The sequence below is a fragment of the Lathamus discolor genome, chromosome 1, assembly GCF_037157495.1.
Source record: "Lathamus discolor isolate bLatDis1 chromosome 1, bLatDis1.hap1, whole genome shotgun sequence".
Lineage (NCBI taxonomy): Eukaryota > Metazoa > Chordata > Aves > Psittaciformes > Psittacidae > Lathamus > Lathamus discolor.
In genome coordinates this window covers 124610845-124682933 of record NC_088884.1, presented here as the reverse complement: position 1 = coordinate 124682933, position 72089 = coordinate 124610845, and the positions used below count along the sequence as shown (strand labels likewise).

General features: G+C 37.6%; 1 long non-coding RNA gene across 1 annotated transcript; it reads left to right on the top strand.

Annotated features, from left to right (window-relative positions):
• Positions 1–35207: 35207 nt before the first annotated feature.
• LOC136021663 (uncharacterized) lies at positions 35208–70128 on the top strand. The gene is made up of 4 exons (XR_010615856.1): positions 35208–35330; positions 38111–38176; positions 67970–68079; positions 68704–70128. It is a non-coding gene; the product is annotated as an uncharacterized LOC136021663 (long non-coding RNA).
• The last annotated feature ends 1961 nt before the right edge of the window (positions 70129–72089 follow it).

The window sequence follows — 72089 nt, the reverse complement described above, 5'->3', positions numbered from 1 at the left end:
ACCATGTGGTGAGGAATAAATAGAGAACAGCTTGAGATTTTCAAATGGCAGAGAAGTCGAAGAGTAAGATATTAGTGTTACTACTGTTGTTTGCCCTACAAAAAGAAAAAAAATACACTTTCCATATTAACAGCTCTTTGCATTTTAGGAAGTAACAAAAGGAGAAAGGGAAAAAAAGTTAAAATATGCATGCAAGACCACAGTGCAATTCCACTGTAAGACATGCATTCCAGCCAGCCATGCATGAAATCGGGGAGGTACATTGCAAGCAGAAGTGAAGAAGCACTTTCTTCTTTTTCTTCTTTGGGGAACTCGCAGGTTCAAGGAGGTGAAAAATCTGACACAAACTTTAAAGGGCAAACTGCTAAGTCTATGAGACATCGCATGACAGCAGCTTAAACAGAACTGTATTAACACAATGTAAAACAGCAATGCTAGTTGGGGGCAGGAGTGGATTGCAGAGAGGAATGCAGCCTTTTCCTGCTAGTACTAAAAGGGAAAAGCTGCTTGAAAAAATTTTGGTGTGACACAGCAGAAGGGATTTTAGAGCAAGGAAATGAATTATCAGTAAATCACTGACAGGTGAAACTTGCACACCTATTTAAACTTGGCAGTTTGCCTCAATGTCACTAGGTTTCATGCCACATAGGTGTGTTTGTGGGCTGGATGCAGGCAACTCCTGCAGCCATGCTCAGCTGTTCACTTACCAGTCTGCTGAGACAGAGGTACAGAAAAAAATTCCTCTCCCAGATTGGCCTAGGCAGCAGGAAGGAAAAATCCTTCTTAAGCATTACATTTAAGATTTTTAGATTAAAAAAGAATGATATTGTGTCAGATCCTTGCATTGAGAGCTCATAAATAAACTAGAAAAACAATCCCCAAGTTTTTTATGCATCGTGCCAGAACTTCTAAAATTAAAATTGTCTCATCCATGTTGCTATTATAGCAGAATATAATCCATTCTGGACTGTTCACACTCTGCTGCTATACATAATTGTTGTATACACACATGATAGGGTATTCTTATTCCATTTTCTTACTTGTAGTAAGGTGATGGGTTTTTAACACTGAAGACTGAGCCTGCTGTGAGAACTGTTATCTCAAAGGAGCCATCCTGGTGTAAAATGCTTCATCAGCTCTCTTCCAGGTTAATGGTACTCTGTTGGCCATCTGATTTCATAATGAAGCCTGAACCCTTTTCTGTCTTTTTGTACATCCTGTTTTTATTTCAGGTCTTACGTGGGCTGCAGAAATAATCCAAGCTTACAAGCAGCTAGCCACTCTCGCAGCACAGAGAATAAACACTCTGGATTGCCTTCCCTGAACATAAAATCTATTTTGTTTACCATCAATCTTAAAAATCCTAAGTAAATTTGACATCACCAGGACACCATACCTTGCCCCCTCCCTCCCCAAAAAAAGAAGAAAAAAAACTGTAGTAGAGAAATGAGACATTTTGTTGAAGTTCTTTAGAATCTATCAGACAGTAATAACCCAAACTGTGGACAAGCATATATATAATGTTATTTTTAAACAAAAATGTTTGCCTAATGTTATAGATTATGCATTCAGGTGGAGCTGTGTATTTTCATCTGTTAATTTTTCATTCATTTAAATTGTGATACTGTATCACATTGCAGCTGCTCTCATCCCATCGCGTTCGGATCAAGTAAATGCTGGAATTACAGAAAAATCATAAAGTTTAAAGGAGACAGAAAATTCCAGGATGTGAAGCTTTTGTGTGTACATTTCTGTTCTGCCTTGGTGTGACTTTAGAATCATTACTTAATAGGGAGTGAATCGAAAAACAAAATTCTGATTTTATGTTCTGTTCCTCTAGGTGGTAAACAGCTCTGAGTTAGCACAGGGGGATGATACAGAAGGATGCAAACGGGATGTAGGACTCATTTTGGAGATGAGGAAAATGAGGCAGAGGTTTTTGAGGGAGCTCTCTGCAATGTCAGCTTCTCCAGTGATGTCTCCTTTTCCAGGCAGCTTCAACTTCCCTTCTTTCTGCTCTTCCACTTTGTGGGAGCTGCATGTACTGCTCAGGCAGTGCTTAAACTTGCACAGCCATGGTGCCACCTCAGTTCCCCCATGCTCCAGGTCACAGCTGGCCCCTGTGCCTCCTGGGTGAGAGCTTTGGATGGGACAGCAGTGGCTTTTGGATTTCACGCTATCTTACTGCTGTTCTTTGTGCTAGGCTGGGTGTTCATAAGAAGGCAGTGGTTAAATTAAATGATTAGTATAATTTAATTTTGGCTCATTGTAGTTGTTTACAGTTATTGTCTCTCCATTTTTAAAGATGCCTAGTTTCATCGGCCCCTCTGTATTCCCCAGTTTTATGCATCATTCAGTGCTCCTTTTACTTTCCTTTCTCCATTCCTGTGATATCAATTTTATATCAAGGTGACCTTAATTGAGCTTGGTATTATAATGTAGTGTTGTAGGACCATCAGGCATCACATTTATTATCCACTAGCAATTTTTCTCTGAAAATTCTGCTTGCCATCAGGAAAAGAATGATGGAACTATCTAAGAGGTATTCTCATTCAGATACTGATGCTGGTCTCAAGGCATTTATTATTATTTTTTAATCCATGCCTCTGGATTCTGCAGTTCATAACTCATCATCATTGAAGTGTAAGAAGTCAGGTGAAATTTAATTACACAAAATTTCAAAGATGCAAATTGTCAGGGAAGGGGAGACCATATTAAATCTATTAAGTTTTGTAAAGCATCTGATACTGACATTAAAAAAGCTCCAGAGGCAACAGCATTCAGTGCATGATGAAGTTCCTGAGAATGAATTTTGCACAGCCTCCTTATAAACTGTCAAATGCATCTATATAGCTGTATTTGCAAGTGGGGCAGAGAAAGGCACTCGGTGTTGTAATGACATTAAGTCTCTAATTCCCACACTTCTCTCTCTAGCAATGTGTGAAACATTACATTTATCTGCAGCTTTAATTTAAAGGCAGAAGTAAGTTTAAAGCACTCAATAAATGTGCCAGCAATGCTGCGTTTCCCATGGATAGCTAGCGGGTAACTGTGAAAGCCTCTCACTTCAGGCAGGCTGGTTTGTCTGCATTTTAAATGGAAAAGGAGCAAACCAGTGATTTTTCCAGTGCTGTGGCTTTTTGTCAATCTCAGTGAAACCTTAATGGAGCTGAGAAGGGAGGAAGTGCCCTACACCACACTGACAGGGCACTTCTGTGGCAATTGGATGTCTCATCTTTGGTCCCAGCTACCTGATCTAATTTGAGGGAGAGATGAGGGAAGGAGGGGGTGCTGCTGTTCTTCAAGATAAAATCTGAATGCTTGCAGGAAGGAGGATCGCTCGAGATCTCTGAAAGTACTCTCTCTTATCTCCAGATGATACTGTGGTAACCTTTGCAATAGTGACTGTGAGCTGTAAGAAGTAGCATTAGGCCTGAAGGAAGTAATTTTTTATCCAGATGGTTAGTAAAGAATGAATAACCAGACAAATTAGTCTTTGGTCTGAAGACTATGTGACAGTGTTAAAGTTTGATGTGCACCATGTAGTAAGTTAATAACTGAAAGTGGAAAGCTTTGTGTGAACAGAAGTTGCTCTCATCTGTGCAGCACGCACTCATTTAATAATGTATTGTAACGTGTCCTTCAGATTATTTTTTAAGAGGATAATTAAAAATTTGCAGACCTAAAGATACTCTCCTCCTCCTTTAAAGGGTCTGCACTTACCTGACTTATCATATAGATTTCAATAAAAGCTTTCTGTAAGCAGGTGCTGCAGGAGTGTGTTGCGTTAGCATGAGCTCACTCCCTTTGTACAAAATCAAATCTATCAGAGCAGTTCAGTACACAGCTAATTTGCAGCTTATTTTTGCTGCAAGCATGCGAGTTGGGATTAGTTTCATTGGCTTTAGGGCAGCTCGCAGGTCTGAGTTTTGTTCAAGAACCTCTACAGAAACAATGCAGAAATTGATTGTTAAAACTTGAAATAATAAAGTTAAGGACAAAGGTAGCCTGTTGTCCAAAAAATCCCCATTTGGAATGAATCAAGACTACCTTCCTGATTCATTCCAAATAGGTTCTCAGTTCACAAAGGTAAGAGGAATTCTTTTCCTAGCCTCAGAGCCAATTTAATGGACAGTTTTACCTCAGAAATACTCTCAGAATTTTCTGAATCTCAAGGCTTAATACTGACTTCCATTTCTTCCCATAATACATTGTATACCTCACGGTCATTTTAATCCAATTGAGAACAATGATCACCCACTTTGTGCCCAGATTTCTTCTTAAAAGTGTTTCCATCCTCTTTCTCTACTACTTCACTGGTATGAGTGCTCTTAGTCAAACAGTGAAGAGACAAACTCCTTAACTCCAACTTGCTTTCTTTTATTACCTTGGCTTATTTGCTGCTATCATCATTGTAAACTGGCATGGCAGACCACAACTTCTCCTCTATTATTTGTGTAGCACAAGGCTAGGTTTTGAAGTTTAGCAGATGAATAACAGAGAACAAAAATAGTTACACTTACTGCAATCCCAGTGTTTGTAGTAGCAAAACAAACACTGGTGTGAGCTGGTGGGTCGTAACTCTTCACTGACTTCAGTGAGATTGTGGTGGTGGTGATGCTTTTCCTTTCCCAGGATTTTTAGTTAGATTTGGGGATAAAAATGTCTGTCTGGAGAAACAGAGATGACAGCTATGAGATATTTCGACTCTTTTTTTTTCTTTTCACTCAGTCTTACATCTCCTCTCTGATGTGCTGCCAGCTTTGGTTAGAGATCTTGTACAGTATAATTTATACAGCTGACAAGCTTAGTTACCAGACTTCCCGGGCATATCGATGATCATAGGATTCAGTCCACTTCAGTTTATACTTCAGCTTGTGTCATAGTGACATATGTTAATTAACCAGCTTTCCCTAATGTTTCAGTACAGCAACTCAGAATGTTTTTCATATTAATACAAACATTCTGCTTAAAAATCTTGAATCTTACTCTATTGCTGATTTCAGTTAGGCAATTTTGTCACAGTGATTGCTTAAAATTAAGAAAAGTAATAGAACAATTAATTATGAATTAATTATAAACTATTAATCATGAATACATCACAAGAAAGCTGTCTAAGTTGTCAGAGTAGAATTAAATTGTACAGGACTTATTCAACACACATTATGCTGGTTTGCTTATGGGTTCTTGTAATGGGAAGAGCCACAGTTTTACATGAGCAGGAACTCAAGATGTGAGGAAGCATTCCTTTGACGTGAGACTTGGAGGCTGAGATGCTGTCATAGTCAGCACTGCCCTTCATACTGGAATGTCCAGATCTACACAGGTCAGTCGTTAACATTTATGTCAATTTTACATTGGCAGAGTCATTAATATCAAAGTGTTAACATAGCTGTACTAGCATTTGTTTTCTTTCAAGGCCTGCTGTCAAAACAGCTTGACTTTGTATCATTGTTTTCCATTCTAACTCACAACTTGCGGAAACCCATAACCTTTCTAGGTGATGAAATAGCTTCTGGTCATCTCCTGGCAGCTCCCCAGAGTGCTAGCGTCCCATCTTACCTCGCTTTTATGGTGTTTGGGGCCATCCCTGACGCGTGCAAACTCTGCGGGTCCCTCTCTGTGTACATGCCCCCAGTGCTCTTCCAGTCTGTGTTCTATTGTACCGTGGCTGTGCTGAGTGCTTTGGGAACCCCTCCTTACTGCCTTATCAGGATGCTTTTCCAAACCCAAAGACTCTGGTCAGTAGGGGGTCCAAGTGTTACATTATAACATAGCCATAGCCCATCTGTTTTGTGACTCCTTTGATTTGAGCTGTGATTAGTGTCACAGAAGCACTGCATCATCTGGTTTAAGTCTTGATTTTAAAATGAAAAGATTAGATCTTGCCTTCTTCTTCCTGCCTTCTGCTGGAACACTTTCCCCATGGACAGTATTAGCCTCTCCTCCTCCGTGACACACTGGTAACATGGGCAGCAGTACAGGATGCAAGCAACTCCCCTCTCATTCTCTATCACAGGAGCCTGTTCCTCCTCCCTCCATCAGCATCATAGCTGGTACTCCCTGGTCTTTCCTGGCTTAGCTGCTCATTCACCCCTTATGCTGCAATTCCTGTGCTGTTCTCTTCAATCTTCTCTGAGGGCCACATAGCAGGGATGATTCCTGAGCTGCACTGCATGTAACCAGCATGCAAGGCTGCATCCCTCAGCACTCTCTTTAAAGACCCGCCCAGGAAGGATAATAAAGGAAATACCTGTCAAACAAACTATTTATTAAGGAAGAAGTCTTTGTAGCTCATGTGCTTCTCCTTTATTCCATCTAGCGGAGTGCCTTGATATTTGGACAGCTCTACACAAAATGTATATATAGCAAAAATAGCAATACAACTTAATTATAATTCAAGTCACAACAAGGGTTTTTAGTCCCCCCATATATTTCTGCAGAGCTAATTATGCTCCCCTGTAGGATCAATGCTTTACTAATTTAAATATGTTGTAACAATATTGTCACCAATGAATCTTACTGCTTCAAAAAGCAAATTGCTCTATGCCAACAATTACAAAAAATGTCTTTGTTTTTCCTTTTTGTAAATCATTTGACCTTAGCATTCACATTTTCAGGCAGGCATTTGATACAGAACAAGCAGCAGTATTACATAAAAAGGTGGAAAGCAGGAAAATAATCGCATCTATCAAAAGAGAGAAAATTATAGTAATCTCTGTGATAGAGAATTCTTAGAAATCAAATACTGAAGTTACATCTGCTCATGAGAATCCTGATCAGCACGTATTGTACACAGCAGGTAGGGCATGTTCTGACATCGCTTAGTGGGATTACACAATCCTTACACCTGTAAAGCACATGGCATGCCTGATTCATTTTTAAAACTTATGATTTGCTTTTCTTCACGTTAAGCACTATGTGCTTCTGTACTCAGACTGTCTTTCTACCAGCAAATTATTTTGGGGGCAAATACTACTTGCCTTACACGAACTACCATGCTGACAGTCCATAATGACTGTTCATTTAAGGAAAGTAGATTTGCTGCCTCTTCTTGTCTGATCTTTTAACTTCATAATCACTTAACTGTAAAAAGAAAAGAGAAGGAAGAGCATTGGAAATGCTGATGTTTGTTTGCTAGAAAAAAAAATGGGTATAACTGGCAATTAAATAAACACTGTAAGCTGACATTGAAAAATCAAATCCCTTTTTGGTTTTTCTCTTGTCCTTTCATTTGCTGCTTGTGATTATGAAGCATTCACCAACGCAAGACAGAGACATCCATTTTAAGACACTGGAAGTGTTTGCCAATTCAGCTTGAGTACGGTAACCATTCTTATGCTGAGACTTAAAGCTTGTTTGGTCTGTGCTGTAGTTGAGGCTTGCTGTTTTATTCAGACAACATTAGGATTTTCAAAATGCATTTTATGATTAGGCTGGGGAATGTCTGGGAACTTTTCCTTTTTTCTCATGCAGACATTGTCTTCACCTTTCTCACTTAGGAGTCAGATGTGCCCATCCAGGGGTATGATGTGGAACAGGTGGAGATTTTAAGTTTATAAAATGGTAGTGTTCTTAAATGATATAACTAGTTGGCCTATCTAAGTACAGTGTAAAGAGCACATGAGTAGGTGCTTACACTGAGCACACTGAAATTCATGCGAGAAAGATGGCTGGGTAGTTTGTTGGTTGGGTGATGACAGAGAGGGGCTTTGCCCTGCCTGTGTCTCTGCCCTTGCAGGGCTGCACAGGTGACCCAGCAGCCCCAGCATAAGCTCTTCACCATGACTCGAAAGTGGGTCTCCTTGACTGGGATAAGCAAAGTGTAGTGGCAAACCTGAGCCGTAGTGTGGTGCAAAACAACTTCATCCAAATCAGGGTGCCCAACTGGTCATACTCAATGAGTACTACTTGAACTTGTGTGGTATCAGTGACTTGGGCAGTAGTCTGTTCCACATCTAAAACAACAAGTAACCATTTACTATACACTTTGTATGTCTGAAAATTCTCATTAATCAGTGGCCACTTTACCTTCCTGTTATGAGCAACTAGGATTTCACAGCCTGGTTTGGGAGCACATGGCCTTGTTTCCTGCAGTGCACAGCCCTTTCCCCTGCAGCTCTGCTTGCATCTTTTCCTCAAAGCTTATCTGGGCTGCAGTTTGGAGCTCTCTGCAGGCTGATGTGAGATCACTTTAAACTCTGCAGAGCTGGTGCTTAAATAACATTCAAATTCTCTTCAGCCTCTAAGCTACTGTTGTACCAGGTCTACTTCACAAAATATTGCAGGCTTTCATGTCTTTCTCTGGAGGAATGAATCTGAGGCTTTTTTCACATGAAGTATCTCAGTATGATTTATTTACAGGTTAAGGGTCCAAGCACATCCCCATAAATAATGCTTTAGCCTTATTTTTTCCTTTCTGAACCTTGCATTTTTTGTGTGCCTCTTAAGGCTTTCAGATTATTATCACAGTGAATACTGCTATGTTTTATGTGCCGTGTTGGAAAAGGCAAGTTGTTTTTCTTCAGCCTGAAGAACTAACACCTAAATCTAGTCTGTGTAGTGCTGCTGATGACATCCTTACTTCTCTTAATTTCTCTCACAATTCTATTTCTTTCCAAAGTAGACCTCTGACTACCACTGGTCTATCTACTTTGATATGTATTTCAAGATACAGCAAGGAGTTCTAACTGTATACAACTTGTTAGGTTTGATGGGTTTCTTTCAAACATGATTATAGATGTGTAACAAAAAAAAAAAAAGTGACACCCCCCCCCCCCCATAACAGAATATAGGGGAAAACCCCCAGTATTTCTTTAACATTTTTCAAAGACTAGGTATAGCTTTGACATGTTGTACTGTCTCCTGTGAAGTATTATTAGTCATCACAAATAGCTTATGCATGAAAGTCTTCATTAGCTACTAACTATTACCAAAGGAAATTAGTTTTTTTAAGTAACAGCTACAAGCCTGAGCACCAGAACATTATCACCAAAATCGTTAGTTCACATAACAAAACCAGAGTCACGTGAAACTGTGCAATTTCTTTGAAGATGAATATCTATAAAGAGATTGTCCTTTGGCATTGATTTGATCATTGCAATCAATAAAAATATACATTTTAAAGCCACTTTGTGATATTTTAATATATGACACTTTTAGCCTTGTTTGTGGAAATAAAATACAATTGCACTTTTCTCACTGAGCTGCCAGATGATCTGTTGGTGGAGTGACCCGAAGGTCAAAGATCTAACAAGCTACTTGCTGCTCTTTACGGTACTTTTACTGGAACTATTTTGTTAGAGTTATAGTGGATGCTGGTATGCCTCTAGTGAGTCAGGGCCTTGGGACATTTATGCCACCTGTCATCCTCTCTTAAAAGCTTTGATCTTGCATGCACTGGTTGGAAAAATTATTGTGCCATTTTTCAGCTTCAGCCTGCAGTGGTTTAACACAGCTACTGACACTTTTTCACAATATGAGTTGATACAGACAAGCATTTTTGAAGAGAGCCCTAAGGCTAACAATAATATTTATATCTTGTGCCATTCATGGGAAGGCAGAGCCAATAAAGCAGGCAAAGGATCTGATATGTATTCCCTTTTGCTTGTTCAGCTGATTAATGTTCAGCTGATTCTGTAGGTGTTGTGTGGAAGAGTGGTTGCTTTCATTTTCTCATGGAAGGAAAATACTATATTTCTTGTTTAAGTCTATTGCCTATGAGATTCTGCTTTAAGCTTTTTCTTGAAGGATGTTGTTCATCTCTTTTATACAGAGAGATGCATAACAGGGAAATATATGTGTGTTGAGCAGTGTTGGATTGGCCTTGAAAACAGTAATGGTATCTGACAACTACGGATGGAGAAACAGAGAGCCTGGTTCCATAGGAAGTGCCTACAACCTTCCAAGCTGCATATCTGTTTGCAGAAAGAAGGACTGCTTCTCAGAAGGGCAAACCTCTCCTTTCTGTGGTTGCATGTAAAAGCTACCATGCTGCATTTCTCATCTTGGAGGTTCCACTAGTCTGTCTCTGACTCCCTCAATGCAAACAGCATCCAGCTCCCACTGCCCTTCTCCTTGGCTGTCTTGCAATATATGTTTCTGTTATCTCCTGGTGTCACTGGGAGCTGTGAGGTGCTGCGTATCTGTTGTACAGTTTTTAAGAGTGCATTTCATCCCTGAGCTCCTGCTTCAGCCTCACATCACTTTTCATTCTCTAATAACCTACTTAATCTTTGAAAGCTTGTGAAAGTGTTTATGGTCCTAAAGTAGAATGTAGACCAGAAATAGAATTTTGATTGTGACGTCCCACATTGTACCTGCTGATATCTGTTCGAGTGGTTTAACAAATGAACCTATTTTTTTCTTTACTGCAGTCTGAACGTCCCCTTTACAAGATTGTAGTTGCAATGTGGGAGCAGAGTGTTGTGACTTACAGATTAGGATGGTGCTTGGAACCAGGATCTGCTAGAGGAACAGAAAGGCTTGTGATCCTGAGATATGATTCTTTCTGCCACTAGAAGAGTTGAGAGCAGCAGTCAGGGTGCATGGGGTTGGATCCGCAGCACTTCTCTCAAGCACGTTTGGATTTGCGTTGGGTATAATAAAGTCCCAACTGATGCAGGCCAGTTTTGTGTTTGTTGTGGGGCTTTTTGTTGTTTTGTTTTGGGTTTTTTGTTTGTTTTTTTGTTTGTTAGGTAATTTTTTTTAAGGTAATTAATTTAGAAATGGACAAAACCTCAGTCTATCCCCCCCCCCCCCCCGAGATTGTGCAATATTACACATGTTTGGACCCAGAGCAACCTGACAAGGTATTTTTAATGAAAAATGTTTTTAACAGAAGTAGGGATAAATAAAGTTAGATCCAAAATGATCCTTTTAAGCCAGAAGATATGTTATTGTTGATAAAATGTGCCTGATTAAGACTGATATAGAGAATATTAATCCAGACCAAGAGAGAAGAGTCCTAATCTGTGACTGACAGGGGATTTGTATATAAAGTACCTTGATAACAAACGCCATTTTTTGTGTATATGCAATACATGTATGTCATTTGTATGTATTGCTTGATGTAGTGTCGTGCACCCACACACAAATACACACAAATTTATTATTTTATTACAGATCTCATGGATGTTCACTTCCAAATTCAAAGGACCAAATATGCTAGAAAGAAATCTATAGGAGAATCCATAGAAAAAATTCCAAAGTGTCAATCAGTATATCAAAATACTTTTTCATTTTCATGTTTTAAAATGATGCTGTGTGGAGGAAAGTTTGGTTGAAGTTGCTTGTATTATTTAGAAACTAGTCACGAAAGTTCAGGATAATTCCATTTAAGTGTGGGAACCTGGCTGTCATAGTTCTATTAGGATTCTAAATTAGAAAGTCGTGTTCTGACGGTGGTTTAGATCTTCAGTGGGCTGAATCATGTTTTCAGTTGCATCATTTGAAAATCATGGGTAGTATAAGAAGTAATAATAGATTTCCTTCAAGTGTTGAAAATGAAGTGATATGAATATGAAGGCCATCTACAACTGTGGTGCTCCAGCTGCTTCTCTTTTTGCCTAAAAGAAATCAGACTTTCTCACCAGTTTCATATATTGCATCCATCCGCTCTTTTCACTGTTTCCCAGTAGTCTGTATCATCCTAAACAATGTGAAATAATCAAGTACTACTGAAATGTCATGGGCCAGGTGGAAAAATCTGGTAATCAATCAAGGTTGAGATACACAGAGAATTCAAAGGAAGATGAGAATACTACATAGGAAGATCAGGGTGACCTTAAAACAGCATTAATAGAAATTGAATGAAATGTTCTAGTACAAGGTCAGGTACTTAAGAAGTACTAATAAGTTATATACTGTAAATTGAACATGAGTGATTAAGACAGAGGCACAGTTAATCATAGAACAATTATGTGATACAGCTCTGAAAAAGACAGAAGCCTTTCTAGAATGTTTAAGTATTTTTTGCTTTGTAAAATGTCTTGGTGAAGTAATGGCTGATCATATTCCAAAACTACAAGCATACTTTCACACATATAACTTGAGAATTATCTTGTTAAAGAAAAAACACGGAACCCAGCAAGAATAAAGCCCTTCCTTGTAATTCACAAGCATGATCAATTACATGTCTGTTCTCATAAGAGAACATTGAATCACAGCCTGGTGGCTTGAGATCCTTCTTTCTTTAGTGCAGGTGCTTCTCTCCCCTAAGTTTTTTACAGCCCCGACCCTTTACACCTACAAATACTCCTGATCCAGTTCCATCTTTGATTTTATGTAATTTGCTGTTTTAAATGTGCTTCTAGTTGACGTTAATCACAGGTTATAGATTATATATTTTTTTAAGTGAAGTTTTAAAGTGAAACAGTTATACAAAAGACCCTGTGGGATTACCAGGGGAACAGAGGACATATCTTATGGTGGAAGACTTGAAAGAATTCTGCTTAGCTTACGGAACTTGAGTCCACAGGAGGGTAGGATTGCTTTCGCTAGAAATCCCATTGATGTCTTTAGTAGGGTAAGTAGTTTGACATAGAAAGTTACTACTGTCCTGGTTTTGGTTGCGATAGAGTTAATTTTCTTCCTGGTAGCTGGTGCAGTGCTGTGTTTTAGCTTTAGTCTGAGAACAGTGCTTATAACACACCAACATTTTAGTTGTTGTTAAGTAGCACTTATCCTGATCAAGGACTTTTCAGTCTCTCATGCTCTGCCAGTGAGGAGGAGCACAAGAAGCTGTGAGGGAGCAGAGCCAGGACACCTGACCCAAACTAGTCAAAGGGGTATTCCATGTCATTCATGGAATCCACCTCGGCATGTCATTCCCAGTATATAAGCTAGAGGGAGTTACACAAAAAGGACCGATCGCTGCTTGGGTTGGGATGGGTATTGATCAGCGGGTGGTGAGCAGTTGTATTGTGCATCACTGTGATTTGCTGGTCGTTGTTTTTTTATTATTCTTATTTTTGGGTTTTCTCTATTTTTAGTTATTTCCCTTTTCATTATTAGGGGGAGGAGCGAGCGAGCAGCTGCACGGTAGGTACTTGGTTGCCAGCTGGCATTAAACCACGACAACTACATAAGGTAAAAGGTAAAGCAAACTAAAAAAAATAGTAGTAATGGGCCTGAGTAAACTTAAATGCCAATTCCAAGATGAAAAAAGCACTATAAATAGTGTAGAAGTTATATTCTGGAACAGCCTTGAAACTGGAGCAGTGGAGAAGCAAGCCCCCAAAACTAATTGCTCCTTTGTTGCATTTACAAAAGCAGTTAATTATCTATATTGTTTGTGGTGGCAGGAATGTGAGTTTGATGACTCTTGAGGGACCTTCAGTTCTCAGCTTTTTGCTTTTTCTGATTAGCAAATCTGTGATCAACAAGGTCTCTTTTTCTTCTTTGCCAAACATCAGTTTGGGTTTGTTTTCTTCTTTTTTTTTTACCTTTTCCAAATTTCAGTTTCCTCAGGTGTTAAAACTGACAGACTTCATTCTGAACTTATAAAGTATCATTTTTTTCTATTAGAGCAGGAGCCTGGTCACCTTGATTAAATTGGGGGTTATGTGCTATTTGTATATCAAGTCCAGGGTGAATTAATCCCAAGCACTTAGAACATTATATAGTCTTTTCTGTTCAGAAACTGCTAAGTATTCCACCAGCAGTAATTAAACTCACAGTAATTCAGTGACTTATTGAACTCATACTAAGATACCTATCAAATCAATGACAGAACTGCAGAAAGAATCTTTCTCTAATTCTACAAGTTAAGAATTCTGTTTCCACTCACTAGAAGGCAACAAAATAGGCCTGTTTTTAATGTATTGTACTGTTCTATGCAATTGTATATTCACAGCCAGGTTCTGTGAAGAAAATATTAGTACAGCTTTGCTTCAAAATATTGGAGAAATGTTATCTTGTTATACAGGAATGGGAGGTTTCCACAGCCTTAATTTGTAAGGAGTTCACTCTTGATATCTTTATCTCAGTTTTAGACTTATTTACAATTCCTAGAGTAAGCTATGTGGGTGAAAAAGTTAGGAAATTAAAACAGAGATTTTTCTTAAAGCTGGAAGTAATGGAAGAGTGATGTCGCATCTGGTGTCTCTTTGCATCACTGGATGAGCCATGTTAATTTGTCCTAGGTGGACATTTCCAGAATTAAACACCCGCTTAATTCTGGTTTTACGCCCTAGAAATATTGGTTGTAAATCCATGTCATATAGATCCCAGAATCTAGATAAATAGGTATAAAAATGGTACAAGTAAGAACTGCAGAAATTAGTTATTTGTTCAACAGTCGTAAATTGCCTTGAGAAGTTTCTGGTGGCTGCATTCATTTTAAGTCCTTTGAACACTTAAGTGTGAAATAATATCTATCATAAGTATGTTAACTTGAGTGGTACTGAAACTCTGGAGTTGCGTGAATGATAAATGAAAGGTTTTTTATCTGGTTTAGCAGCTTGTGTCCTTATGGCTTGCTGTCAAGCTGAGCAGCTGAAAATGTGATGGGGGACATGATGTCATACTTGCATAAGTTTGGATTAAAAAAACCCCAACAAAACAAAACACACAGATTTGAGACCAAAACCAAGACTTGTGAGAGTAGGTCTTCTCTCTAGTGTGCAAGTAAGCATTATACTAGTTGTTTTCAAAAGAAGCCATAATTAAACAAATTATAATTGAAAAAGATACTTTTGGTAATGTAAGCAAGGGTGAGGACTTCCATTTACAGACATATGCTAAAAATGTGTGAGCCACATGAGGCATCTGCTAACTGCAACCACCCATTCATATGTTTGCAAGTAATCAAATTTCCAGTGGGTTAACTAGAAGCTAGGCAGCATTCTTGACATCATGTGCAGAAGAGAAAATACTTCTTCCAAATGTCAATGCAAATACAACCTTGCTTTTGATTGCACTTAAAGTTGTATCATGTACAGTGTGAAATAGCGCAAGCCAGAGGAATGTGACAAAAAACACACTGAAGAGGTGAATTCTTTGTAGTGGTAAGTTAAACAAGCCTGCTGTCTTGGGTTATTAAACTATGTTGTCTCTGCATTGCCTTCCCCCACATTCCAGGAGAGATGTTATAATTTCTAGCAGATAAGTTTTGATATACTCAGATGCGATACACTTCTATCAAAGCAGTTCAAAAAAGTCAGACGCTTATATCATCAATTCATTATGGCCTGCATATGTCTTAGAGTTCAGTACCTAAAAGAGGATTGAAGAACCTAGCAGTATGCATAATAAGACCTCAAAATCACACCCATTGTAACTGCTATCTCTTGCTCATGAAAGTCTAAATGTTGCCAGGTACTTTTGTAGAGCAAAAAAGCTTGGTTATTGTCAATCACTTGAAACCTCTTAGCTCAGGTACAGGAAGCAATCTAGGCATTAAGTACAGGGCAAACTGCAAAATTCATCTGGGAAGCAGAGTAGTTTAGTGTTTACTGTGCTCCGTGCTGGAGCTCTGTGGCTGGATGCTCCTCCTTCTGAGTTTGGACTACTCTAACATGAGATCTTTAAATTCTCGGTTTCGCTCTGGATACAGTCATAGCTGCGATTGATACAGTCTTTGTTTTAGGAATTTTGTCATCTAATTTTAGACCTTATAAGAAAGAAAAGTAAATAATGATAGGTGTGTACATATATTGAACAAGGATGAAATGAAACAGAAAAAAATACTGTTGTTCCATTATGGGTTGTATGCATCATGATGGTTCTCTTTGATAAAATGGAAGAATATAATAATAATTTGCTATGAAAGTTTCATCTGTTAGAAAGTAGCAGATTATTCATTGCCAGAAAAGGATACTACAGTAAAACCATATATGAGCCTTTTCCCCTAGTAAAATATTTGTTCAAGGGTCTGAAGCTGTGGGTTCTGTCAAACTCAACCTGTCTACCCTGTAGCTACATATAATGTTTGCAGAGAAGAATGAGTTTCAAGTTGTATTTCAAGACGCATTTAAATTCGCATGCACCTGTATATGAAAATCTCTTGTCTTATTTTTGTGTGTGTGCTGTCTTGCCGAGAAAATCAGGGCTCATTTTTAAATTGTCTGCCTTCCCCAGATGCTGTCAGGCAAAGGCATATTATCTTATATATCATCCATGAACAGTTCAAGATTAATTAGCCTTTCGCCCACTTTAAAGGTATCATCTATATCCTGAAGGCAGAATATGGTGTTTGGCAGCCTCTTCAATCACTTCAAATTCTTCTCTATGTACTGTATAAATAATCTGTGAAAAAATTACACTGTTCTCTGAATAGAATAGCTACAGATACAAATGGCATATTCTGCACAATTCCACAGTCTCAGTCTATACAGATTACGCCATTTGAGCATTATACAAAGGATAATAAATATTTTTCACATGTCCTATAATTCTACAAGAAAACTGACATATTATTTATTAGAATTCATTCCATGATTCTAGGGCTTCATGCATTTTTTATTTTGCCTAGTTCACAGAATGATAGTTGTTGATATGGGATGTAGAAGGTTTGTTTGCTCTGCTGGAAGTAAGTGTTATTAAGTGTACATAATAAAAATAGGAGAGCAAATTATAAGCTGAGAGATGCTATTTGGATACATTACCTATATGAGGATTATTAGGTACTGTCATAAGCAGATTTAATAACCTACTTGTTTACTTCCATAAGTTCTGGCTAATTAGTTCTGTTTCTTATGAATTAAAATATCTGCCTGATATCCACAAGGATGAAAATATGCTGTCTGCCGTAATGGTTGTTTATGAAGTCTGAAAGTACACAGAATACTTTATCTGATTACTTCAGTTTTGTGTACGTTTTATTTGTGATGAGATTTTACCTCCCTCAACAGCCACTACGGAACAGAGAGCAGGGCAAGCATAATGTAGGCAGGCTCTTTTACTGTGTAATGCACTGTGAACTCGCATCTTATTATCTCACTGTACACTAGGGTAATTCCTATTATCAGGCTTGGCTGTTTACATTAAAGATTGGTAACCAATGCCTGAGGGTAAAATCCTCAGTAAGAGCCTTAGAGATTAAAAAAAAACTGGAGCAAAATGCTATAAACATAGCACTCCATCCTTTTAATGCTGAAAGGAAGAAAACTGTGTCTATGGATACGTTTTAAGAACAGTGATCCTGGAAGAAGGCTTTACCAAAAAGGTGCATTTTAAAACCTCATCTGCCACCGTAAGGGTTGGATTCAACCTGATTTCTGTCTTGGCCATAGGTTGTGCAGTCAGGATTTTTTTCCAGGACGAACTCTGATCCCAGTGTCTCTGTCAGCTGGTGGTCACTGCCTGAAAGTACTGCAGCTGATAGAATCCAAGCTGTCACGTATAAATAAATAAACAGGTTTCCTGCATTGCAAAACTGTGAGCAGATGTACCACTTTCTCCATAAACTGCCTTTGCGGAAAATCTCCATCAGCTGAACAATAGAATAATGAAGGTATGGGCTTTATTACCTTATGCTTTAACACTGCTTTTGCTTAATAGCTATTTAAACAAGTTATACTATTAAGCATGAAAAATATGATTTTTTCCAAGTGACTTGCAGGTAAGTAAAAATATCTTGGCCTGGTAAGGAGATGGTACACATGACCCAGTGAATATTTTCTATTTTTAATGTCTATGAGCTACTTTTGTTGGCATCACTAGAAAGAACAGAAATAACTGCTTTGTTATTCTGCTTCCATTTTTCTGTATAAAGCGTACCTAGCTCATTCTTCGAGGTGAACGTGACAACTAACCTCCAATATACTTCTGCCGTTCCCTTACAGAAATTATTTTACTTAATTTCCACGTATTTGGAACTTTCTTCTGTTGTACCATGATTAAATTAATATTATTTTTGCTAAAGTGAAATCAGAAGGCAGTGTTTGAGTATTTTTTACATGTAAATGATAGTTTTGAGCTCCCCTGCCTTTTTGTAATATCCATTTCAAAGATGAGATTGTGCAATATCTTGGAGCTTTATGTAATGACTTTGACATATTCAAAGCATACTTTTCTTTGCATTGATGGAGATGTTCTAAGGCTGGTTTAAAGTTATGGATGAGAGAAATGGTTGAGGCCTTTTGAAAATGTACCAAGACACAAAGGAAGCATTTATATTAATAAGTCCCAGGCATTACAAGCATACACAATTTTCATCTTGAATGGGACCATCTTTAAAACTCATGATGAAAACTCACTGAGGGGAAAACTCATGAAATTTACCTACATCCACTCTGGACATTGCAGCGTCTGACCTGGTGAGTCCTGGCGGTGTCTCTCTTATGCTACCAGGAAGGTGAGATAATAGGTACCCCTGACAGGATCTAGCATCAGTAGGTCTCAGTTCATAAGTCAAGGAATCTATGGTAAGAACAAGGCCCCTGTTTACACAGTTCCCATGCAGCCAACAGGTATATGCAAGTATACAGGTACAGCCACCAGGTGTGACACAAGCCATAGGCACAGTATATGCAGGAACCAGCTTCAAGTAGCTGTCAGGAGAAGATGTAATCATTATGTTGACCTTGTTTTTTCCTCTCCCAGCTGCAATGCTAAGACAAGGGTAAGTTAGGAAACAGGCTGGAGAATTTTTTGAGGAGTTACAAAGGGAGGGCTGGTGTTTTGTTTGTTTCTTTCTTTGGTTGTTTTTGTTTGTTTGTTTGTTTTCTAATAACAGGTTGAAAGAAAAGTTGTTTCATTGGCTGTGGCTGGCCTCCTAGCCATACCAAAGAACTGCAGCAACAGGCAGCTTTTCTGCTTTCCTCCAGGCACAAAACATTTGCTCCATATATATCTAGTATTTAGGAGTCCTAAATAGGGCCTCTGTAACAGGTGGTTCTTTTTGTTATTTAATGGATTCAGTAAGTCACCATTTTGGAAAGATATTCTGAAATTGTCAGGTGTCTACATAATTTCAGTATTTGTAGCATGGCAAGCTAGGGAAATGGTCTATGTCTACTTTATATGAGCATCCAGTTGTTGCTACAACTTTTGCTATTACATTTATTATGCTGGTCATATTGTCCTGATTATTTCTGATGCAAGTATAAGAATGTCAAAGTGTGAGTGCACTGGGGGGAAGAGTAGTAGAGGGATGTCATCTCACCTTACAGTGTGCACTTCTGATTTCAGGGGAATAGGAAATTCAGACACTGTGTGTATTTTGGATGTTTTCCACAATACTGCCAGAAGAAGGCCATGGCCTTTAGTGATCACCGGCATCTATGTTCAATTGAGTGACTAGATGAAGCAAGAATTCAAACCAAGTCTCCTCAGTAAATTGTCTACTGATTGAGATGTAGCTCAGTAAGAGCAAAATGGTCCCCTGAGAATGAATTTCTATTGAAAAAGTAAGTGGAAAAAAAATGATTTTTGAGACTAAGAAGTGTTTTCTGAACCGGTTGTGATGCAGTATTCTGATAAAGAGGGAAAGAAGAATAATAACAAAATGCTTGAGTATTTTTTCGTTAGAAATGGAAGTGTGCATCACTCATACGAAAAAGATAATGCTCTTAATTTCTTGCCTTTTCTGTAGAAATACATTCTGTACGATCTGCAAACAGAACTCATGGAAATTTCACATTGCTCAGATGTTGCTCAGAGCTTCAGTATTTCTTTTTGTGAGGTATTTTAGATTAACAGCTGTCACCTTGTGTTGAATTAAAGACATGCTCAGCTGTGCTAGCTGCTCAGCACCTTATTGGATTTGGAATTGGCAGGATTTTCCTCCAGTTCTACCTTTCTGCTATTCTTATCCTGTATTGGATAGCAAAGTATTAGAAAAAATAGCAGAGAATAAAAGAAAAAAGAGAAACACAATGAGAGTTTATTGTACAGCTCAGGAAAATCCCCCTCAGATACAGCTTCTTCTGATGCAGAGACAGAGAAAACAGTGTCTACCTAAAACAGCATAGTACATTCAAGCCTTTTCAAACCACTCTGCCTCCTCACAGTCTAGGAAAATGCTTCAGGAAAGGGTGAGACTTGGGAGTGAATGATGACCTGCTCTGAATTTCTTTCCACACGGGGAAAATACATGGGGTGTCTCAGGCAGTGAATGAAGTGTCCCTATGAGCCCACAGTTCAGGTCTTTTCTTATTAATCCAGGTTCCTTTTCTCATTCGAGTCATTGTCTGCTGGAGCTACTGAAACCTCAGTGGAGGAGAGCTCTCCTCAGCCTCTTGGAAACACTGCTGGTGAATCTCGCTGTACCTGACCACCATCTTGCTTTAACAGCAGCTTTTCACATGGATTGCTGTTCTTGATTCCCTGCCTTCTAAAATATTTGATTCTAGAAGTTAACAAAATAGTTGGGGATTGTGACAAAATATAGCAAACAGACCTAGTTGTGTTAAATTTATATTTGCAGGTGAGAAAATTCTAAGACCCAGTCATTTCACTCAGCTTCATCCCAAATTGGAGGTGCTTAGGAGAGAGCCTGTTTGCCATAAGGGATGTCAGCAGCAATATTTTTCCAATAAAATACTATCAGCACTTTAGTAAATTAACATGATAATTGTTATAAAAAGTCAGACCATTCAAGCTCTTACTCAAATATGGATAAGTTTGTGTAATATTTATTAGAATTTTATCTACTTTTCTTGTTTTGTAATAAGCATATTGTAAATGTCTGCCCTGAAGTCTGCAATAGATAAAATTCAGAGCATAGGTAATGAGAACTGTGTGTCACAAACTTAGTCTTCAGGGACCTAATATAAATCAAGGTCTAACTCCTCCCAGAGGTCTAGTAATTTTTGAAGTATAGGTTTATTTTTCATTTGTATTCTGATAACAAGTCACATTTATTATGGTCTTCCTAATGGCAGGTCTTCACTCAAGTATTAAAGAAGATATAACTCACAGGTGACTAGAACTGAAAATAAAAAGACCCTGAAGAATATAATTCCTACATCATTACTCAAGCCATTTTTAATGAAAAAGAAAACGTGCATTTAGATGAGACAATTAGAAAAGATGCAAATTAAGAAAAGGAAATTGAAAATTCACAGTACATGAATGATATTTGCATGGGGGCTACCAACTTAAAGGTGATTAAAATGTTTTCACAAATTAAACTATAACAGGAAAATTGCTTGGTTATTCATACAGTTAATTACCTGGCTATACAGTAAGTGCTTTTATATTGAATCATTTAAAGGCTGGCTGCTACAGAAGTAGCATATCATAGTTTTGGATTAATTCCAGTTTTAAATCATGGTTATACTGAACAGTGGACTCCACTTGAAACTGTATCAAGAAGTTTAATTTGGAAAGTGTCCTGGAAAAGCAAATACTTAAATTGGAAATAGACAATCAATCAATTGTCCAGGCCAGCACCAAGGCTTCAGATGAAAGCATTAGGACTTGGTACGCAAAGCTAATTACCGTTCCATGTTGGGTTTATAATAGAGTAAGCTCCAGAGCATGAGATTCAGTATTGCTCTACAAAGTTTAGCATTAATTTTGATAATTTTGTAATGTCCAATGAAAATTACTATGAAGCCACTAAGTTACAATATCCCAATGATGGAATAATGCCCGATTCTAATTTCAGTTTTACTTGGCTCCAGCTGTTCATATACCCTCTGAGGTAGGATCAGGTTCAAACCTCAGACACAAACCTGCAAACTTAATAAGGATCGTTCATGGAAACTGCATTATTTACCATGCTTACAGTTGTCTGCAAGCCATCACTCTATTTTCAGAACGTGACAGTTCATTTCTTCAGTTCACAGGGCTGAGACTGTGAGATGTTTCACCCTTAACTGATGTTAGTAGATGACTGGGAGAAAGAAAATGGTGTTACATTAATACTTCTACTATTATTTATAAAAATGAGGTGTATTTGTTTGCATTATGTGATTCAAAGCCTTCCTAGGAATGTCTGTGTATCTGCAACCTTCTACTTGTACTGCTGCTTTTTTCTTTTTTTCTAATAGAGTAGGTTATTGCTATGGTATGAAATTTTTTGATACAAATTCCTGTTAAAAGAGAAGGTGCAAAGCTGGATAAGAAGCATTTCTAATATTGCAGCAAACTCCTATTGACTCTTCTATATGGAGTCCTGAGCATGTTCTACTTCCTTCCTACCAGACAACTTAAGTGTTCTTCTAGACAAAATGATTTCCAGATTAAAAAAGATACATGTTTGAAAGATCTGGATTATTTTTTTTTTTTTTTTGTGATGCAAATATTTCTTTAACCATGATGAGAATTTACATGAAAGGGAAAAAAATAGGTAGTAAATCTCGTCAATTCTAAAAATTTAGAAAAGTCTTTCTAATTCACAGCTGGCAAAATACGGCAGATTACATAGCCACAGATCTTTAGATGCGTAAGAGGGATATAGCTAGATGCACAACATCTGACTTATATTTGGTTCAATAGATAGATGTATAAGATTAAAGATATAAATAGATTCAATAAAATACATTTTCTGTTATTTTAACAATTTTTTCTTGTTCTTGAAGTTTTGTTTAGTGTAGGTAGCACAAACACAGACTGTTTTAAATCTCAAAGGGACCAAGCACACAGGTATAATTCCCAGAAGTATAAATAGTTTTCAGTTGCAACACACTGAGGATCTGAAGACCTGATTATGGTCCGTAACCCATAGAGGATTATGAAGACCTGATATACTTACATCTTTGAAGTAGTTGTTCACATTTTTCAATCTATTCTTAACTACCATGTACATATGCATTTCTTGCTCACTTTGAATATTTATTCATTTGGATCTCTCAAATTTACAGACCAACACACTCAGTGAATCAACCTTTTCTGGTGCTGCTCCTAACAAATATCACACATTAGCGTGACTATTGTGTTAGGCCAAAACTTACACAGGAGTTGAGTGAACAGCCATAAGATTCATGTAGAACTGTCAACTTACATAAATTTACATTTGTCTCTCCTCATTCCTAAATTTTTGTTATTTATTCCTGCAATTTTCTTTTTTTCTCATTCTGACCCTTTTCTCACAATTTTTCCATGAAATTTTTCATTTTTAGTAGTAGTATTTTTCAAATGCTGATATATTTTACCATTACTGTGAAATTTCCAAGTTTATGCCAAATAGAATGTGACACAAACACAAAAAAATGAATTCCAAGTGATTTTTATCTATGCTTAATCAAGAAAGATTCACCTATGTCCAAATAGGAAGAGTCCTTCCCTATCCATGACTTGCCCTGGTTATTTATGATAATTAAGCAGGATTAGTGTATTGATTTTTATGCTAATTAGTTCCTGTTTTAATTCTGCTAGAGAAGAGTGTTTCTATCAGGTGATTGTCATGCTCTTATAGTGAAGGTACAATATCCACTGGAAGCATTTCACAGGAAGGTCACAGCAGAAAAAAATATAACTAAATTATTAGCGTTAGAGATAAGCTTCTGCTTTTCAGTTTTAGTCTTTTGGTATATCTAAATTACAAGTCTCCCCTAATTAAATGTCTTAACCTTGTTAGCCCAAGGTTTATTGTTACTCAGGATGAAATCCTCATGCTTTAAGCCTGTAGATCACTTACAGTGACAGAATGAATTGCCATCCTCTAGGAGTATTTCAAGTGGAAGATACCAAAGTGTCACTACTGAGCATCAGAAGACTGATGCACAACTTTAGTGTGTATTCAGCTCCTTTTAATCTTGTCAGTTATGTGGATTAGTTAATAGAGGTAGTTCAGGGGAAGTAGTACAGCATGGCCTGCGTCTTGATGGGGAACCTGCCTTTCCTCCAAATCAAGGTGCCTTTGCCTACTCTGCCAGGAGGAAGCCATTGTTATCTTATGTGAGCATTGCTAGTAGGAGTTTTATAGTGAAGAAGCTAAGTTGCGTGATGGAACATGTTAGCAATTAAACAGTATGGGCCACTGTATACCTCAACACTGTGTAGTTTAATAGTTATGAATATAGTAATTTTTAGAGCCATATGTTGCCACTGATTTTGGAGGCAAGTATGTGATGGATGATTACTTACATCAGTGGCAGCAGCTCCATGCTTCCTACAGGAATTTGGAAAGAGTTACGAGCCATCACAAGGCACTGGAAGAAGGGGTCATCCATCCGCACATCAGCTTTTGCATGCAAGGGCTCCTGCATGGGCTATGGATCAGACTGTTGAAGGCAGGTAAATGTCTTACTAAAATCTATTGATTTAGAGTCAGGTTGGCCCTGTATGAGGAGCTGGAACATATCAGCTAGTACAAGTTGCTGAATGACAAGCTGAGGTGAATGTGAGAAGCAGAATTCACTGTCTGGCCTGTCTTTATGGGTTATAATTTTAGTAAGTTGGGTGTACATTAATGAACCAGTTTATCTGTCAGGAAGATACTGATCACCCAACATCTCAGTCCTGTGAGATACTGTTCTCCCCACCAACTTTTTGCACGAGTACTGAAGAATGTACAAAATCCCTTCCAAATGGAGTGTGTTTTCATTGCTTTCCCTCCCTGGCTCTTTCACCCCCAAAAGCAGCATCTCCTTATGTACACCCCATTGATCTTAATAACTGTGAATGAAACAATTTAAACAGAAGGTGACATGAAATACATTTTTAATGAAGTATAGTGTTGGAAAAAATATGACTGTGGATGTTCTTGTATGTAACACAGTGGGTATAAATGGGAAAACATCTATCTGGTAGGGAAATCTCTGTTCTTCTAGTGCAGGTTTGTTCTACATAACACATTTGTTAAAAATCTTCTATGTTCTGTCTAGTCAGGAGTCTTAAGCAATAGGTATCAAAGACAGCTTTTGAAAGGCTATTTGACAACTTGATTTATATAGATGTCAGGAAGGTATGTCTAATACAGTTTCTAATTATCTCCTGTCTTAATAGTATTTGGTTACAGTTCCTGCATCACAATAATTCTTTTTTACCACTGTCTTATACATGTCCTTGATGCACATCTGCCTCTAGATACTCACAGGCTATTTCTTGCTTATTATCAACTATTGCCAGAGATGTGCAGCCAAGGTTTCTATTTGTCATAGTAGGGACTCAGTACTCTGTCTTCCTTAACCTCATTTGGAAAAGATCATTTTAAAAGGTGAGTGAGCAGGTCAGGTTCCTTTATTCTTCCATCTTTACTTTCATTATTAAAGGTGAAATTTGGTAGCCCTCAGCATTGGCATCTGGTGACAAGTTAGACATATTAAAGCATGATGCCTGCCCTCCAGTCACCACTGCAGAACAATGTGGGTCCCTTCTGCCCTGTTCACCAACTCCATGTGGGTCATTGTCACCTGAGGATGTGTCATAGAAGATTGAACAATTTAATCTTAATCAAAATGTCTACACTGGATGTGGACAAGTGAATTTAGACTATCAAGCAACATGATTAAAACTTTACTCCTGAAAAAGTGTTAATGATTCAAGTTATCTGTTTAGAGCAATAGCTGGTGATAACTGGGAAAGAGTCTGTGAGTATAACTAATACAGAGGTGTAAAATTTGCTAAAGAAGATGAAAAAGCATTAAAATGTGGGAATGCTGGCTGACTGCACTCCCACCAGTCCTACATGCCAAATTTGATTTGAGTCTCTTCAAGAGCATAATAGACCTTTTAGAAATTTCTGTTATCTATCTGTGGATCAACACACTTCATAATTACTATTAATAGCAATTGTTAGTGTTCCTTTGGTTAAGTTCAGGTAAAGACAGGGTGTTTGGAGCAGTGTAATATTGAAAACTAAACAAAACAAAAATACATGTGAAATAATTCTGGAATATTGTAAGACAAGTGGGAATGAAGAAAACAGCATAGCTCAGTATTGAATTAAAGGCTAGAGTTTTTCAAGTACAAGTAGTCATGTTGTTACATTATTGCATTGATTTTACCCCCTGCAGTAACTCTTTTGTTGCTCTACAAATCATACCAAATGATTAATTCAATGTAAGATAGTGCTGACATAGAACAAAAATAAGAAAGGAAGACCCTGCAGTAGTGAATAATATGATAGATCAACACTTTTCCCACCTTTGCTGTGAATTTGACAGCTGCGTCTTTGCAAAAAACAAATTAATAAGGTCAAAGGAAGACATTCGTATCAAGAAAACTGCTGCTCCAGCAATGTTTCATGGTGCTGACACAAACTACGAGGTAGCTCCTCAGCTTGCTTGGTGCATATAACGTTCTCTACTGGTACTGATACTACTGTATTACTTTTAGTTATAACCTGCTCTCCTCACATTTTAGCTGTGTTTTATTCTGATGGTACCCAACAATATGCTTTATACATGGGATAAATACTGAATCTATTTTTTTTCTCTTCCAAACCATTTTCTGATTTGACTAAACTTAGCACTGCAGCAGCTGCTTCCTACTGGGTGCTTTTTCTAAAACACTTGATGCAGTAAGACCTATTTAGCCCCTGGGAATCACTAGTAGGAATCTACCAACAGGAATAGTAAAAATATTATTTGCTATTATTATTTATTATTTCTTTCAGAAGCTCTTAGTATTCCCCTCCAAACCTTAAAGTTAACAAATTTCCTGTACCGAAGAAGTTCACAGTAATACTATTCAACTGGTTTCTGGCAATAGCAACTTAACAATAAAATGGAATTGCAGCTTAGGAACATGGGAAGTAAAATAACCATGGAAATAGTGTTGTAAAATATCTTTATTATAAAAAGAAAATAAAAATCGTTAAATAACATAGCATCCTCAAAACATACGATAAAGCATCCTCTTATATTTACTTCATGATATATTGAGAAGCTTATGCAAAGGCTGTTGAAAATGTTGTTCAGAACACTGTTGAATAGCTAAATAGCCCTGGTCTTGACATAGGGACACACATTACAAAACAGAAATAAAGGTTTGCTTCCAGTGTTGTAGTTTGAGGAAATAGGAAACACACGGCAGAATGTCTACAAAGCACAGCAAAGGTCATGCAGTAATTCTATGCTGTTTCTTGAAAAAAAAAAAAAAACCCACCTCAGTGGCAGTGTGAAAAAATCAGTAAGACTTACTTGTTCACACTGAAGCTGCTACTCTCAAGGACACCACTTTTCAGACACTTGCAGACAGCTTCATTAGAAAATGAACAAGCAGACAATGCGGTGTCTGGTGTCCAAAGAGAGGTGCCTGTTAACACTGACAGCTTAAATGGATACAGGAGTAATTTCTAACTGTGTTTCTTTTTTACTCAGGGAGTTTTAACTGGTAGGGTTGTGGTTAAAGCTTAGAGATCACATTCTTCCACTGGAATGTGTGGGTAACATTGAGCATGGGTTATGGAGCTGTTTTCGGCAGGTATGTTGAGCTATAGGGCTTCGTAAAAGTTGTCAATACTTCTCGCTTTCATGGTCATACAGAAAAGATTAAAGGCAGTACTGAACTACTGTGAGAAAGCTGGTAAAAAAGAAGTTGCATGCTTTATTTTATTGTGCCTCCTTTTTCTACCTGTAAGACAAGATCTATGTATTTTAATGGAATCACTGGGGAATGGTAATACTGCAACCCTCTTAAACTATAGGGAAAAGGATCAGTAAAACTAGCTTAGCTGGACAGTGAAGCAAGTGTTTCAAAAGGTGATCTTTTCTAGCTAGCCATTTGTTCTATTTTTGTTGGGTTTTTTTTCTTTTTGAGTGGAGGTCTTTTAGGAGTCCAGTCTGTAGAACTACTGAAGCTTAAACTCTTCTGGAATAAGCTTTAGCTGGAAACATTTTGGAGGACTAGTGTACATAAGAAATGCCTGGATAATCTCGTCACTCCACAACACTCCGTAGGAACCTGCTTCTGGACTATTAAAATGTGCAAGTTGCTTACAGGATTTCTAGGTTAATATATGAGATCCTTATCGACCACGCAAGAATTAGAATCCAAGAAGCGATTAATGTTGTTTTAATTAAAATCTTCTGAAAAAATGCAGTATAACTTCCACTTCAAATAATATTTTTTCTTATATTTTAATTAAATAAATTAAACCTCAATGTTTTTCACTGTGCACTTCCCCAGGGAAGCAACTAAAAGAAGCAGTTATATTTAAACTTGTCTGTCATTCTACCTCTCAAAGACAAGGCCTTGGATCATCAAGCCCATGATCATCTCAGATTTTCTAGTTACCATCATGTCTGAGCTCAGTAAAAATCTGGTAGCGTGTTATGTGAAAGGTTTCTCTTAGGACTAGACTACTGTCTAGTAGAAGGTGAGAAATTCTGTTCATTTTCTAAATGGGCTAAGAATTTTACAATCATTTTGTAAAAATAAAGGTCTAATTTCTTCCTGATGACATTTGGACTGAAGAGGAGCAAAAAGTTAGAAGACTTGACTGTAAGAACTTCATGGTCCTAACACTTCCTCTCCATAAAATGTACCCTTAAAAAACTGGCTGTGCTTTGGGACCAATGCTTTACCTATACAACATGAATCCCAAGGAGTTTGTCAGCTTGAGACAGAGTGGAAGAAGGAGATCTCTGGATCCAGTGCTGCAATATGTTTTCTGGTCTTCTCTAATCTTAAACACCTGCCTTTGTAAGTCTTTATAACTTTATAAAACTTAAAATATACAAACATTCTTTGCTTCTGCCTTACGCTCTTGTGCATAACCAATGATTCAGGGTAGCAGAGTAAGATAACCTCTCGTGTCTTTAAAGCATTTCATCTTACTGGTTGTTGCAGACTTTGAGCTCTGTTTTGGAAGGCTTGATGCACTTGACTGAAGACTTTCAGCTTGAGTCTCTGATTTGTTGCACAGGCCACTTTGTGTGGAGTTGACAAGGCAAGGATCTTCTGGTGCCTGCTGTAAACCATGCAGACTCATTGGCAGAAGCAAGAAGTAAGGGCTTACTGAGATGGGACTTCAATGAATGCAGATGTCTTGTGTACCTGATTTTAGTATGTGTGCACCATTCACCATACCTGTATTCTGAATGTGGTTATTATATGAACAAATATATATATTATACATTTAAAGTAAATCTGTATAGTATTTTCTAAAAGCTTTTTAGACGTAGGTTCCTTTTCCGCAATATTAGGTTTTTTCCCATGCAATTTTTTGACCTTTTTGATGATTGTTTTCTTTCAGCTGGTACAGCCTTCCCCATATTCCAGAAACATAACAAAGATGTGATACTGACAGTCACATTTTTATTGTTAATATGTGAGTTTTGTAGCCTTTGGCCAAATTATCCCCTTGCTTACACTGAAGAAAAGCTTTCGTCTTTAAATTTGTATGAACTAGATATGAAAACCCATATATGTCTGTTAGTGAATTTTTTCCTAATAGCAGAGTAATAGTTCATTTTTTTTCCTAACATGTTTGTGGGAGTTATTTTGGCCATTAGCATGGATCAGGGAGCACAGTGATACAGTGATATTAAATAAAACAATGCAAAAGGTGCATTTCCAGATTTATCTTCCAGACTCCTGAGATGTATATGCCCCAGCCACCCCCATTTATATAATTTTTAATATAGTGAAACAATATGGCAATAGTACCTATTGCTCTTGGGAGAGGAATAACAGATGACCTGAGTAGTATTCTGAAGGAGAGGGTGTATGCAACTGGACTCAAACGATTTTTAAGTGATTTTTCAAGACCACAACATATTGTGGCTTATTTAAATGGTAATGTTGAAAACCAGCAGTAACTGGACATAACTGCTTTAGTGCAATCTCTCTGATGCATCTGGAGAGACTTGCTCAAAGCGGAATTGTATCCTGATTTAGCTGCACATCAGTGAAAAGAACCATTTTGAGGCTTTATTATGGTGAGTTGGACATGCATTCTAAAATACGCTTTACAGCCACTTTAAATTTGATCTGATAATTATCTTTGATTTGAGGTGTCTCATCATTAGGCCTATCTTGTAAATCAATCTGTGACTTTTTAAAAACCACCATTTATGGTGAATTACATTTATCATTAAGTCAATGTATTTTTCAATACATTTTCAGCTTTTCAGTATCTCTTTCGGCTCTGGGATCATTCTGTTTTCACTTGTGCATGCATAATTCAGATTGGTACTAGGTTTGCCATGGACAGAATGCTGAGCTGAAAGATGGTATTTCTGAAATAGAGACGTAAAATCCACATCAGCTGTGTAACAACTGATTTAAACTCTAGTGATGACACAAGGAGAGAAATGCAGAAAAAATACAGCATGTAAATAATAAATGTTTTTATTGTTATTAGAACTGGAAAAGCTTTCTCATGTCAGGAGTGAGATTGTGGCCTCTCTGAAGCGTCTAGAGCTTCTGCCACCAGCTTCAAGCAGTCAGGGATTCACATCAGAATTAAGAAGCTAAAGGATTAAAAGCATCACATGTTCTTAATGGAGTCACTTCCAAAGATGCTTTTGAAAATCCTGCTCTTCTTCATGATGACAGTAGTGTACCAGCTATACACTCAAGCAAATTTATCATAAACCAATAACCATTCTGAACTACTTAATTTGCCTTGTGTTCATTGAAAATAATAAACCACAGACAGTATTGTGTAAGATCATCCTTAAATGAAAAATGTTATGGGTTTCCAAGTAAGCTGTAGGTATTTGTGACCCCAGCCAAAGGACACAGTTGTCATCAGCTAATTTACACTTGCCATGGAGTGCAATGTCACATGCAGTTTGGGCTCTCTGACTGCAGCAGACATGATACATGAGCTAAAAGCAAACCTGAGCGTGACACAGGGTACAAGCCTGTGGTAGATCTCAGGGGTGTTACTGCTGCCTGACAAGGTCCTGTCTGTCAGCTGGGCTACAGAAACAGCTGGCACAGATCTTTATAGCCTATCCCAACTGCAGAGGGAAGCCAGGGATCTGAAATCCAAGCTAAGGAAGTCTCAGCTACTGTATTTTACTTCCCAGTTTGGAGGCTAGGGGAGAAGCTCAAAGGACATAGAACAACATTCCCACTCAGCTTGGGGGCACTCATCATTCAAGCCAGTGGACCATTCTGGCAGTTTTCTGTTAACATAAAAAAACATGTTCAGAGAGTATTCTTGGATGAAGCCTTGTGTTGGATGGTTTAGTGAGAGGTGTCCCTGTCCATGGCAGGGGGGTTGGAACTAGATGATCTTGAGGTCCTTTCCAACCCTAACTATTCTATGATTCTATTCCCTCATATTTGCCTTCCATAATAGAATCCCAGTCTTCCTGGTCAGATAACTAAAGTACTAGGTCAAAGAAATCTGCGTATAACACTTGCAAATCCTCTTAAACATGCTGATAATGAATTGGTTTCTTGCTAAACTGTTAGAGGTGTTTTGTAGCATCCTGACTGAATTATCATGCAATTATTTCATGCAGGTCTGCCTGGGAACTAAAAGAGAATTCACAAGAGATCTTTGCTTCCAATTTCCTGTCTTTTCTCCTATTGAAGACTCAGTTTTAAAATCTAGTTTTAAAATCTTGGTTTTAAAGTCTACACCTTTGTGTGTAATAGTCATTCTATTGCAACAGCTGATGAGCTTAGAGTTCTTCGATGGCAGTTATTAAAAATTAATATATAGAACACATGCAAACAATACCACTGTGTTTCTAAACACTTACTCAGTGGCTTATTTACTGGCATTTCCCTTTAGTACTGTACAAACCATAGAGACAGATTTTTCTCTCAGAAATCATCCATCATTGCCTTGAGCTTGTCAAGACAAGTAAGGCTGTACCGTGTTCTTCTATAATGTCATTCAGATCTTTAAAGCCAAAGCTTTCATAAAAATATTAGGTCTCTTGTAAGTGGGTAAATTTGATCAGGTTATTTGAAATATTAAAATCACTCCTTAATTAAGTATCTAAACTCCAGAAACACAATTGTTATAATTTCTAACAGCTCCTAAAGAGTTGAATGCTTTCCCTGTTACTTTCTTTCAGATAATTTTAAATAAACATAATTTTTCCTTACTGTGAAAAGACATAAAATATGCCTCTTCAGCTGCTTTTTAATCTTTGAACTTTATACCGTATTCATTTTCATATATGTGTTAAATCTACAGATTTAGTGCAGCAAATCACAATTCTGAGGAAGAGACAGAAGAGACTATAATAGATGGTAAAATATACTAAACCCAATGTAGTTCTTCACTGAGGATATTTGGGCATGGAGCCAGCATACAGGGTGCACAGCCCCTGTAACAGTGGTGGCTGTGTAGTCCCCTGTCTCGTTAGTGAGAGGTCAGCATGCCAACCGATGCTGCTTTCCCCTCCTCTCTCCTCTGACAAATATGTGTGCATGCTGAATAGGCATGCACTGGATAGCTTTGCCTTGCTCCTGTGAGATCTCGGCTCAGAATCCTAGACTGAAGTTTTGGTTACACTGCCTGTGGTATCCACGTATACTCTCAATCAAAGCAATCAGGCATGGAGTACATGGCTGACTCAGGTACAGGACCTTGCATTTGGCCTTGTTGAAATTTGTGAGGTTCGCAGGGGCAGCCTGGCAAAGTCCCTGTGGATGGCATCCCTTCCCTCCAGTGTGTTGATCACACCTTAACAACATACCAAGAAGCTTTTCTTGCTGCCCTTGATGTCCCTGGCCAGATTTAATTCTATCAGGGCTTTAGCTTTCCTTACCTGATCCCTGGCTGCTCAGACAATTTCTCTATATTCCTCCCAGGCTATCTGTCCTTGCTTCTATCCTCTGTAGGTTTCCTTTTTATGCTGGGACTTTGTCCAAGAAAAACTTGCTCATCCATGTGGGCTTCCTGGTGTTTGTGTCCAACTTCCTCTTTGTCGGGATGCATCATTCCTGATCTTGAAGGAGGTGATCCCTAGACATTAACCAGCTTTCTTGGGCCCCTTGTCCCTCCAGGGTTTTATCCCATGTACTCTACCAAGCAGATCCATCAAGAGACCAGTCTGCTCTCCTGAAGTCTGGGGTAGTGAGTTTTTGTGCACCCTTCTTCCCACCCTAAGGATCTTGAACTCCACCATTTCATAGTCACTGCAGACAAGGCTTCCTAGCTTCACCAGCCCCTCCTTATTAGTAAGAACAAGGTCCTCCATGGCACCTCTGCTCACTGGCTCCTCTAACACTTGGAGAAGGAAGTTATCATCCAAGTATTCCAGGGACACAACACTCATATCTTGCCTCTAACAGGACCTTGTGCCCCTGTTCACATGAGAGACACTGTCAAAGGTTGGTCAAGCATGACTTCCCTTTCTTGAACCTATGCTGACTATTCCAAATCACTTTCTTGTGCTTCACGTGTTTGGAAGTACTTTCCAGGAGGATGTTTAGCAATAAAAGAGGATTTAACAAGGTAAATTTTTAACTGTGTTATTCTCTTCTGCGTATTTCACATGGAAGGTCACAATGTCAGAGATTTTAAGTGTGTGTGTATAAAAGGCTCAGTTTTCCCTTATCAAAACTTGTCAGACAATAATAGTTAATTTTCCAGTGCTCTGTAGTTTATTGAAGATATTACCAGGCAGTGATGACAACAACATGCACAACCAGAAGAAGGAACAGAAAAATACAGATATGTTTAAACTGATGTTCCAGTATTTGTTTAAAAATGGCATTACTGGAATAAACCAATGTAATTAGCTCAAATAGCAGTGCTCTGTAGAGCCATTACTTTGGACATTTTTTAGTTTTGAGGCAATCTGTGAGGTGTGACCACTGCTCCCGCAGCAAATATATATGGTTGTAGTTCATGACAACTTGAAAAGCAAAGAGGATAATTAATTAATGTGACTGATTGTCACAGAGTTAATGTTAAGCACTTGGCTGGGCTGCGTAAATTAGGAGTTGGTCTAGCCTCTGTGTCTAGAGAGAAAAGAGAGATAAAATAAGCACCTTTAGAGGGTATTTGTGATCCTAGGCAAACCGTGTCACTTTTTTCCCTCCCTTTCTCTTGGCAGATGATCAGAGTCATGAATAGTCTCCAAATTGAGGTGAGGTTGTCAAGAGCCTAGAAGTGGGAAGGAGAAATTACAGCCTCTGTTATAATGAGAGGCATTAAAATTAAATATATGTAAGGCTTCAGCCACACCATTGCCTCATGTGCCTACAAACATGTTCCCATGTTAAGTAACATATTATTGGTGCCTTTTGGGACACCTGCATGAAGCCTGATTGACTTCACAACATCTCAACATAAGCCCTCAGCAGAGCTGATTGAAGAATTAAAGGGGAAGGTGACTCAAAACTTCAGAGGTGGAAAGCAGTATTAGTTAGAATAATGTGTTTCTCTCATGACTGCTGAACTGAGAAAAAGCATGTATTAGGGTGTTCAATAATGGTGTGGAAAATGGAATGACTTTAGAAATAAAGCACATGATACAGTCTGTAAAAGAGGCCCTATTTTCTACCTCTCAAGCTGACCATTGAGCATCCATTTGAAATGAAAAAATTAAGGTTTGGTCTGTTCTATTTTGTCACAGTCTAAGAGGGAGCATTTCCTGGCTCTGAAATAGAATTTGCTAATTAGCAGCTCCAAGATTTTAACACTGTATATAGAGCAGAACAACAGCAAAAAAACAAACCTCAAGGCTTCAACCATCACACTTCCCCTTTGAATATGCAGAATAATTTCTTTGTCAATGACCTGGGAATTGATTCTATCCTCAAATTTAGGTAAGAATTTTTTATAGGTTTCATGATTGTTGATAAGCTCTGAGACAGATATAGATTGTGGTGCTGCCCTTTCCTGTTCACATGAAGAATCTGTTTTAGAGATGTCTGGGGTTTATAATATACTGTACATGACTGGCAAGTGCATTACAACAATAAGTCAGTGAAAGATTTATGTCATATGCATATATATTAGGTCATTCTCTAGTTTTCACTAGATGGCCGAATAAATGAATTTTCTGTCAAGGAAATTCACATACACCATCAAATTCCTTAGGAAGAGATGTAACTCAGCCTGCTGTGTTGGCACATTTCTGGATAATATGAGACAAATAGTAGTTTTGACTCAGCCAAACAGATAGAACTTTGTCTTTCTGTATGTCTAGTAATCCTGTAGCTCAGTTTCACATATACAAACTTTATATATCTAACAGAGAGGCTGAGAGAGAACTTGTTCTCTGCTCCCTCAGCACCTTAATATGATGCAGAGAGAGGAGGGAGTAACTCCTGTAGAGGCAGGTGCTGTTTATGGTCTTTTGATGTCAGAGGGAGTCTGGGTGGCTACACTCAGCTTGGGAGACTTGATTAGATGTGGGTTGGAAATTAATTGGTTATCAGGTATGACTGATTTAAATTTACAGACCTTAAGCTCTTGTGCTCTATTATGGGTTCAGTAGGAAGAGTGTCCCTATGCTTGATAGTTTGGGCTAAGACCCCCAGCAGCAGGTTTCAGTCTTTTTTGCTCAATTTAGATTTCTTGCTTTCTCTGTGAATTCTTTAACCATTGAACACAAACCTGTGAGGTAGGTAAACTGAGCCGATTGTTTTATATTTTGTCTTGTTTGTGTTATTTTACTTTTCTTAATAAGGAATACTGCTACAAAACGTTAATGAAAAATGCGTGCTGACAAGCCTAACCTCACAAAAGGGCCCTTTCTACATCCTATAAATCAGTGTCTAAACTGGAGAAGGGCTAAGATTTCAGGTACATCCCTCTTTCTAGCATCTTGCTATCCACTTTAGAACTGCGCCATTTCCTACTAAAAATTTGTAGGCTATAGGAAATAAACTTTAAATTCAGCTCTGTTCCTACAGAAATTATGTAGCCAAAATGAAAGGTTTGGTCATGTCGAATATATTACCTGATGCCACGCAAAAGAGAAACAGCAGTGCAAAGAGTTTGATGTGTCTGAATGGTGCATGATACAGAACTCTTTTAAATAAAAAACCAGAAGGGCTTAGTCATCCCCAAATCTCAGTGCTGCTGTTCAAATTAATATGCTCTTCAAATCACTACCTCTATGCTGTTTCTTATAATTACCTAGGTTTATATTGGGTAAAGTTTCTGGAAACAAAATTGCTGTAATCTGTGGCCTTTTTAATCAAGTTTTGCTGCTGTTAGGGTGCCTGAAGTTACTGTTTATAAGGGCAACTGACACTCTCTTAATTTCTTTATTTTTAAATCCCTCTTCTCATAATTGTTTAGCTGTAAAAGTCTGTTGAAGCCTGCCTCGCCAATCCAATGCTTTGAATTTTTAGTGATGACAGCTAAATAATAAACACTCCCCAAAGGTAACAAAATCACAGTAACATTCTAATAGCTTCTCTGTAGTCTGCTAGGAAACAAACATCTGTGAAAGATTATTTCCTTTAATGCTGCCTGATGAAGATGACCTTTAGAGTTATCACAAAAGTGAAGCTTTAACCACCTGCAGAGGAATAAAAGGCAGATATTTACACAGTAAATGTTTTAACTACTGCAGGGAAAAAGAACTAAAAATGCTTTACGTATGTCTTCAACTGGTGCAATAGGCACTAGGAACTTCTTCAAAGTTAACTTGTTACATTTTATATTTGTATGCAGTAGGTAGTAATAACAGGAAGGAATACCTCAGAAATACCAGATATACAGGGTTTGGAACAGGCACACACAGCTTTTCATCTGCAAGATGAGAAAAGAACAACATTAAAGTAACTTTATTATATATTAAAGAAAAAGTTACTAAGACATTGGTAAGAAGTGTAGAGTAATGACTGCAGTGTAGACAAAAGGAATCTGTGCTAGAGTAGCCTCAGGGCAGCAGCTGGAGGCACAGTAGGTGATGGTGATTTGGGCTAATGAAAGCTAGCAAATGTCTTATGAAAAATGTTTCAGGTTAAGTCAGAACGGGAAGCCATGTTTACAGAAGTCTTCTATAAAATACTGTGCAGAATAGAGTTTGGCATTCCTAATATTCTGTTCTTAATATTACTAAGTTTTGAGTCTATATCAGTATCATTTTTCAAAGGGAAAAAATAAATATTTCATTTTAAGGATGTTATATTGTCTCCTAAAATCTAATTCTATTTAGGCATAGGTAATACTCTGCAGGCATTTCAATATAATTCCACATAACATGCAGTATAAATCTGTCACTTTGTTATGAAATTTAGTTCTATTGTAAGTTAATTCTACTGAATTACACTATTAGTTATTTTTCATCTTTTTCTTCTGAAATACTGGACTTCTTCCTAGAAATCCAGTGCTTAAACCAGCTGCAGTCAGAAGTTGGGGGGTTTTATTCAGTGAAAAAGTTTGTACCTCCAGAAATGCATTTCTCTCAACCCTACTTGGGGACATTGATTAATTTTGGAATGGTGAGCCATAAATAAAGTCTCAAAAGATACCACATGCTGAACTACCAGCATTTTTGGGCAACCTCTCCTTTCATGACCTTGTTTATGCTGTCAGCATTGGTGGGGTCACAGCACATGTCTCAGTGGATATCTTTATATCTTTGCTTTTATAATAATCTCTAGAGTTTCTGCGCCTGGTTGTTTTTACCCTATAGGCATAAAGATTTGGTATTCACAAGGTATTCTCTAATACTTAGGAACTGGGGTATCTGCAAAACGGTATGTGGGGAGGATGCCCATGATTATCAAGAATAAAAATAAATAATAAATCTAAAGGCATGAAAATGTATATTTATTTTCCCTAGACATTGATTTAGTGACTGGAAAAAAAAAAAAAAGATTTTTTTTTTTTTTGAGAGAAAAGCAGTTATAAAAGTTGGTTAACTGTTAACCACACTATTTAATAAACCTTGAATGATCTTGACAGAATATAAAGCATTCATGTCAGCCTTTAGTTAAAGTCTTATCATTTCCAGTAGGAGTTCATGCAAAGTATCATCTCTGCACATATGGTGTGGATACATTTCTTTAATATATAAGATCTGCTGTAAGATTTTAAGAATGGTTTGCTTAGACTGATTTAGGTAGATTAATTTTAGTGGGAGTTCTGTAGGTTGTTTTGTGAGATTTTTCCTATCTCCTTACACAAGCTGAGTCTGGAATGGTCTTTTATACAGTTCTGCTAGCATGATTTTCTGCCAGTTTACAGTTCCTTGAGAGCCGTTCTTCCAGCAGAGTTCATAGATACAATTGCTCTGATGCTCAGAACTGGCTCTGCAGTGGATGTATGTTACAGGATCACCCATTGTTTCACATAACCTGTTCTGAGCTAAGTTTGGAAAAAATATTTTTTGGATTTGCATGGACCCATTCCCAGAATAATAAATAATTTCCATTTTTTCCAAAGTTTTGAGAAGTGACTACTTGTGTGACGTCTTGGATTTCACCTTGAATTACCCTGCAAGTGGTTTGGGTAAGTAAATAAGAGAAAATAAGTCTACTTTCAAGAGCCTAAAACATGGACAGTGGGATTGAGTGTGCCCTCAGCAAGTTTGCCGATGACAGCAAGCTGTGTGGTCCGGTTGATATGCTGGAGGGAAGGGATGCCATCCAGAGGGACCTTGACACACTTGCGAGGTGGGTCCTACACCTGGGTCGGAGCAATCCCAGGCACAGCTACAGGTTGGGCAGAGAAGAGATTCAGAGCGGCCCTGCAGAGAAGGACTTGGGGGTGCTGGTCGATGAGAAAATGAATATGAGCCGGCAGTGTGCGCTCGCAGCCCAGAAAGCCAACCGTATCCTGGGCTGCATCAAAAGGAGCGTGACCAGCAGGTCGAAGGAGGTGATCCTGCCCCTCTACTCTGCTCTTGTGAGACCTCACCTGGAGTATTGTGTGCAGTTCTGGTGTCCTCAACATAAAAAGGACATGGAACTGTTGGAACAAGTCCAGAGGAGGGCCACGAGGATGATCAGGGGACTGGAGCACCTCCCGTATGAAGACAGGCTGAGGAAGTTGGGGCTTTTCAGCCTGGAGAAGAGAAGGCTGCGTGGAGACCTAACAGCAGCCTTCCAGTACCTGAAGGGGGCCTATAGGGATGCTGGGGAGGGACTCTTTGTCAGGGACTGTAGTGACAGGACAAGGGGTAATGGGTTAAAACTTAAACAGGGGAAGTTTAAATTGGATATAAGGAGGAAATTCTTTCCTGTTAGGGTGGTGAGACACTGGAATCGGTTGCCCAGGGAGGTTGTGAGTGCTCCATCACTGGCGGTGTTCAAGGCCAGGTTGGATGAAGGCTTGTGTGGGATGGTTTAGTGGGAGGTGTCCCTGTCCATGGCAGGGGGGTTGGAACTAGATGATCTTGAGGTCCTTTCCAACCCTAACTATTCTATGATTCTATGTTTGTAAGATCAGTAGTATCTGTCGGTACTAGTTAGTCCTGGGCTAACGCTGCTCTTTGCTTATGGGAAGCTAGCACTTGTGATGTGAGAGGAATTCATCTGATGCTAACATGAAATATGTTACTTTGAGATACAGAAATGAAGAGTTGCAGCTAATGTCACAGGAATTTTAGAAAGCAAACGAAGATGCCGCATGCATTGCATTATGTGGCAAGTAGTTCAAGCATACTCTCAGCATCTACCACCTATAATTGATAAAATTCAGTTATCAGTTTTCAGTGGCAAGAAAGTCTGAAGTGTCTTCCTTGGGGATCAATCTAAATTTTAATGAAGGATTACATTTGGGATTTATGAAACAGCATAAAGCTTTCTCTGTTGGTCTATGGTGAGAAAAATCTTAAGGACCGGAATACTGATGATTCAAGGATTTGAGGGTTTAAGCAGTTTGTGTATGGTAAGATTGTTTCATAAGACCTTCATTAAATATTTGTTTGAGAAGTTAAGGAGAGAAATAGCATCGCTAAACCCATTTTCTTGTCGTTGGACTATTAGATTATGGTCCACTTATATTCTAATTGAAGCTTTAACCTGTTTCAGTCTGGGACATGTGCCTATATCCACAAAGCCATTTGAGAACTAAATTCTTATTTGAACACCTAATTGTCACTGATTTTGGGAGAAGGTACTGTCCAGAATGGGAATTAAGTGCCCAAATACCTTTGAATAGCTGAGCTGTACTGCTTTTCTTTGGAGCTGTGGTTTATAGAGGTACTTGTGTTCTAATTCTTTGGGAGACAAAGCAACACCCTTTTCACCTTTCCTATTCAAGCAATGCATATCTGTAAATTATGCTGTGCCAAGGCTAAACAGAAAAGCTTTTATTATTATTTGTTATTTTTGTCTACATTGCTGCAGAAATACAAAAGCTAGACATTCAAGTAAACAAAGATAACACTTGTAGAGTCCATTTCTGCAGTGTACTTTGACTTTGTAGGCATTAATGCTCTCTTCATGAAATGTTGATGCCAACATTAACAGCCAAATTAAACTCTTCTGAAAAAGCAAGGGATCTTTCTTAACTGGCAGTGCAATACTCAGCCAGCAGAACCATCTGATTACGCCATATTTTTATGTTTATGTAGCTATACTCACTTCCATGTAATTGGACTGCTACTATTAGCAGAAGCCATTCAGACTTTATTAAACGTATTTGTAAAACTCATTTTCATTAAATATGTGACATCTGCATTTCTCTCTACTGGGTTCTGCCTTCCTACCTGAAACAATCAAAACTAGGCACATTATACATCTGCCATCTTTCATAATCTAAACCGCCTCAAGTAGGAACAATGCATTTATATTTTATAATGAAAAGAAAGCCTCTGAATGCCAAGTAGTAGACACAAAAGATTATCTCCCTATTTGCCAGGCTTGGATTGTCAGACATTAAATTTTTTAAGAGCCACTTCTAATGAATTATTGATGTTCTCACTATTTAGAAACTGGATCACATCACTAAGTAATTAGCACCCTGCCACTTCTGCCCATCATATTTAATGTGTCATCAGAGAAGGCTGTGTTGAACTACTTATTTTTAAATGAATGACTAGCATTGTTTCTCATGTATTGCCATTTTGCATAGAGTCATCTAAATGCATATATATGGTATTCCATAGGGTTAGGATCCTACATGCGTATGTTGCTTCCTTTTAGAATATGCATACATGGTTCTTGTAGGAATTTAATCATGTGGATTTTCCTGAGGATTACTATGCCAAGCAGGGATTTGAAATGATATTTTTTACTCATCAATAGAACCTGTTGACTGTAGTGAAACACCTTCTCACAAAATATGCAATTTTACCAGGTTAAAACAGAATCCTGAAGTCTGTCATGGGACAATTCATTTTAAGCTTGTAGTAGGTAATACTTCCTAAGTAACTGACTTATGATCAGTTTATGATCAGTAATTAAATATTGCTAGCTCAATATTTGAGGTTATCACAACACTTGGTTTTCTTTTATTTAAATAATTAGGAACAACGAAAACTGCTGAGGAATTTAGAGATTAACCATGCTGTGGATTGTCCATATATTTTGGCTTGAGTGATGTAGAATTTAATTTTTGCATGTAGAACATAGAATGGACCCCTTCTGAAACTGTTAAGCTGCAGTAAACGTAGTAAGTGAAGTGTATTCAGATTCATATAATCAAGTGTTATCCTCTATATGTAAGATATCTTAATTCAGGAGGTCAAAGTATTTTGGAATAATGTTGATTAGCAGATTTTTATACTTTAAAATTAACAAAATAGAGTTCTGTTTTGAAGTTTCTATCCAACAAATATCACTTCTTGAAATAAGAAGTGTCTACAGATTCAGGTGAAATCACATAAAACCAAAAAAAAAAAAAAAAACCAACCTAAAAACCCCCAAAATAACCGCAAAATCCCAAACACTCCAAATAACAACAAAACACCAAATAAACCTACACAAAAAAAAAACAACCCAAAACCAAATCTTAAGCCTCTAAACCTTCAGCATACATACAGGCCGTGTGAATTTTACTTGCCATAATTTGCTGTCCTTTTGCAAAATTAAGATGCAACAGTGGTTGGTTTGCTTTCTTCTTGATCTATATGCAACTATGCATTCTGGAATTTGTCATGCTTTAGTCATCCATCTCTTCCTAAGAGCCTGCTAGAAATGACATTAGAGGTAGATGTATACCAACAAAGTAATTCCTTGTCAGACCAGTAATTTATAAACATAATGCATGTTAGTTAGAAATATTAAATTAAAAAGATATCTGGACCTGCATATTTGCCTGGGTTATTGTGCACTTAACTGATAACTGAATTATTCTCTGCATTTAAGAGATCTCAATACCTGATACTTGGGAAAGCAGAAATGTTAATAGAGGTAGTTAAGAAAATAGGAAAGTAGAAAGAAATATTGCATGCAGTTCATGGTCATGAAGGTTTAAGAAAAAATAGTTGATAATTGCATACCTTAATAAAAGAGAGCAGAAACTGACCTCAGGCTGGATACATGTATTTAAATGGACAAGGACATTGATCAACATAATTAGATGCTTAACTGGACATGCTGGTCTTTGTATGTGTGACTATGATGCACAGTATTGAAAGGTGACCTGCTCTGGTTCAAAGTATTTTATTTTCTAGTTTCAGGCTCTTTAAATTATCAAAGACTATAGGTTATGTAACGAGGCAAAAAATTCAAAGCCAGATGCTAAGAAAAATCTGTTCAAGATTTAAAATTAAATAGAAGCTTAAAAATGGGTGATATAGAACAAAAAAATAAGCAATTATAAACAGAAGAAACCTAATGACCTCCGGGCACTTTTAAATACAATTTATTCTCAGTGGTAGACACCCATTTAAAATTTCCTGCAATTGGAAAGTGAAATTGCTTCCTTATTTCTAAGCTAGAGTGGACTTTGCTTAAAGAAGTCATAGAATGGAAGTGCCCCACCTTTGACGTCTAGTATGCTTGGGGTAGAAGAACTGCCCAGCAATTTCTGCCCTCACCTGGCAGCTGTGGTAGGTGCTGGAGCACCTGTAGAGTCTCTAAATTGAGTGCATTAAGCCTTATGATATACTTAATGCATTAGTGGGGGATGTACAAGCTCTTGTACAAGCTTAACTTGTCTATTACGCTGTCAAGCTGCCTCCGCACTGCTGGGGAAGCCACAGCTGTGTAACAAGCAGAGTCACAGAAAACTGGCAAAGGTTGTCATCTCTGCAATACCCGCTGTTGCGGTAGAATAGCAATAGCTTTGTTTCTGCAGGTCAGCCCTGGGATCTGCTTTAATATGCGAAGGCTCTGCCAAATCTTTCTGTACGTCCAAGCCATCCTGGTTTCCTAGCTAGACTTATGTCTGTGCGCTGTACTTTACAAATCTCAGCTGTTGTATTGTCTCCTTTTTTGTGCTGCAGAAATACACTGTACCTGATGACCTCTTCCTGAAAGTATATTAATTTGTGATTACTTCTTATTGTGATTGGTAACTGGGACAAAGTGGGATACATGGTACTATTTACTCAATGAAAGTTACAACAAAATTAGCAAAGAACTAATGTCTAAGGCAGTGGTGATCATGCTGCAAATGTGACCACATAACTCATCCATTCATTTCTGCTGTACATTGGAGAGCTGAATACAGCGCTCTTAGAAAGAAGATGTGTGTCCCTGTCAGACTTGTCAGGTTACCTTAATGTGGTGTAGGAGGCTTTGATGTGAGGTCAGGTTTCAGGACATGAGAACAAGGTAGCAGACTGTGCTGGCGAGCACAAACAGTGCAAGATGTTGGACTAGTGTGCTTGATGAGCCGAGGAGCTCGTGTGTTTTTGGTAGAAATTTGCTGCTGGGGAAAAGCAACCTCCAAGGAAAAGGCTTCTAAGTGGGTGTCTTCTTGTAAATTAGGGTGGTGGCATCACCTAATTCAAGTGATCTTGTGGGCTGTGAAGTACTTGTAGTGGAAAAGCAGAAAATCTGTTTTCTGTGTGAAATGGAAAATAAGTGGTAAACTGTACATGCACTGGCTGGGTTCAGAGAGAGAAACAGATTGAGATATTTGAATTGGCCAAATCATGTGGCCATGTTTTCTATCTTCTTTTTCTGTTATGCCCATACACTCATATCTAATAGCTTTTCATGAGCAGACCTTTTCTTCTGTTCCTGTACCATGCTCAAAACCTCACTGTGCTGTGTCCTTTGTGTTTCCTGATTCTGCAGCTGAACCTCTTGCTTGCTGACTCTCAAAGTCTGTGGACCATTGCATGGTAAAGTTTGTCTCTGTTGTAGGCTCAGTTTCAGGAAGAGGGTCTGAAAACTCTTCTTTAGTTCCACTGGCTGCCACTAACCTAGCAAATGTGTGATGCTTATAACAATGTGTGTTTTATTTTTTCCGTCTGCTGAAGAGTTAATAATTCAAAGCTGCAGTTCTCCTCCAGTAGACAACTGGGGTAGAAAAGATAAAAAAATAACTATTGAAATGCAGTGGCTTCAAGCTTAATGGTCTGCACTGCTGCATGTAGCAGTAACAGAACTAGAGCACTTAGTGGCATCTCTGACCAGCGGAGGAGATTGCACAGAACAGGAATCACTCTGTGTTGCTGTCAGTTGCTAGGTGTACACCTTGGTTTGCATTCTAAAGTATGTACTTCCAACACTTACACTGAAGATAAAGTCTGTAGGAAAAAAGGGACTGCTGTTATGTCTTTAGAATACAAATAAAGTTTCTCTAAAAGTTTCTATAAAGAGAAAACGAATGAGCGTGTTAAAAATCACTTGAATTATGTTATTTTTATATTGTTGTATGTGTAATTGACTTGGATGTACTTCAAAGAATGATTGTGGTTTACAAATCCTTTTTTCCTAAGTACAGCCAAATAATAATGAACAAAAGATGCATAGTGAAAAATAATCTAAAAAAAAATCACTTCTGTTGCTTTCAGAAAGTAATTATGTACACAGAGAAAAAGTAAGAGACACTGCAGACTAATCACTGAATTTAATATTCTCATTTAGCTTAGATGGCTGCTAGGGTCCAGAAGAATACTTAACTACTCTTTCTACTAGAATTATAAAACTCACATAACAGTGTATTTTTACTCACATAATATCAATATAAAAGTCTTGGATCCCTGTGCTGTAAAAATCTCTCTGTGGTATTTGACATAAATAATTACATCACACTGACTAATGGAAAGAACAATAAAGAAAAATGTACTTTAGTGACTCAGGACTTCCTTCTCATTGACTTTCAATAATACACAGGCGTCTAAAAGTCTTTGCAAATCATACAGTAGGATATTGAACATAAAAATGTAATTTAAACAGACGTCAAGCCCATACGTCTGTTCAAAAAGCCCCATTCAGCAGTAACCTTCTAAAACTACTTAAATTCACCATTATTTCCTCCTTACCTGATCTGGCATTTCCGTATGTTCTTGCTCCGTGTAGCCACACAGCTGCCTCAATCTGACCAGCTGACTCTTACCTAAGCTCTGCAAAGGTCCAGAAGTTAGGTTAAGTGATGTTGAAGCCCTTCAGAGGGCCTTTCCGCATTTCTGCTTTGGGGATGACCCTTAAAATGTTGACTATGGTGGCCCTTCTCCATACATGATAGGATGCAGATGAAAAGATGGTGATGTTCCTTGCTATTTACATCAGTCACCCAAATAACAGGATACTCCTTTGGAGATCTGGGTGGATACTTCCATCTGGATTCTGATCTAGTGACCCTTCACTTAGAAGTTGAACCCTTCTGAAATCCTGCGTTGGATTTAACTGTCCTGGAAATAGGATTTAGAATTTACATCTTGAAAGGGTTGTTTGAAAATTTTACACAGATAGCCCAATGACAAACTCTCATTTGTTCTCTCTAGCACAGCTTGTGATCTTTTTTCCAGCAAGTAGATTATTATTTTTTCCCAAAGTCTGCTGAACTGTAGAGCCCACATACTTCTCTACACAGAATATTTGTGCTCTTGGAGATGCTCTCCAAGCCATGTCTCCACTTTCATGCACTCAAACACTAGCTATGCCTAACAGCCTTGCACTTTTATTCTTTTTTTAAGTACAGTAACATTTTAATGTAGGAGGTAAAACAGATTTTTGCCTTTCAGACAGCTGAGCTGCCTTTGGGAGTAAGCACCTCAGGGTACAAGATGCCTTCTCTGGTTTATAAGAGAGAAGGAACAAAGGGAGGGTTGCTGCAACAGTGACTTATAACCCACTATCTGTGGGCCCTTCAGATTTCCCTTAACTCTTTCTAAAGGGTCCAAAAAAAGAAATGTAGTAAATTAAACCTATTATTTGGTGCTAGTTCACAATACAGGAATCTATTCCTTCATCCAAAACAAGCTGAAAAATTAATTTACACCAATTACACTGCCTTATTTATACCACAAAGGACTTGGTCCTGAACTTTGATTTTTAGGTGGTTTTAAATGCCTCATCTGTAAGATTGCAATAAGATAGAAGGTGTTTAGGAATAAATATTGGTTCATTAACAGCACATCTATATCCTACATTTAAGGACACAAAGCAGTATGTTATTGTGCTGAAAAGCTATTTGTTTGCCAAGGCAACATTTTGAGCTTTTAAATGGAGGACTGGGAAGGCCACCAACATCTTGCAACATTAAAAGATGGCTTCCCTGTGCATCTGGAGATGTGCCTAGGAGCCTAACTTTGCCTTTGTTCCCACAAACCACACACACAAATCTACAAACATTTCATATCCTGAGATAAACTTTAGCAGATAATACAGATGCTTCCCCTGCAAAAAATGAAACTAATGCTTGTCTTAAATGTTCTTTGGTAAAATTCCCGTGAAATGATGAGGAGAAAATGTGATTTTTCTATTATAGGTTGCCAGGAGGGTATATGAATAAATATCTGTGTATAAAGCTGCTCAGTTATTTCTGAATCTTTGGCCACTTCAGTTCCACTCCCGTATGTTTATGGTTTTACATAGCTTGTGTTTAAATGAAAAATATGTATATGTGTGATAATATGCTCTACGTAGGGAATTCCAGTACAGAAGCTAATTATTTTTTCAAACTGATCTGACATTATGTACAATCGAAACTGATGGGTGATGAGATTATAATTTTCTTGTGATTAATCTGATTGTAAAAGCAGTGTCATCTGTCAGTGAGTAAGGCTAGCCTGACATTATAGTTGAGTGACGGTCATAAACTCATCTGATTGTCATGGTATAATTGCGTTATTATCTGTTCATAATAAAAATCTATTGGACTGAAAGTCTGATAGAAATTGATTTGTCTTTTTAATATGCTCCCAAGCATATATGAGTCGTGCTTGTACTATATGACTGTTTTTTCAAGCAGTTGTAGTAAAATCACCTCAGGGCTAGTTCATGTGGAAGCCAGATCTGACATAACATCAGAGCCTCTTTCTTTGCTTTATGGCTTTGACTGGAAGGAGGAGCCCATGGCAGTGTTGTGGGGGACAGAGAGCAGAGTACTAATGATATGTTTTGTTATCACCATGAACAGCAGTAGGTTCACTTATTTTTGCATTGGGGATGGATAGAGACAAGGCAAAAAGAGACCCTGAAATAAGATCTGTGCGTCTATCTTATCCTGATACAAGCCTTGTTTTCCTTTCCTGTCAGCCATAAACCTGCTACTGCACTGGCTCTGTGATGCATTTATATTTTTTTAGACCTTTGTACATCTGGGAGGTGCAAGTGTTGCATTTGGGTTATTTGCATATTTTGGACTTGAGGGGAAATCACTGCCCTTTGGCAAAAATGCAAGGGCAGAAGATGAGGAAAAGAACATCATAAAAATGTATAAAGAAGCAGACAGGTTTCTCTGCATTAGTTAAGGCCTAACTTGGAGCCTTCTTAAAGAATTTAACATTACTCTTAGGAATGCAGAGTCAAATACTCAAAAGTGGTTAATGCTAGGATTATATCAATATTGCCATTTTGAGCATGTGAGTTGCAACAATCTTAACATGGTCACATACTGCTGTTACTCCTGCCAGACCCCTGGCTTATTCAGTGTGCAGAGTGTGCCATAGTCATATCCATTATTTACTACCTTTTAATCTTATTTCTCAGTATATGGTGCTCAACTTTATCTACTGTTCATTGTTATAACCCTACTAAAAATACATTTTTTCCTCATTGGCTTTTCTGTAAATTTTTATTATCCTATTGATATGTTTAAACTAATTTTATGAGACTGAAAAAAAGGATATTTTTCCATTAGCTCCATTTCCCAGACAGAAGACCTGGGACTCTGAATAGCACTAATACTGGAGCAGCTTCTGGCTTTCTTCTTTGCAATAGCTAGCATTGCAAATTTGCTTTGAAAACATGATTCTAGTCGGCTTTAGACAGAGTCACGACTCTTCTTTGGCTCAGATTCTATACTCTCGAGTGTTTACAAGTAGAAGGTATATTGGTAATCAACTGGTAATTAATTTCAATGACTATTCATATCAGAATGTATCAGAAAGACTACGGAAGTGATCATACGGAAGTACTCAATACTGGTCCTGCATCTCAAATACTGTGTTCAGTTCTGGGCCCCTCACTACAGAAAGACATTGAGATGCTGGAGTGTGTCCAAAGAGCAAAAGAAGCTGGCAAAGGGTCTGGAGCACAAATCTCATGAGGAGCAGCTGAGGGAGCTGGGGTTGTTTAGTCTGGAGACAAGGAGGTGGACGGGAGACCTTATCGCTTTCTACAACTACCTGAAAGGAGGTGGGTTGTGTGAGGTAGATGTTGGTCTCTTCTCCCAAGTAAGAAGCAATTGAACAAGAGGAGATGGCCTCAAGTTGTGCCAGGGGAGGTTAAAATTAGATATTAGGAAAAATTTCTTCACCAAAAGGGTTGTCAAGCACTGGAACTGGCTGCCGAGGGAAGTGGTGGAGTCACTATCCTTGGAGATATTTAAAAGATGTGTAGATGTGGTACTTGGGGACATGGTTTATTGGTGGACTTGGCAGTGCTAAGTTAATCATTGGGGCTGATGATCTTAAAGGTTTTTTCCAACATAAACAATTCTATGATTCTATTACATTTCACATTGGTGTCTTGCTGTACAGTTAGTTACACTTCTGCTTGCTTAAATATTGAGACCAGCAGATCTGCATTAGTGTTTCATTCCCACTTTGAGTAATAAGGCACTGCTTTATTTAGCCTGAGTGGATCCAGCACAGTATCAGGTGCAGCAGTAGAAGCCAGCTCTGCATGATGCTGTTTAAGTCCCTTGTTCATAGGAGTAGCTTCTGTCTTTGTGAAAGCCCTTGTCTTTATTCACTACGCATATTCTAACCTCTGAAACAATATATGATCTTATAGACAACAGGTCCAGTTGAATATCTACACCATGTGGGGCAAACTAAGGTGTTGGAGGATTTTACTTTCATGCATTTCTGCAAGATTCTTGATTTGAAAAGCTTAACTTTATTCAGTGGGGTTTCTAGAGGAAAATGCACTTCAGGCAAATTCCGATACCCCTTGCCTGGTTTATTCCTTATTCTAATCCTCTTCTAGCCAAAATCAGTTTTGTTGCTTACTGTGACAATGTCATCTTGCTCACATTGTCTTCTCTGTATGTGTCTTATGTGATCCTGTTTCTTGCCCAGCAGTTGCCCCCACTCCCAAATCCAAAAATGTTTCTCTGAAAGGATACAGAATGTTAGACCTTTCCAATGCATTTTTAAATACAAATTTCTTTACTTTGAAGATCATTTTAACTAAAAATACTTTTAAAACAATTATAGCACAAGCATTAAGCTCTGTTTTGGTTTGGGGTTTGGTTCCCCGCTTCCTTCAAAAAATTTATTTGATATACACCTATTTTGGGCATTTCTGGCGCAGCTCTGCTCAGAACTCTGACAACTCATCGGAGGAGAGGACAGTGCACAGCCCCGGTGCACAGCAGGGATCAGACTGGGATTCTGAGTCACAACTCAGTTATTGCTTAGCATCAGAGGGGAAGTAAATTCTATCATTCATGGGCTATCTTACCTCTCCCTTCATGTCAGCTCATCCTTCACCTCTCTGTTTGGGAGCAAAAGTGATACTCTGTTGCAGAAGCCCTTTGCTTGGCATACAGAGAATCTGGCATTCCCCACATGGAAGAGTTCAGATTAGCAGAACACCTTTGCTCCTGCACAAGGACATGTAACAGCCTGCAACTGTCACTGGGTTCAGCTTGCTTCTGCTGTTGCCACGCAAGTGTGTACTTGTGCTGGGCTCAGTTGTTATGCTTGATTCTTGCCTCAAGTTCTGTTTAGGTGATCTTCAGGGTATGCTGTTATTTGTTACTTCTGGAAAGCCAAAGTATTATATTTCCACATACCAGCCACAATGGGAAGTTCTTAAAAGATATCCAGCAAGCTAGTTATGACCTTTATCACTTAATTTGACATTGGGTCTCTGTCAAAACAAATATTTTCCATGAGCCTTGCTTACTGTGAAATGTTTTTCAGGTATCTTCTATGCTGAAAACCTGATATTAAACTAACTTGTCCATAGCTCTGCCCATCCTTCTTCAGTAGTACTCAGCTGTTTTATAAATACTGGACCTTTTTGGGTATGTGAAAATGACATTGTCCTTCTAAGAACACTTTCTTAAAACTGCATCTTCTGCCTCTTACAGGAAAGAGGCATTATTTTTCACACAAAGAAAATTTCAGCATAGATGATGTGATCTTCTACTATTAAATACCCCAAACCTCCATTTACTTCACAGTCAAAGTAATAGCATGGAGAAATGAGAACTGAAGGTTCAAGTCAAAAGAAAATGTAGCTACAGAGTTTTCCTTGTTCTGCTTTTGCTTTAAGCCAAACTATGGTTTGGTTGTGTCTGCTCTGCACTCACAGGACTTTCAAGTTTTGTTGCCCTAGGCCATGCATCAGAGGATGCACCAAAACCTAGCTGAGTAGCAGGATGTTAGTCCGTGCCACGATAGCACAGGAGGCTTCTGATTTTTGCACTCCTTTATCAGGTATATTGCAAGTGCACATCTATTGTGCTATTTCAGGCAGCGCGAAGAGGCTTATTCTCAAAAAAAGTTGTTTTTTTTCTTTTACCTAGCTGTGAATTTTGTCATGATAGTTTTGTGTAAGACTGGGTGAAGTGAGTGAGTGGCTATTTTCTGAATAGTTGTAATGTTCTAATATTTTCCATCTTCATTTCCTTTCAGTCTCTTAGCGATGTATCACTAGACATAGTACTTTGTCTTTTTTAATATATGACTAATCTTTTCAAACCAATTTCTGTTGCTACCTGTGCACTACAATTGCTAACTGTATTATACCATGGAATATGGTGTGCAGCAGTCCATCAATCCTCTTTCTTCATCTAAAGGCAGAAAATATATAGTAATTGCTTAATAAATCTGCCATTTCTTTATCTCGGTCTCCAATTCCCCATTTGCATTTTTAGTAGTTTTATCTTTAGGGCTGGCTGGTCATCTAACCAAGATAGGACGATAGCTAACTTTTACAGTAGAGAAAGCAATAGGATTCTATGGTGAATTTATATTTTTTTATTAATAATGGGTACTAAATCTTGATGGAATCGTTAACATCATGCATAGCTCCAACACTTGCAGAACTTGTCCTGGGCACCTGGGATGGATAGTGTCCTCTTGATTTGCCTCAGGTTCACCTGTCATTACTTTTCTGCTATAATAGTAGACTGTTAGCAGATCTGAAAGCAACTAAAACTATTAGTGATTGCAGTTATTTATGTATATTAACAAGAATTGTTTGCCATGAAGAAATCTAGAAATTCTAGAAAAAACAAAGGAAAACCACTTTCAGCTTATTTGTTAATCATACTTCTGTTTTACACCTTATTCTGTGATCATAAAGGAAGCTTGAGAATACTTCATAATGTAACTGAATTTTAATTTTCTACAATTGTTTACCTTCTGAACTTGCTGTCTGAGCTGTGTGATAGGGAGGATTTGTAGGATAGCATTTATTAGTGATCTTGCTTATCTGTACTTCTTGCCATTTCTGAGCTGGACTTCCTGTTGAGCAAATCTTCAGATCTGATAGTGAACATTTTCAGCATTTAGGAAGTATGAACTGCTGTGGGCTCCTAAAGCATATCTCACCAGCAAAACAGCCGTTTGTGAACATATTTGACCCATCCTACCCCTCCTACTCCTTAGGGTTATGGAAGAATATCAAAGCAAGTTCAAGCTCCATGTCTTCATCTTGAGGGAACTCCATAGCATGGGTCCTCATACATGTAAAAGATCTTAAGAAATTGAAGCATAAAGCCAGTTTTGGAAAACTGGCATGATGCACCTTCCCATATAGAATTAAACTTCATTTCTAATAATAGTACAACTCTTGAGGCTGTGCTTGAGACCATGGACGAAACTGAGACTTTGGATAAACACAAATCTTGCAAGCTTCTCCTCTCCTTAAACTATACCTTTACTAGAATAAATACATAGCAATAGGTAGAAAAAAGCAAACTAGAAAGCCCACCAAATCAAGCCGTTGATTGCCTGGAGTTAATAAATGGAGTTAATGAACATAAATAAATGAAAACTTATACCTTGTATTTAATTATTTAGCTTAAATGAATACCCAGGAAATATTAAAAGCACAAGAGGACTTGCATAGAACTGACAAAATATTCTGCTGCTTGCTACCATTATAATCTACATCAAGATCCAGGAGTGATATAAAGTCCCTCATTTATTTTGAACTGAGTGCCAAAGCAGAAAGTAAGCACAATGGTACAACACACAGCTCCAGTATTATGCTTCAAGGAACATAGGAGAAGATTCTATTTCTAGGGGAGTAGCAGTACATAAGGGAGTATACAGTGGAAGAATTACTGCTTTAACTTTTGCATTTTCAAAATAATAGGAAAAATAACAGGAGAAAAGCTTTCCTAGTTAAGCTGAACAAATATTTCTTCAAGGAATCTCAAAGGGTAAACTTTTTCAGACATAAAATGGACTAAATAGCAAGTATATGACGTAAAACAGGCCTCCTGTGGGTTGTGGTCTAATACAAGGTGGGGGGGGGGGCTACCTTGGATCTTTGAAGAAAATATTTGAATGTTGACAAACAAGCACAGCAAGAGACGGAACTGTATTCTGTACAGAGCAAACACTGGTTTTAAGAGTGTAGATCTTAAAAAAGTATTTACAAGAACACTTAATCCAGATGCTTGAAAGAATTTCTGCTTGAAAGGTATGATTGCCACATCCAGTTAATTTACTTTTAGAGAATTAGATATGCAGACTGTAAGCAAAGATCTTAGGGTAGTAGAGATTGCTGTGTGTGTATATCTCGCTTTTCTCCTGGCCTATAACAGAGGAACAGCCCCTTTCCTACTCTTCAATTTGATTGTGATTCATCTAGGGAGCTCAAATTCCTTTGCATTTTTTCAGACCATTCAATTTTTAAAAATATTCTCATTGCTTCTATTGTTCTTGATTATTCAGTCTTGCGTGATAAAATTGGTCTTTGCTACCCTGTTTCTTTTTAGCTTCAGCCTGGATGAATTTCAGTTATCTCTTATTCCTTTTGTGCTATCCTTTGCTGGATTTCTTTAGCACCGTTGAATTTTGATTACATTTCCTTGGAGTATTTTTCATTCTTTCAAAGCTGCTTATATTAAAAGAAAATGGCTTTGTTTCTTGTGACAGTACTTACACTCCTGGGTGTTTACGTTGAATGAGAGCGCTTTAGGTAAGTGTTCCCTGATATCAAATTCACCGGCTTTACTTTTTCTCATTTGGCATACAAGTTCATGGATAGCCTTTTCCCACATTGTCTTGTCAGGAAATCAAAAGGATCAGTCTACTTCCTTTTAAAGCCAATGGTAGAAATCCTTCTGATTTATTTAGGAGGAGGATCAGCTTCTTGTAGATATCTCCATGTTCCAGAGCAGCAGTTCTTCTCCCAGACATTACCTCTGCATTTCTCACAGGTCTCATGAAACATTCCCTGCTGTTCTACAGATTTACAGCAGCATACATGATTCATCTAACAGGGAAAATGAACACCTAGATAACTCCCCTGTATTTCTTACCATCTGCCATTCGTTACCGTTACATTGGCCCTCTTCATGCACTGCTTTTTGCTATCGATTTGATAAAATGCGTATTCTGGTATTAGTTCCATATATGTTGTTTGTCCTTCATTCAACCTTTGATATATTTGAGGGAGTGAGATATGTGAAGTGTATGGGAATTTTTTCTTTTTTGATCGGTGTTTTCTAAATGTCTTCATTGAGGTAAAAAGGCAAGCCCGTCTTTGCTGTCTAACACTTGAATATCAAGGCTTGTATCTGTAGAGAAAGCACAAATGATTTCCCTAAATAAAATCTGAGGTCTGTTTTTAGTGCCTATGCTTCTGCAATGATGAGCCATAATTGTTTTGTGTCAGTAATGTATACGAAGTTGGCTCCTGTGTTCTAGAGGCAGAAGGCAAAGGAATCAAGTAGTATTTTGTATTCTTTTCCTTTTCTACATGACACCTCTAGGAACCACCTATTATCAGTGTGGGTTTAAAGCAACAAACAAAGCTAACAAGGAAAAAGCAAAGCAAAACAAACCAACACAACAACCATGTAACAGAAACAAAACAATAAACCAACTTGAGACTTGAATAATAAATTAACTCAGGGATTTCTATGGAAATTACCATTGTATATACTGGAGAACACTGTTGTACAGAATGTATCTTCCTCCAGCTTGCTTTCGCTGATCAGTTACACAAATGCAAAATGTACCAAATAGAGCTTAACAAGGACAGAAAATACCTGATCTTAGTGAAGTGCTAAACTTTCACTGACTTGGAGAGAGCCAGGGTTTCACCTGAGGAGCCAGGAGCCATTCCTAATTATCCTAAGATATTGCAACTAATTGCACTGAGATCACAATAAATATTCAAAAACATAGTTTTACTCTGTAGGAAGGGAATGAAGCAGTGAATGGATATTACATATATGTAGACAAACTGTCTTTTGTAGTGACCGTAAGGATAGTATGGTGGTAAATAAACACAAATTTGCATTTAAAAAGAACTTGCTTCCACAGTAACCTTAGAGAAATTCTATTCCTCATTCACAATCTTCTTGCTGGAACAGTTAGTTAATTTCTAAGACTTCAGGAAAGCAAGACATTTGGTATGCAGTCCTCTGAAGGTCCAGGAACACTATTTCTCCAAGAGGCAGGATCCACTTGCTAACTAACTGCTCAGCGTCACCCCTGCAGTCGTTGTTTTGTGACAAGCAGCAACAGCAGGAGGGCTCTAGACCAGAAATCAGACTGCATCCTTGGGTCATGAGTGATCTAAAAAGGCCAACCTATTTATGGTGTGGCAACATAAATGAAACTTGTATATTAGTTGCCCAAGGCAGAAGGGATGTGAGCATAGCACACACAGCATGCCATAGATATGTATGTTTTGAAGGAAAAAACAGTACAGGTGTCATTATGTACTCCAGACAATATGTAGTATGGACGCAAGTTAATGTGACTTGAATAATATGGATGTAGATTAGTCCTTATCATTTGATGACAGTCAAAGCCTGGACCACTCAAGTATCTAACAGCGAAAACGAACATTTAGATAGTTTCCCTGTATTTCTGACCGTTACCATTGGCCCTCTTCTTACACTGCTTTTTGTTATTGATTTGATAAAATGTGCATTCTGGTATTAGTTCCATATGTTTGTCCTTCAGTCAATCTTTGATATATTTGAGGGAGTGATATGTATGTAGATAATACAGATAGATACTGACAAGACAATGTAGATAGATACTGTGTTCAAATATGTTAAGCCTAATATACCATAGGCCAGGCAAGGAACAGAATAGGACAACTATGAACCATATGTTGGTTTTGAGCTATCTTGTAAAACCAACATTAAGAAGAAATATTGTATCCTATAATGATAGGGAATGCATATAGAGATAACGTATCTATATAAGTATAGGCCAAAATATCCATCTGGAGCATCTTTATTTTGTCTAGTCTAAGTGTTTCCAGTTCAGACATATGGGAGTCTGGATATCACTTTAACTTTGCCAGTGTATATAGTGTCTGTTTCTGGGCTTTATTGTATTTCTTTTGCAGCTGTGATTTGTGGCCATTTGTATTTTTGCTGACAGGTACTAAGAGTAAGTCAATATTTATAAAGTACTTCTTCTATGCCTGCCTTTTACTAGAAACTACACTGATCGTAATGAGCTGCTTCTTCAGAAAATGAAATACAGTTTAGGTGCACATGCCAACAGTAATTGTACTTGTCAAAAGAAACAGATAACAATATAACTACCCAAAATTTAATCATAGGAAATGTGATAATTCATATGGGAAATTGTGTTTTACATTTTTTTTCATTTCATGGTGTTTAGAGTAGATCAGGGGAAAAAGAATTACACTGTTTAAGCAAAGTGTGCATAATGGTATAGAAAGGCAATTACATGCAAAGCTTTTAAAATGTCTTGGTGTTTCCTGTTGATGGATATATACCTGAGACTTCAACAATAAAAACACTGTATGAGAAGTTGGAAAAAAAGTGATTATAGTTAATTGTTGCATAATATATTTAATTCTGTTTCCTTAGGAACTATCTTAAGATTTATTTGGCAATACTGCTGGGAGCAAGTACAGTGTACCATATAAAAGAACCTTTTAGCTGTGGAGGGTGAGGTTCAGTTCCGCAATTAGTGAAACTCTGGGCTAATTCATTAAATCAGGCTTTTTCATACTGGTAGCCATGTAAGTGAAGTCTGTATATGAAACTCCATCATTATTTCAAATTCTGATTTACAATAGCAACAATAAATTACTTTTTAGCAGTATCAGCCCATTGTTCTAAAAGTAAACGTACAAAAACTCGCAAATCACAAATGGAACCAAAACAATCAACCATCAAAAATTATTAACACAAGATTTTTTCCTTTTTCACATTTTTAATTGGTGTTTTCATAAGAACCAATATGTGTTCTTATTATGTGACTTTATTATTTTACTTGGAGAAACTGGTAAATTGTATAAAGCTAGACCTTTAGACACAGACTTCACATGGGTGAGCATGGCTGGGGGAAAGCGCAGAGAGCTTCTGTGCTTGGTTACTGTGCAGAAAGCTTAGCTAGAGTCCAGGCTAGGGTTGGATACAATGGGTTAGCTCTGAGCTTTAACTGGCATGCCAGTTCCTCCCAGGGTACATCTCTATGATCCATCATCCTCTGGTGGTACCTTGATACCTTGTGGTATCCTTGTTTACTTGAGGCATCTTGGTTGATGACTGATTCACTTGAAATATGTCTAAAACCTCTCTGTAGTGCAGGAAGAATGTGTAAATAAAAATTCATTACTCAGGGACACATCCACCCTTTACAAGAATACAGTCAGGATGAGGGTTTGCACTCTGCTTTTTGGATTATTTTTTATTTATTTGTTTATTGCTTTTTTGGTTTAGTTTGGTTTTTCTCAGTGATCTGCAAAGCAATACTCTCACTGTAGGATCCAAATTAAATATAGGAAAAGAGTCAGTAAGTTGTTTTTCACAGTGTTCCTCTTGGACATACAAAGAAAATTAATACGTTGTTTTTCCCTGGCACGATCTCCTTGAATTTGCTCAGTGCATAATAGGGGTAGTACATGTGGCCTGGAACCAAGAGGAGACTGCCTGCTTTGCTTTATGCATGGTGATTTCAGGATTTTGTTCTGCAAAAGGGGAAGCTTAGCAATTCAACAGTCTGTTGAGATTTTTATACCTGCAACGTTCCCTGCCTAGAAATGGGGTTCTGCAGCAAAGGGAGGAAATGAGCAGCAACAGGAGGCTTTAAAGAAAATGGGCCATGACAAAGAAAAACAGGAAGTTTAAAATGAAGATGACAATAAATGCAGTTCAGAATAATGACTGCTTACTTTTCATCAAGCCTGATAAAGATTTCTTTGCTCAGCAAGGAAACTTATCAATGGTGCAGCGTAACAATCACGGCAGGAGATTCCTTGTACTCAATACCTTTTAAAGTGTAAAGGAAGAAAATATCTTCTGGGTTAAGTCTTACCAAACTCTGCTGTAAACTCTTGCTTTTGTTCAGCACTATAAAAACAGAATGTGATATTTTTATACAGTTCCATTTTGATTTCCAGATATGAAATGTGAGAAGTTATACATGAAAACAGTTCTGCTGACTGGTGTATTTAAATGTTAGTATGACCATAGCAATCCACCCTGGTTTATATTTCAAGGGCACTTTTATGAGAACAAAGTAAGTTTCCTTCTTCAGAGAGAAGGTCTCAAGTGACTTGAAGCTGATATGATAATATGTGCCTAGATAATCCAGCAAATAATTTTGAAGAAACCAGCCATTTATACTGAAATTGCAGATAGCAAGACCTCTGGAGATGTAATCTAAAAGAGTTTAGAGCTCTGTAAGGGTACTAATTGTCAGAAGAGTTTGACAGCTCTGAAATTTTGCTCTCTGTGGCTTCCTGTGGCATACGTCATGGTTTAAACAAAATTCATCCATAGATCACACAGTCGCTCTCTCACTCCCCCTCTTCTTGCCCTCCACCTACTCTCAGAGGGGAGTCCTGCTGAACCCAGGACAGTATATTAGTAGGGTAATTCATAAAAAAGTCAGCTACAGATTTAGGATTAGAAATATCTGGACTAAGAGAAAATATCTTCTAATATATTTTTTTTATTATTTATAGAAAGCTGGATTTGCCCTTGGATTTGAGGATCTTACACCTAGAGAACAGTATTTCCTGTACATTACAGGCAATTCAATCATCAATACATTTCCCAGTGTTACAGTATTCATAGCAGAATTTGTGTTTTCCTTTAGTTTTAAGAGAAGGCAAAGTGAAACCTCCTTTGGTCCTGCAAAAGTGCATAGGAAGAAAGTAGAATGATTAAGCTTTTGCCATTTTATTACTCTTTGGGTTCTTGAGAATTCATTTTTGCTTTATCTTCAAGACCCCATTTTGTAAAAAAGTAAAAAAATAAAAAAATAAAAAATCCCTATTGCTCTGTGATTTTTTTTCCATAATTATATTCCACATTTGAAGTACCGGTAACTTTTGCTTTATGTTTGATAGGTAGCATGATTATTATTTTTTCCTTCATCATTTTACTAGAGTTGGTGACTCATGAAATAGCTGCAAGTGATGCTGCCACGCTGTCGGCAAGGGTGTAATAACAATTTCTGAGAAAAAAGATGTTAAGAAGAGTATGTATGTGATTTCTGAATGCATCATTTGTTCTCTGAGCCGTGCCCTGCTTTTTTTAAATGGTGGCACTTAATTCTAGCCAGATGCTACAAGAAATAAAGAAGAAAAAATTCCACAAATGAAAGCATTTTGATTAGAAATTTCTCCTTGCCTACCCAGATGGGAGAAAGGTTGCTCTCTTACCTGTTTTCCAGCTGGTTTGGGGGAGCAAAGAAGAACTCATCAAACGCTGCTAGAGCTTAGAAAGGTATCAAAATTAATTTTTAAGTTATCTTGACAGTTTGGAAATATATTGAGCTGGATCACTAGGAGACTAAATGAATTTGGGACATCATCAGTAAGGCCATTATAATTTCCCTATCTATTACATAAAGCAACAGGGAGCAAGAGCAGCTTCTTTAGAACCACATCTTCCAAATTCAGCAATAAAAAGTGAAAGACCATCTTTTTTCCATTCTTAACACCTGCAGGAAGTAGATAAGGGAGAGCTTCATGTCTTCTCCATCCATTTATATTCCTTCTTCCTATTACCTTTTAGTTGCTTTTGTACTTCAAGATACTTAACCATGTTGCATTAAACAGTAGGTCTTTCCACCATATAACCTTCACAGGGGTTATACAGTGTTTTCCAGCCTCTTCAGCAGGTGGACTGGATTAAATGAGAAGGGGTCTTTCTCTGGAGAATAACATATTGCTAAATGAGAGTGGATGATGTATGAACCACTCCCCAAAGGGTTGAAGTAGGTAAGAGGAGTATAGTGCTTGACATTAATGATTAGCATATGGAAGCTGGAAAAGTGAGGAGGCTTGAAGTTGGTTGGTTTTGTGTATGAGGGTCAATGGAGTTTCTTTAACTCGTTTGACAAATAAAAATAGATTCCCCCACCCCACCCCCTGACCCTCCTTCTTCCATGGAATAAAGCTATTAAGCCCCTTCAGGGAAAGTGTGTGGGAAGAAAGTAAGATGAGCATTTTGAGCGTGTAAGAGATTTGTAAGCAAGGTCAATAGCTGGTGTGTGAGTATGCATGAAGATGAGGGAGACAGGGGTATGCTCTCCAGCATATGAGCATATGTTTTTTCTTCAACATTTGGGAGATGGTGGATATTACTGAAAGAAACTTGGTAGCCTCTATATCTAAGAGATTATCTTTCATGTCTTTACATAACAAATATCTCGAATAAAACCAGAGGGCCAGAAATTCTTGTAGAATTTAGAAATTCAGGACTAAATCTAATCCAATGCAATCCAATCTAGTGTTAAGACTTTTACCTGTCCATGAATGCCGGATCATCATTGGTAAAAGAATAAAATCTCTTAATCTCAGTAATTCATGTAGTAAACACCAAATCACTCTCTTACTATGTAAAAATAAATCAAAGTAGTAAAAATAATTTGGGTAGGACAACCACTTACTGGGTAAATGGTTGAAGAATTTTAAAATAAAATTTAAAATAATTGGAGAATTAAGTAACAAAATTCTTGAGGAAATGAGGGAAAGCTCATATTTCAGGTTTATGTTTCAGAACCTTTCCTTTTAGTGATGGAAAACATCAAGCAAGATAAAAAAAATGTATTGCAACCTCTGGAATAAATTCTCTGCAGATAATATAAACCTAGGTGGAGAGCTGTATACAGTTTTAACTAAAAAAAGATAATGCATCAGTGTCTTCTAAGTTTTAAATGGTAGGATAAGCCACTTCAGCAGAGTGACAGTGCACAGTATTACAACACTACCCTGTTATGATGGTGAGTGGCTAGCAATATCAGATACTGACTCTTATCAGGATCTTTTGAGTAGAGCTATGAAAAGCTTCAGTATCAGAATCATGTGAAATGTTAGTTGGATTTGAATATGGAAGTGGAGCTCTCAGGTTTGCACAGATGCAGGACAAGTGAAGTCACTGTCTTGCTCACAAGTATGGTGAGTTGTCTCATTCTTGGGAGGTGGGCCAATACCAACCTTATGAAGGTCAACATGGTGAAGTGCAAGGTCCTACACCTGGGTCGGGGCAATCCCAGGCACAGCTACAGGTTGGGCAGGGAAGTGATTCAGAGCAGCCCTGCGGAGAAGGGCTTGGGGGTGTTGGTTGATAAGAAACTGAACATGAGCTGGCTTCAGTGTGCACTCACAGCCCAGAAGGCCGACCGTATCCTGGGCTGCATCAAAAGGAGCCTGACCAGCAGGTCAAAGGAGGTGATCCTGCCCCTCTACTCTGCTCTTGTGAGACCTCACTTGGAGTATTAGATAGGACAAGGGGTAACAGGTTTAAACCAAAAGAGGTGAAGTTCAGGTTAGAAATAAGGAAGAAGTTCTTTACTGTAAGGGTGGTGAGGCACTGGAACGGGTTGCCCAGAGAAGCTGTTGTTGCCCCTTTCCTGGCAGTGTTCAAGGCCAGGTTGGACAGAGCCTTGGGCAACAAGGTTTAGTGTGAGGTGTCCCTGCCCATGGCAGAGGGGTTGGAACTAGATGATCTGAAGGTCCTTTCCAATCCTAACTATTCTATGATTCTATGATTCTCATAGCCCATTTCGTAATGGGATATAATCTAATGACATATATCTTCCAGGACCCAGGGCAACAAGATTGCTGTCTACCAGTTCAGCTATTTTGAGTGAAATAATTTGTTAACAAACTTAATGTTATATTTTTATCCTAACTTAACATGTCTGATTAAAAAAAAAAAAAAAAAAAAAAAAAGGGTTGGTGCTTGGATAAGTATAAAAATATTTCAGGTTTCAACTGTACGTGGGGAACTACCAGAAATTCACCTTTGCAACTTTGGCTCATCTTTCATCCCAGTGACTGTTAGATATTAGTCAGTGACTCTACTTCAACTAATTTTCCTTTTGATGTAGAATGAGTTGGTTAAAGTCTATCTGAATACTTTAAAGACCTATTTTTCTTACTTCCCCTTATCTGTAACAGTTACATCTTCAAAGAGCTCGAATAAGAATGTGTTACCTGCCCATTCCAAACTCATCCTTAAACGTGCTCGGTTCTTTTCAGTTTCCGTTCATTGCCACAGTCACAGTGTCATTTCTAGGAAATTCTCTAAAATTAATGGAAGACTCATAGGCTTATGGATTTATTTCATTTGTCTCTAAACAGTCCAACCCATTGCAACTGTGTGGCATTCTCTCCCTCATCTACAGTGTCTTTGCTCCACAACAGTCTTGCTAAAGCAAATACAAAAGATGAAGTGTCTCAAATACAAGGAAGCATTGAGGATGATTTCCACTTGGAAGATACCTTTCAGATGATCTGTTGGTCTGGATTTAATGTCTCTAAAACTTCTCAAACTATTCTAATACAGTGAGCTCTACTCTGTAAAGTGTATTCCTGTGCTCAGACTGTGATGCTTTGAAACTTTTGCAGGCAAGTAAAATTTTTCAGCATTACTCTCCCACAGCATGATGGCTGAGAAATGCACAGGTTACATTTTAGAATTACGCTTTCAGAATGGACTTCCTGATCATCTTTTTTTTTCTTTAATAACTTGTCTTTTCAGCAGTTGGTTAGTATTTATTTTGAATCAGATACTCCTTTGAAATGGCACCACTAGACCTGTGCTTTTAGCATTGATTACATACATATACATACCCATCCAAGCCTGATATTTGGATGGGAATACATAAACCCTTTCATTTTGAAAGCTGCCAGTTATTATTGGTGGCACACAAATTTCTTAGATGTCTTCCTTTCCAACAAAGGAAATCAGAATAGTCAGGACTATTATTTAGACATTTTCTGACAGTGATCAGTGCTAAGGGCCAGTGCTCCAGGTAACAGCATCACTATAACATCTGTAAGCTAGCAGTTATTTTGTGTAGGTCCGTATGTATCCTTCTTGTTCTTTTCAGTTTCTTCTAGAGGAAAAGAAGAAAGGAAAAGGCTTCTTTTCATGCTGACAGTGAGACTGACACTCATGAAGTCACAAGCTTCAGGTTTCAAATTGGGTACTTTTGCTAATCATGGCATAGCCAATGGGTAAAACACTCCACACCCACCCCTTTAAATTATCTTTTAATTAAAAGGTACGGCATTTACTCTGGAATCATTCGTTTATACATGATTACTTTGAAACTCTTCCTCTTCTCTTGGATTCCCTCACTACCTCCAGAAACATCCGGGACAGTAAAAAATTCTGTATCTTGTTTCCAAATCATCCAAGACTCTCTCTTACCTCCTCCTAACATGCACAATAGCAAGAAATTATTTGATACATTTGGAGCAGAAGGCTAAACAGCATTATTGATATCTTATGCACATCCTTCTGTGCAAAGGCTCAGTTAACACCAGTCATAGAAACCACCAGAGAGGAGAAAAAGCCAGTTTTGCCGTGATGAGAGGAGGGGAAAAAAACAACCAACCAAAGAATCAGGTCAGATCAGACATCAGAACAGGGAAATATCTGCACATCATAAGAACAGTTCCTGGTGTTTGAAGTACCTGTGCTGCTTTTGCTGATACATCAGCTCTGCCTGCAGTTCCTATAGTTATGCTTGCTTCTAGAGATGCTTGTCATTAAAAGAGAGAGAGAGAAAAAAAGGTGTTTCAACTGTTAAATGAGGAATTTGAACTCTGTTTTCAAACAGGGAAAGACCATGAGAAAAAAGATGGCCCCAAAATTACACTAAACGACAAAGCACGTGAAACGAATGTCCCAGTCAAAAGGACAGAACAAAATGCGTAAGCCCAATGAGTGTTCTAATTTTTTCACTTTAAATTTTGGATTTTCACTTTCAGACCTGATGCACTGATGTGTATGTAACATGAAATTCTGGACAATTTCATTTGTATGCAGCTATCTAATGAAGTCAGTGAACAGCTGTTAGAGACTTCAGATAAAACCTGTATGAATGTAAAAATTATCAATGTCTTAAGAACTTTTAAAAATACAGAATACATTATCTTTCACAAACGAGTTCACTGCTATAGCATTTTTATAGATAATTGTTATGTCAGGGAGGAACATTAAATTTTCAGATGTATCTAATTGGCCATCCTTGAGCTTATGAACAGTCATTTAGAAGTTTAATTTCACTCTATTAAATATAGTGTTTTTTTTTTTTTGCTTCCTGAAACTAACCTTCCTCCAGTCAGTGTAGCCTTCCATTGAAGATTTGTAACAAAAAGATGGTTAACTGGCTTAAAATATGGATATTAACTGTGTATGGGTAATCAATGATTATGGAACTTCATCGTCAGTGCTATGCGTTAGACGCTGTGTTAGATCATGGACTAAGAGAGGTTTTGCTAATTTCAGCCACTGATTCATTTGGAGTCACTTCTGCTTAGATTTACAGCAGTGTATGGAAATTAGAATTGTGCGTCAAGTGTTGCCTTTTGCACTCTTGGGAAGGTTTCTTATTTTTCACTGAAGTGAATGAGAAGACACAAGTAGAGCAAGAAAATGAAAAAGAGAAGTAGTAAATAAAAGACAATCATATTAAACACCACTATTATCTTTTCATTGGTCTGTTGTGAGAAAGGAACTAAAGCAAATAAGCTGTAAAAAAGGAGAAAGCAAATAAAGTCAGAATATCATAGCTTCTAAAGAGATGATGCAGATAGCCAGGTAACTGTCCATATTGGAAAGCACCACACAATATTTCTTTTCAGTACTGTGTTTTCAAACCTTGTTATAAACATCCTTGTATAGAACATCATTCCACAACTATTTTTTAAACAAAACCTTTAGGAACAAATTGTTAGCTTAAATTATATTATGAATAGTGAAAGATGGGACTATTTACTCTGCAAATCATAGTTATTTCCCTACTTGACTTCTAGTTCCTGGAAGGAAAGTAAATTGCTTTGGATCTAGCCTGCCTCCACATCTTGAGTGGACCAATTCAGAGTGATTTACTGATCTAACTGCTAGTTTGTTCTGTTTGGCTGAACTTAATGTTTGTTTGCCTTGATGAAAAATTCCACGTGCTTTCTCCTTCAGACTTTCAGAGAATATAACCTACTCACTAGGTATTCCAAGAGCTATCTTGAAATCAGTTTTCCAGCTCTGCATCAGATAACAGTATTTGTTCGCCATGCACAGCCTCTGCTCTGAAAAATCCATTTTGAGTTGAGGCCATTCAGCTTCAGAAAGAAATATGGCATAGAGCAATGCTAGAATTGATCAGACCATGGGATATCATTACAACCTGCATAATGATAAAACAAAATGTTCAACTAACAGCATGAATTAAAATCTGACCTATATTCCCTACAATTTGGTGAAGTCTGAGACCATACGCTCACTACGAGACAAGATTCTGAAGCTTCTTTAACTTTCACAGAATATTCTGAGTCTCTCCAAAGGGGTGCTACTTCTGTATGCAGCTTCCCCATTTTTCATCTTAAAAGCTCATTTACAGAGAAATACTTTCACTTCTCTCTCCAGTTTGGTTTTGTTATAGGGAAGGCTACATCCTTTGATGTCCTTTGTGCACATTCTGAATGTTTTATTAGTTTCTTCAAATTCTCAACATGCAATAAACTTTTCAAGGAGTCTGTTGCAGAGTTAAAAAATATTGATTAAACTTCTGTTTATTTCTTTTTGACTTATGAATAATGTATTTCCCTCTTTGGTGATTTTCTTGCACTAGTATTTTATATATTCATTTTTGCTAACAAATGATATTTTAAGACTGACAAAGTAAAGCATTCAGTTTCTCTTTGTAGTTCTTGTGACTGCTTGGGATCCTTTCACTTGGTCTTGTGGTGATTGGATTTTTTGTCATTCTAGTTGGGTTTCTGTCATTTTAGTGACTAAGTTTTAACTCTAGATTCTGTCCTGCCTCTCTACTTCATTATCTCTTCTGAGTTGACACAGGATCCTAGAATAATTCTTGTTTTAGCTTTCACAAGGTTTTTATAAGTCCCAGTGGAGTGTATGTAAACACTGAGTGTCAGAAGACATGTATTGTATTAAAAAGAACAGGTGAAATTAATGCAAAACAAATATTTTACTTTGGAACTGGCTCAAGTAGTTTTACAAATATCTTTCAGGAATGCAAGGTGATAGCCAGAGATGATTGAAGTCAGTGGAAAAGACTTTCGTTTAGAGACAGATATTTTTTCTACAAGCTTTTGAAGGAAAAAATTTAGATTTGTTAACATTAAACTGTTTTTACCAAAAAGTACTCTAAAAGACATATTGAAAATTAAAACTATTTTGCTTTTCACAAGTGCACTTTAAAAAGTTATAGGATTTGCAAAGTATATTAAGTTCAGGAGGTTGTTTGATGACTTTAATGTATTGTAAGATTACTGAAAGACTTAAATAGCAGAATGCAAAATAAATGTATTGAAGATAGTTTAAAGAATCAGATGAACAAACTGCCTTGAATGAATATCCTTTAACTGGCAGTTAATCAGTTTCCCAAGATGCCCACTAAAGTCACAACAAAAAGTCCTATTCATAACTTGAATAGGAGAGGTGATGTGCATGCAGTGGATAGAGTACTGAAACTCATGACTTAGTTCGACTTGGTCTGCCTCTCCAGGAGGGGATGTTGTGTTGCCCACTGACAGCTCCTGCCTCTGTAAAACATCAAATAAAAGGATAAAGGAAGTGAAATACTGTGCCTAATAAGAAAATCTGGCCTAAAAGAAAAAAAAAAAATAGAACATTCTATTAAAAACATGAGCCTTGCACCAGGGTTAACACACATTTAGAGATTAATATAGTCTTTAGAAGTATTTTATAAAGGATTTTTAATTTAAAATCCTAGATTCTAAAGAAACTAAAAACCAAATAAAATATACCATTCTGATAGTTTGCACATGAATTGTCCATCAATATAGACCACTAATTGAAGAAATATTTGATTATTTTTTCCAGTACTAAATATGGTAATGTTCAAGTCTTTCCAGAAGAAATAATAATCACAAAAAATATTGCCATGAAAGCATCCTTTAGTAATAATTAGCTTAGTCAGAAATTAACCTTTGTAATAGCATTTAGATTTAAATTACTCCTATTCTCGCCTACTAATTGTCTTTCAAAATATCATTGTATATTAATTCCATATCACTGTCATATCACCCTATATATTAATTACATAAATCACTATGTGTTTTCATACCTCCATCTTAATTACATGTATGTGGAACATTGCTGAAGGAGAAAACAGATATATGTTACTCCTCAAACTGATATTTCCAGGGAAAGGGTGATTGTTACCATGGAAATGAACTCTGAGCTTTCCAGCTGCTGTACTTATAAAAGTAACTGCTCACATACATAAACATCTCACTAGAAGTGGAACAACAAAAACCCCTGAAGAGTACAACTGATCTAGCAGAGTTTATGAAGTGTCCTTTAATCATACAACAGGTTGAATGAATGGCCAAACCGTATAATTTCATTTTCCACCTTTTATCATACATTGTGTTTACCAGTTTGTGAATAAGAAAATGTATGCCTGGTTCTCAACCATAAGCTAGTACCTGATTAAAAAAGATTAAGAGGTGTTACGGTATTATGAAACAAACCGAGGTCCTTTTCAACCCTAACTATTCTATGATTCTATGAATTTCTGTACTTTGAAATTCCACTGATGTTATGCTCAAACTATATTTTTTAGGTCTATTTTGACAGGGAAAAGTATGCAGCATGAATTTTAGTAACATTGTTTTTATCTGGAAAGTCTGAGCATCTTTTTAATAATATGCATATTTTGTATGTACATTATTGACTTCATAGAGAGTAACAAAATTGAAACCTCTAAATCTGTGCTTTGATTATGGGATAAGTTTTCATATTTTTAATATAGATGTCATAACATGTTTTGAAATACTGAAGAAAGAAATTTAACCAAACTAGGAAATCGAACTGGTTGACTATGCTTATACTAGCTTTAAGCATTTCCAACCACTGCACAAAGAAAACACATAATGAAAATTGCCATTAAATTTAAACAGTCGTAATTGTAGAGTGTAATACTATTCCAATCTCTGTCACCATCTGACAAAGTTAAACTTTTCCCAGTTACAGTAAGAAAGAATAAGATATCTTATTTCTGCTGACAACTTTCAGATTTCTCTTCTTCCATCTCTGCCCAGCTGTCTCTTAAAGAAGATAACTTGCATTGTCCTTGTCTTACAGATGATTCCATTATCTCAAGCAATGGCATGACTGGGACTATCTTATGAAAGGAGGGATCAGAACTGGAATTCCTTTATCTTCAAATGAGAGTTTCTAAGAGGAAAGAAAAAGTAAGCAAGCCAATGGCAAGGAAGAGAGAGGGAACAATGAAAGATGAAATGAGTAACTATGAAAAATGAAATAGTGTAGCCTCTAAGTTGACATAATTTTGCAAGCTGTCATTTTTTCCCTCTTTTGCAATCTTGATGTGGCACAACTTACTTGACAGTTGGGGGCACAAAACTGCTGAAGGTGTAGTTGATCTTCCAGGAAGGCTAATGGAAAGAAGGCTAAATGCTTTTGCAGGGGATGAATACTTCTGGAGATGGGATGATTTTCAGTTGTACTGGGTCAAATTTGGAACCATCAGTTAAACCGTAAGGGTTTTTTTTTTTTTTTAAACTTGGAAGATCTGGTACTTGGGCACAACAAAAAATATTCCTCAGAGTCCTTAATTCACCTACTTAGGCTTCAAGAAAGCTGACTAAAATTAGATCTTACTGCTCACAAATGATTGTCCTGCATAGTTTGCTGATGTTCATTTGCAAGTAACATTCATAAAGTTTAATCAATGAAGACTGCATCAGGTGGGGCACTGAAGGGATTAGCAGAACAGAGAGGAGTATGTATAGCACAGCTGCTCTGGTAGACAAAAAGCAACGTAATACAGCTTGTGTATTTTTTCCATTCTCCAGAATTTGCTGAGACTTCTGCAGGCAGAAGTTCAACAAGAGGCCAACACTTTGCTGTGCCTCAGTGGGAAAACCCAGGTCCACTCAATGTGATTGCATTATAAGTGGCTTTCTACGAGATCAGATCAGTCTGCTTTGGGCTATTTCCAGTAGCTGTGTTGCATTCTGGCCGGATGGAGTTTATTATTTATGTGCTTAATCCCCCATCCAGAATATGCAGAATGCAAATTTAGCATTGCCAATTTGAACTCTTGGATTTTGGTTGTTCAGTATTTTTTACTGGCAAGAGAGAAAAACCTATAGGGTTAAAAATATATGCTTTAAAAATAATACTGTATTTGTAGAATCAGAATCTATTTTACAAATAGTCTAATGGAGCTTCTTGAAAATGTTATATATGCCTCAAAAGGCAAAATGTCAAATAATCTACATAGCAAAAATAGATTGCATGCTTTTAGTAAATGTTTTGCATTTTGTGAGTGCTTTGAAGGGAGGGTTGTTTCTCAGGGACCATTCAAACTTTTTGAATGTTCTATTACAACCTTAAAAACTCTGTGAAGCGTGTTATTCTTGAGGCAAAAAATAGGGTGGGGGAGGAAGGACACATTGCCTCTTTTTGCACCTTACTACTGTCAGCGGCGCTTGAGAAAAGTGTGCCCTCATATTAAGTTCACTGAGTAGCTGGGAGAGGAATGACTTTATCTAAGTAAGGAAAGTGATGGACAAGCAGGAATCTTTCTGCCATTAAAATACACTTTTAAAAGTCTCGTACTCTTCTGGCAGAAGGACAGAGTAAAGTGCTATTACAAAGAGAATAAATAGAAACTACATTAGACTGCCATTTCACATTTAGGCAAAAGCTGTGTTATACTAACAGCTACTTGTGATAAAAAGCCCATAGTTTTTAAAAAAAAAACATCGTGCAGGCAGTACAACAGAAGTTAGTGTATACGAGCTTGCTGTTATCTCTGTCAAAACCTGCATCCTTCAGCTAGGGAAAACCAAACAGGAATCTGGAAAGATCCCCCAAGTTCTAAAAATTCTCTTTTTACAGCCACAATTCTGCCAGTAAACAGGTAACAATTGCATGTGCTGATCCAGACACTGCATTTGATTCCTCTTGTTAAAAATGTCCTTCTCCAGAAAAATCCTGTTAGCAGATGGATGGATACTCCTCTGCTTCCCAGACCTTCACCCAGCTTGTTGCAGAGTAGAAACACTTCATTTGGAGAACTTGGGGTGCTCAAATCCAAAGAGTCATAGTTCCTTTTCTTGTTATGATCTTATCCCTTATCATCTAGGTCTTCCCCCTACCCCAAATCCCAGGGTCTTCCAAGACTATTCTTTGCTCTTACTCTTCTCTCAAAGGTAAATCCTGTGTAGCTAAGTGTTCTCATCTCTGTTTTAAAAGCAATGTATATGGTTTGTTATAGCAGTTCAGCTACTAAAACACTTATATGTTATCTTGAAAATGAGAAACTTGAAGGTAATGAAAACACACAAATGTTTTTAGATGTATTACACACTTGCCAACTAGTTCTGTACCCTGCTAACTGGTGCTTCTCATTTTCTGAAAAACAGCTCAGCTGCATTATGATATAGATACAATATAATTAACTGTGTATGCACAAAACTTCCAGGTAGTAAGCTTGCCTTGTCTGAGGCTCTCAGCATGAAAACACTGAAATACCAGAGCTTCTTTGAAAATAAACGTTTAGCTCCCTACTGATATGTGTCAGTATGCAAGTGGTTTACAACAGGGATGATAGTTATGCAGATGGGGATACTGAATCTTGCAGAAAGGTAATTCTAAACAATGCAGAAAATGAGATAACGTATCCAAAGATATCAGAACTGTGTTGATGGATAGCCTTGACATGTCATTCCCTAATGCTGTTTGTGTGTACTTTGGGAGTACCAGTGAATCACTGAGAGATTTCTCTGATAGTAATACTGGGTTTATGGAGTATGTCTGCTGCTCCCCAGTTCTGCAATATGACACTGTTTAAAAAACAGTTGACAATATCAAGTGGAAAGAATAAATATGAAAGGGGAAAGAAAAAGTTGAAAGCAAGCTGTTCCTTCAACAATTAGACAGAAATTACAGGCCCTTTTTTTGGAATGCTTGGCTGAGGGAGACTTAAAAGAATGTCTTTGAGTGCCAGGCATCCATCGTATGTTGTGCTGTAGCTCTAGCAGGTTCAAAAATGGGTAATTACTGCATTTGTTTGCTGTAGTTGGCTCAAGTACACATAGTAAATGATCTGCAAAAGCCCATTTTAAATTACGGCTCTGATGTAGTGTATTATTGGACTTATGCTAGAACATGTTAACAAAAACTGAACACACTAAAAATAACTTTCAAAGCTCATTAGAAGTAGTCATAATTAAATGTTGTGTTTTTAAAAAGGTAAGTGTGAGCTTTCTCTAACTTTTTACTATATCTGAACTTCAGTGGTGCTTTCTAAGTGGCAGATAGTGATATGACTGTTTTCTTGGTGTGGATGGCTTTGATGCTTTGAAATATACCTTCTAGACGGGTCAGTGTAAACATTTCCACAGATGTGGAAGCTTTGTGGGTATCTTTGCAACATTTGTGGTGCCTGAAAATGACTACTATCCTGCGCCACTTCTCATTACATCTTTGGCCTGGGCTGTTTTCTCCAGGAAGCCTTTCTTTTGATCTTGCCTCCTTTGCTATGTCAGAATTATGACCCGTATATGAATTTTCCTTTTGTTTTCCTGAACATGGATTTATGAACAATTAATTAGGTTTTGCTTAAATCTTTTGCACAAAATATTATCTGTAGGAAATAGTGGTAAAAAGCGTTCAGCTATTTTGCATGAAGTTGCCAACCACATCAGTAGCAGTGTCTGATTACAAGCCATATATTTTCTCTGTTAACAAGAGGCAGCTTTCCCCTTCACAAATAATCTGGTTTACTGCGCACATGTACATAGATTTATTGATTTGTGACAGGCTTACACTTTGAAAAATTGTCAGATTTCCTTGGTATCCATGGAACAATTTCAGATGCTTTTCAAGCACCCTAAGAAGGTAAGTTGCTTATGTCACAGTACTTTAATTCCAGCTTCTGTTGTCTTCTGAGGAAGCATGCATATGAGAGGAAGACTATGGGACTTGCACGTCTGACATAGTGTTAGTACAATGAGATAACACTACTTGCCCACTTGCTGCAGTGCTGTAGCAGGGAAATGACACGCTGAGAGGAAATGAAAATGATTCTAAGACAGATCTGCACAAATAACTTCTACTGACATTAAAATGCTAGTCACTATAAGAGTCGTAAGGGTACATGCCTGTTAGTGATGTTCTTGCATTAGCTTCTCAAAGAACAGCAGTCCTAAATCACATGTGCAATCACACA